The following is a 66,433-nucleotide window of genomic DNA, read 5'->3' as shown; positions in this document are numbered from 1 at the left end:
ATAGTAACACAAACCGAACTTACTGTACAGAAGTACGGCGGAAGTAGTCTTTAAAAACTCTGTACGGTAAGTTCGGTTTGTGTTTCCCGGCAGGTTTATCTCCACCTGGAAGCAAACCAAAGCACACTAATAAAATACTGATCTGTTGCTTTTATCCACGTGTTTCATTGTGATTTTTATACTTCTGATGTACTTTGGTTTTAAAACTGAAAAAATATTTTTATACTTTTACACCTCGTTACTGCATGTAAAGGCCCAATTATGTGCTATCAGCCCAAACTGTTACCATTACTTGTTATAATTTTGCTTTGTTAGGAAAACTCTTTACATTTAATTAAGATGTTACTTTATTTGCAGCTGGACAGAAACTGTAGAGACTTTGAAATTCCATCATATAGACTTGCTGTTAGTGTGATTTGATGCTAATAAATAAAAGAGCAGTATTTCATTAGCCCAACACACAGGGTGATCCGCGTCAACTCGCTAACGGAGTTTTGCTGCATTAATGCGGTTGTGGCGTTACTGTCATTTTAACGAGATTAACGCTGACAGCACTAAAAACATTTGATCTAACAGCTTAACCTCTTTTTAAATGCTTAAAAAGAAACATGGGGAAGTCCAACTACAAATCTGAAGTCAAGTAATAATAATAAATAAATAAGTTTGGATTAATTTGTTACTGATTTCATAAACTTTGATTCATACTTTCATACTTTGAAGTGTAGTTTAACTTGTAGAAGTAATTGTACTCAAATTTCAAACTCAGAATAAATTCAAATGGATCCTTTTTGTAAGCCAAATAATGAGATATTTTCAAATGGTGTAAGTTTTTTTTCCCATTGCATGTTGACTAAACATCCAAACAACCCACTGTCAAATAAATCAAATCAATTTACGCTGCAGCTGATACCTGTTGACAGCTGAAACAACGGTGACACTTAGTGGAAAATATCCAACACTGCGAGTTACAGTGAAGACACATAATGCTCTGACAGGAACACTGAATTATTACAGCTGTGCTCATGTGTTAAATACTAACATATGTGCATACTTTGGTGTATGTACGCAGATTTATAAACACTACTTGATAAATAGCACTGCTAAAGTCAATGTGTTTTTGTGTTACTTCTTTGTGATAAAGAAAAATGAAAAAGTTAATTTTTTGTGCATTATTAGGTAGTGCCAAGAGCCATGGTTTCACCATCATTACCAACAATTTTCTTATCCATTTATAATAACACAATTTTAATACCCACTTATTTACTGGAGGCATGTATGCATATCTCCTTGCTTTTAAAGTATATGAAAATATATAACCATTTAATTTATGAATATTATATATGGTTGATAGATGTGACATGCAAATTTTAAAGTTCAGGTGAATAATTTCTGCTTAAAATAATGCATTCACTTCATGAATTCATGTGATTAAGTATTTTCCAAGGAATAGGTTGGGGCAGTACAAGGTGGCTCTATAGTATAGCGATTTACACATCAGATCAGTTGTACCTGTGATATCTCCTGGCAATCTGTCATGGCCCAACAATAATTATACACACTTCAGAAGATATCCCATCCTGTCCACAGTTACTGGTCTTATGAATGCAGCTTCTTGTGTCCAATTGTCCAGTCCCATAGTACGCGCTGACCATTAAGTATGTACAGTGAAGTATGTATATGTATTTAGCTGTGTCACAGCATTTCCTAATTGTACAGCAGTATTCGTTTTTGCCATTAGATGGCAGTAGAGGCCTTGGTATGTCATTTTATCCACAACAAATTTACATCCAGTGCATGGATCCAGAAAAATCCATGTTCCTCTCAGAGATGGTGGCTGTTGGATGTTCCAAGTGATTGATGTTATTAGATTGAAAAGCTGCTCACTAAGAAATGTATCGAGTTCCTTATTATGTCCCTAATTAATTACATAATGAGTTCCTTAATAAGTGTAATATCTTTAAGTAAAAGAATTTTTAGGCTGGATAGGACAGCATATAATACCCAGTGGGGCATGATCTGCTTGGTTAAGAATGGGTGGTGTCTGTTTTGGTCAGACTTTTGAAATGTTTGGTCGCCTATAAAATCTGCCAACATGTATCCTCCTCTGTGGCATTGTGAAGAACACAACAAGCTTATGTTGGATCAGAATATATTAACTCATTGGTGGCAGGCCCTAATTCTCATTGAGGTCTTCCCTGATCTGGCCTAGCTTGTTGTTTCTCTGTTTCATCCTTTATCTTCATTGTCAGTACAGTTTCATGTATTTATTTCCATTTGGAGTTTTCATGCTTGTTTCCTCATCATTAACTGGGGACCCCTGCCTAATGTTGTCAATTCACTGTTAGCAGGCACCACCATCAGGGCACCATGAACAACACTTCATATCGGTTTGCTTTTTCATCTGTAAAATCAAATTGTTGTAAACTACACAACCAACTTTTTGTTGGCAAATTTGGAGCAAAAACAAATGTAATTTGTGCAGACTTACCAATTTGCAGGTGCTAATAAATTAGCATAGCATGTTAATAGCATTAACATCAACTGGCTGTGTTACCTGGGAAGCTAATTAGCCACGCATTTAATGTCAGAGAATTGAGGTGAAGTCTGAGTAAAATGACAGTGTTGTGTTGCAGTTTTAAAGTATGGGGACACAAGTTTGTAGCTTTAACCATTGCAGTTCATATGAGAAACAGCAGGAAAATGACTGATTTACTGATATTTATTCTATTTATGCTGTGATGAAATCAGAATAAGGAAGCGCGAACATGAAGATAAGAGGGCAGAGAGAGCAGGTAAAATAAAATGATTAAACCCTGAAAACAAGCACAAGGTTAAAAAAAATAGAAGAATAGCCCAGACTAATATTTGGTCCAATCAAAATAGATTAATTTACTTACCCTTCTATAAGTCAAGTGAAATACAAGCCATCTTTTCATCTGACATGCAATTTTCAAGTGTTTCTTAAATTTGTCCAGGATTTTAGATTACACATAAGGCAAAAGTATGATTTCAGTGGAAGGTTAGCAGTAGTAGAATTTAATTATAATTATTATACAGTCACAGTAAATTACACACCGCTTCAAAAAATTATATTTGTACTTGCCACCCTTTACAAACTTGTAGATAGTTTTTAAATAAGATTATTCAGACTGAATCAGCCAAAGCTAACACAAAGTTCACAGACAACATGATGTTTATTGATGGTTATAGTGTGAAAGCTGGAAACATTTTCTGACTATAAACAACTAACATTTGGGCATTCAGTGTGTGTTAGCAAAAGTTAACCGCAACAGATCAGTGGGAATGATTTTTTTGTTCTGAAACCTGGAAACATGTGTTCAGATGTCTCGAAGAGTTCCTTGACCTGTCTGGAGTTCTTGGAGGTGTTCTTGAATACATGGTAACGATCGCCACAAGCTTCCACAATGCGCTTGAGATGAATCCGTTCACCAATAAACTGCTTCACATCACAATGCAGATTTTCTCCGTGTGTAAACAGGATGATTGTACGGTCGCTGATCCTGCCAAACTTGTTCTCCAGCTTCTCTAATATTCCTGCCTCACCATCTGTGAACCGGCCCAGCTGTATCACAAGTAATATCACATGCTGCCTTGACTTGCAGTACTGCTTACACACCTTGATTTCTTCCTCATCTACGGGTTGGTCTTCGTAAAAGAAGTCTGGGGTGTCGACCACACTAACCCATCTCCCAAACATCTTTACCGTTATCTCCTGACACTTTGTGGTCACCGGTGTAGAGCTTGGGTAAGAAAAAAAATGCTGAGCTGGTCTACTCTGATGCTTTCCAGCATTCAGGAGGGTGTTTCCTGAGGCACTCTTTCCAGTCCCAGAGTTTCCCAACAGAATGATATTAAATACGTTACCCCTGCCACCTGGAAGAAATAGTAATAGCAAACAGTCAGTTATTTGGCAACAGATATAACCTGAGACGTAACAGAAAGGATCAAAACCTTATTTATCTAACCTCTTTCTGCAGATGAAGCAAACCACCATCAGCTGGACTGTCTTGGCACATTGTATTTTTAAGCAGGCAATGTCAGTTAAATTAACCCGACTGAGGTATTGTCTTCATGTATTAAGGACAATGCAGTGACTTTATAAAGCTGATGAAGCAAAGTGGGCACTGTCATGACAGATCACATTAGCTCACAGTATAAGTCTCACATAAAGTCTCACTGATTACTCAGAAAAGGAAGGTTGTTGCAGTGAAGCTGATCACGTGTGGAGAAGAGTGAAGCCCTGCTTAAAAAGTCTCCATCCTACTTTTTCTTATTATTAAGAACAATCCACCATTACAAACTGAAACCACATATTGCAAAAGAAATAAACCAGTTTTTGTCATATTATATCACCCAAACAGTTATATCTTATTAACACATATTAAATTAAGGGCACTATGTTGTTGGGAAAATTTGACAAATGTAGTATTCTGATTCTACTGGGTCATTATTTAACCACCAGGTCTAAACTATCCTTAGAATTATTATTATATAAAAGTATTCTCATTAACTTAGCTCATATGAAACACAGTTTGGATGTGTAAGAAAACAAATTGCTGCTGAGATTAATAATTGATAAACATGTATTAAATTGAGTGCCAAATCTTAAATACTTTTTATTTCTATTTAAATAGCTACAGAAATACTGTAATTCAGTCCTGAATGTATATTTGAAGTTTTTAAACTCCTGATGCTATGATATTAAACACAATACTTTTAATGTGATAGAACCATTGATGCCATGAAGTAATTAAATTAACAAGACGTCACTTACCTGAACACGTAGCTGAGCTCATCTTGGCAGCTTTCTTAATGATGTGCTGACAGTGTGCAGGTTTCAGTGGAGTATTTGAAACACCTTTGAGGCTCCTGCTGTGTATACTGAGAAAATAGATCCACCCACTAGATGGGCGGAGCGCTATCATCTACTTCACACTCAAAGAGTGGAATGCTGCTTCATTTCATTCCAACAAAAAAGTCACAGACTAAACATCAGCAAAAGAAAATCAGATTTATATTGCTGTAAAAAGTTAGATAAAACTTGTCAAATTTAATGCAATATAAAACGTATATTTTTCTGCAGGTCCTCCAAAGAAGGATTGTTACAGTATTACTGGCCAAAGAGGTGTTGGTCAATAATACAGGCAGGGTAATTAGTTAGATAAAATGAATTCATGATTGGCCAGTTAAATCTCTCTGGTCAATGCTGTTGGCATTCTGGTTGACTCTAAAAGTACAGAAATTGCAAACTGCATCTATTTGTCCTCTCCTGTGGCTCACGTCTTCCTGTTGGTCCTTCAGATAGACAGGCTCTCTGAAGAGGGAAAAGTCAGATTTAATATTTTGTGTGTCTTTCTGTGCCATTTTCAGTGAAATATAGGGATTAGGATATTTGCATCATTACATTCTGTGAAACAACAGCAATGTGAAACAACTAGCTGTACTGTTGCTGTGGTTTCGTGTATTCATTGTTTGTACATAGGTGAAGGAAGCAGACCAACCAGTATTCCCTCCTAACTTTTCACAAAATGATGCTTTGATAAGACTGGTAGATGTTTCATTTCTACAAAAACAAAGAACAGCGTGAAAAGTGTGTCCAAAGCAGAATTCCTTCAAAGTCTGAGGTAGACCCCATGAGAGTGCAGGTAAACCAGGTAAACCAGGTACTTTTGTTGCCTCAAAACACAAAGGAGGTGGTGGAACTTCCCTGCACAATGCCGAAATTATTTAAATCATATACTCTATATAATAGTTTATATCAAATAGTGATGATAAATCAGTGCAAACAAAGATCACATGGAGATCCCTGTGGGTTAATCATCCTGCCTCTTCCACTGAGTATTCCCATGATCTTTGTGCACATCTTAAATAACTGTGAATCTCTTCACCTGGCAAGTCATTGGTTTCATCCAGCCCCATCCCCATGCTTCATGGTTTCAGGAATTTTACAGCATTTTTTAAGCAGTCTTTTGCAATGTCAGTTTAACCTGATATCACAGTAAAGCGTGTTATAGCCACGCCAGGTCCACCGTGTCCATTTCATGCTTTGGCTTGACATTAATAACACATTTGCATGTATGTACATGTTAGCCGCCTAGCCTAATTGTGTTTGGCAATTTACGACTCTGGAATGTACTTCATATGTTTTTTTTTCTCACTACAGAGGCTTGGCTTTAAATCTCTCCCCCTGCTGGTAATGCAACTTCTACATCCGTGTCCATTTTCTCATTTTGGAGAGGCAAAGCAAAAAATAGACATGGTGCAACAGTGTGTCTATTACACAATTTGCCATGATACTGGTTTGTACAGTTTGTGCATATCTTTACAAATACTTATCACTTTAAATTAAGAAAGACAAGAAAGACATTAGGTTTAAAAATGAAAATCATGAAATATGTCCTTGTCATGTCCAAAACAAAAAGGCCTTTTATGATAGGACTTGATTAAAAAAAACAGATAGTAGCAATGGCTGAAAGACATATCCATCTTTTCTGGTAAAAAAACAAAACAACAACAACAACAACAACAACAACAAAATAGATCTGCTCTGTCCTGCTTATCTCAACAAAGGGTTCTTTTTATAACTTTTTAAAAACAAATATATAATTACTATTTTTTCTATTTTTATGTATTTATTTCACAAACTTGTTTAAAAAAATGTTTATATAAAAAAACTTGATCACATCATTCTCACAGTACTGAATAGTACTAGATGTACAGTCACGTACAGCTGCAAGTTTCAGCGCACAGGTTTGCTCCATTTGTTTCACCCCTTACAGCACCTGTTTTACCAGGATGCTGTTGGTGACTGATGGGGATCAAATTGACATCTTGGAAGGACTAAAAATAAATAAATAAACCAGCAACTTGCACATTGCCTTAATTCTTTAAACGTCACCTATCTGATCTAAAAACTCTCCAAGGGACCATCACTTTTTTCTCCTGCAGCGTTGATGATGGTGAAATCCTTGATAAAAGGCATGCTTTTCAGTATGACTCAGGAACTGCACAGATATGTACTGCAAGAGATTAAGTTGACTGGTTGCATGATTTAACACTGCACATGTTTTTGTTAGTGTAAATGACAGTAGGCCAAAAAATATCCTGCTGAACTTGTCAATCAAAAAAATCAATCAGTCAAACTCTGTTTGTGTAGCACATTTCATGTAGGTTAGAACAATTTTTTCAGATGACTCACAAGCCAATGATAACACAGACTATGTTTAGCTTAAAGTACAAACAGGCATTCATTGTTAGAAGCGACATGAAGGCTGCAGAAAGACCTGTTTCTACTCACCAATCATCACAGTGGTGTATTGTCAGGACCCCTTAGTGTTAAACTGTAACAAACCAAAAAGCCATTTGGTGTAATCTTTCAACACATATGTGACAGGCTGGGTTAACACCATGAGGCCCCAAGCAGATGTGTTTCACTGGAAAAGTTTGCTTTATAATGTGAAAGTCTTAAAATTGATTTTTCACTTGGTTAGACTACAGAACTAAGTGGAGGCACAGGAGGAGCCTGTCGCAGGTCTAAGTATCAACTGTCTCCAATACCTATTCACTCATACTTTAGGATCAGCATGTGACAACCCACACAGTACTAAACCACCTAAAGCACAGAGGGTGCTATCTGATAACACTCTTAAGTGACTGTAACTGTGCATTCAGTGTTATCATCCAGGGCATCCTAATCAGCAAATTACAAGACTTACAAATCTCCAAATCTCCCCACCTTCACCTGCATCAAAGACTTCCTCACGAACTGCCCACAGAAAGTCCAAATAGGACCCACCTCTCCTTCTCCCTCACTGGAGCACAACAAGGCTGTGTGCAGTCCTTTACCACTATTGAATGGTACTAGGAGTACACTGACTTGCTCCTATTCTCTAAAGGACCTTGTATTGTGCTCAGAGATTTGAATCTATCACCGTGTTTAGAGTAGATGTACATTTAGCTGTATACCCTGAAGAAATTTTACAGAAGTAAAAAAAAGCGGGAATCCTTATGAGACTGATGATCAGTGCACAGGGGAATAGGTCCTTTGGCAGCCATTCAGATGTACAGCGGTCCCTCGTTTATCGCAGGAGTTACGTTCTAAAAATAACCTGTGATAGGTGAAATCGGCGAAGTAACCAGTGTTTACAATTATTATAGATGTTTTAAGGGCGTAAAACCCCTCACTACACACTTTATACACTTTTCTCTGACAGGCACGAACATTTTCACATTTTTCTCTCATGTTTAAACACTCTCAAAGTTCCAAGATTCGTAGAAAAATAAGTTCGGTATTATAGAATGAAACCAAAGATCAAACCCTGTTTTCAGGTCCAGAACATGGGAATAGAGCAGCTGCGAGAGAATTCAACATTAATGAATCAATGGTACGGAAGTAGAGGAAAGTTTGACTTATCTGACTGTTTTGTTTTGTTTAATGCGCCTCATAATCCGGTGTGCCTTATGGTCCGAAAAATACAGTAACTTCTACCTTCCTTTAGCTTTAACTTTTTGTGCTGTGGTTAACATGTTCCTCTGCCTTTTGGGTGTTACTGCAGGTGCCTTTGATGATGCAAAACGTTTCGTCGACATTGTTGTGCTTGTTGGGGAGAAAACTTACAGGCATACAGTGCAGCACTTCAGAGTCACACTGCCAACGATCGAAGATTTATGTAAATTTAACAAGCTGAACACATTCTGTACTGTACAGGAGCCAGGGTATGGAGGAGATTTATTGACAATGGTCTACAGCTGATACAATGTGCTGTGAAAAAAAGAAAGAAAGAAAGAAAAGCATGCAAAATTGCACAAAAAAAATCCACGAAACAGCGAGGCTGCGAAAGATGAACCGTGTTATAGCGAGGGACCACTGTACTTCCAAAGTGACCGGTCATTTATTGTATGATCAATGACCACCAGGTGTCACTATTGTGTTACCTAGACAACCAAATGTTCCTGACAACCAGGAATTTCTGTCAATGAGATCCTCAGTATGTACTCCTGTTGAAATGTGCTTGGCAGAGGATTCTGGGTGTTGGACTTCACTCTGCGGTTAGTTTTTAAAAAAATAATAATTATTATTATTTTTAGCTCAGATGTAGAACACACACAGGCATATCTTTTGAAATGACATAAAGTTAAAAGAGACAGAATAGGGGTTTTACGTTTCCCTTACTCTGACACTTTGATTTTGATTTGACTCACTGTTTTTTTTCTCATCAGTTAAGCAATGAACAATGTGCCAGTACACATTTTTCATTGCCAAACTTAGATAGCAGATGCCCCTGCTGAACTGCTGTGGATGCTGTGAGGTGGGATTATGGGAGTTGTTGGCTTTGTATTGGTAGGAGAATAACACATAACACATTTATAACAGCTACATTTAGAGAGCACTACAGGACTCACTGTCACTGGACTGGGATGTTATGTCTGGGCTCTCTTTGATCACAACAGGAACCCTGAACGATGGTGAAGACCTTCCCCTATGTTTGAGGCTCAACATGCTAGTGCATGCATGCTTTGTCAGGACCCCTGGTTGTTACATTTTTACAGAACCCCAGAATCCTTTTAACTTTAGGTTTTTAAAGAGTAGGATATCAAACAGGCTCTAATACAGTTCCCTCAATGTCTGAAAAAGACACCATGAGGGACATGAGTCCTGCTTTAGGACTCAATAGGACTCATTAGGTCATCCAACAAAAGGTCTAATAAGTATATGCCATAGTGAGGCATCCCTCTGTCAAAATTCACAAGAGTCACTATTCCTCCTGCAGTTTTCTTGTGCTCAGGGTTAAGGACACATCTGTTGTTTTATGGGCAATAATCTGTGAGTCATGGTGTTCAGAGCATATCTTCTATTTAAAAACTAGGGTAAATAATGTGTTGGCTGCTAACTTCAAGTTCTTTGTTCAAGCATTCCAGTATGAGTACTAGCAAGAAGTATGTAGCTTTTCAGTCCAACAATTACAACTACCCTTTCATTCAACACCAGATCTTGACAAGCTGTACTTTCCATGTTCTGCCTGTCAATGAGATTTGGAAAAAAACCCAAACATTGCATGACTTTTATTAGGTGGCACCACATGAAGAACAAAAGGACATGTTTCTACAGCAGTCAAAGGGAAAATGATTGCAAAAACTGCCACAGACTCAACAATAGAACCTGGAAATTCACTCCATACCATGCACCTCTTGACCCAGATCTTTTTTTTTTCACAGTGTCAAAAGATGCTTTCAGTTTTTTATTTGTGAAGCTGTGATATGAAGTGTATAATTAAAAAACAAGAACAACAACAACAACGAAAAAAGTTTAAAAAGTACCTTTCAAAAGTGATATCTGCTTTTTCCTACTTTAAGGTTTTTGTATTGCTTTCTTTCTTAGATACACAATCACCAAACCTGGTGAAGCTGTGGCTCTTTCAAAATGAGAAGTATAATTTTGGTAGCAGTCCATTGTTTGGCAACCGGCACTAAAGTAAATGACAGCAAAATATATTTTGGTTTGGTTACAGGACTCTCAGGTAAGAGCCTTTCAGCCAGGAAACTCACTGCAGCAGCTACTTATATTTTTTTTAAGAATGTCAAACTCAAGATGATGTATATATTTACAATGATATGATGAAAAATGTCCAGTATTATAAAGACAGCTCCAAACAATTTCCCACACTCGGTTCAAACTCAAGTTTAGCATTTGATCACCAGGGTGGTCTGAGGGCTCAACGTCCTCTATAAAGGGCTTTGAGGCAACTGTTGTTGTGATTTGGCACTATATAAATAAAACTCTTTAGCTGCTTTTTTTTGTGGAAACTTTTTTTTTTAAAAGTTTCCACAGAGTCCAAACTCTGTAGAAATAGAGGCAGTGCATTCCACAGTCTGAGTGCAACAGTTTGGAAGAATTGGTCTGCTCAAGTTCTGAAATCTCAAAAAATGGTATGCTTAATGGTGACTCTCCCCTATCACTTAAAGACTTTTTCAACATTCTTCCTTCTTTAATTTCCACCATTTAATCCTCACCTCTGTCTTGACTCACTTCCTTTTCTTGATTGTCAAAGTCATCCTACGATGCTGCCCTGCGACATTCTGTCTAGGTCGTCTTACAGTCTCTTTCAGATTGCACCTTCTGCATAAGATAGTCTACCTTTGTGCACATTCATCCATTCTTTTAAGTTACCCTGTGTTCCTCCCTCTTCTTTAGTATGGGTTCACCACAGCCATTTCCATCTTTTTTGCAAAAAGAATATATAATTCTGTATTTCTCTTGTCAACACAATACCTTAGTGGTCAAAAATCAACAAAAGTTAAAAATGAAAATTAGATTCATTGTGGAACTGTGTCATTTGAGTGTGATATTAAACCACATAGGCAGAATGTGCAACATTCTCCAGTCTTTATATCTATAGTAAAGGCTAGAGATTTGTAAATGCAGTGGAACAATGCAAGTAAGAGTTACTTACATGGCGCTTTTGAAAAATTATTCTTAAGCTGTGAAATGTAACAGATGCACTCCTGGTGATATAGGCTGAGGTCCACCCAATAGGCGGAGTGCAGGGAGCTGCACCACATTAAAACAGTGAAGAGCTGAGTTTATGTTCATTTGCCAAATAGTAAAGAACAAAAATGGTTAACAGTGCTGCAATCCCTGATGGCAAAGTTGGCTCATTTATATAGACTTCTTCTTTATACTACAGTCAGTGTTTATTAGCTGCCTCTTTTTTTAAATTTCTATTGCAGTTGAAAATATGTTCATTCAAACAGTAATTATAACACTGGGTCTTTCTTTCTTTCTGCAGGTCCTCCAATGAGGATTCTGATGATTGGGAAACCTGGTGTTGGGAAGAGTGCCACTGGCAACACCATCCTGGCTAAAACATATTTTAAGTCTAGTGTTAGCTTGGAGTCAGCAACAAAGACCTGTGAGTTTGGAAATGTTCCAGACTGTGAAAGAAGGATCACTGTGGTCTATACACCTGGCTTTCTAGACAGATCTAAAACTGCAGACAGTATAAAGAAAGACATCGCAAAATCCATGCAGATTACCACTCCTGGCCCTCATGTCTTCTTGCTGGTCCTGCAGATTGGTAGGTTTACCAAAGAAGAACAAAATTGTGTGGACACTGTAACAACCCTTTTGGGTTATAGCACCACTAGGGGGGGTTGCCCAACTATTGTAGTAGCTATGGGGGTCTCCTAGTGGGTGTGTGTTGTTAGCGGCAGCCATTCCATGCTGCTCATATTCCATTCTCCAAGAAAACACCTTACTGTTGTGACAAGCTGGCGCTGGCGATACCAATCCCTGCGCATGTAGGCTCGGACGAGTACAGCCGAGGAGACCTGGCTTATAAAGTGTAATGTTGCTGACAGCGAATAAAGGTCTGTTATTGGATTTAACCGACTGGCTTCGAGTTATCCGGCTAACCTCCACACCACATGCCCGCTGGACCTGCTAGCCGCTCCTTACTCGCCAGACAGCTGTTACAACACCCTGGAAAAACTGTTTGCACCAATCACCATGATTGGAAAATTAGTTAACAAATGTGGTAACAGGTTTCATGTGTCTGACAACACTAACTCCATGAACAGAGAACAGATTGCTGAGCTTGTCAATTCGTCAGCGCGGTTAGCGCCGCGCAGCTGCTCGCACAGGGTGAGCCTAACTCGCTAACGGAGATTTGCCGCGTTAATGCGGTTATGGCGTTAATGACATTTTAGCAAGATTAACGCTGACAGCACTGGGGTAACCATCAAAGCATAAATAAAGTGCCATCAGTGAGAGGCTGCAATATTACCCACCCCCGAGAGCCAGAGACCACATGTCTGCATACCTGCTCCAATAGAAGGAAGAGTAACACCTGAGATGGACAGAACAAAGGGCATGAGCTGATATGTGAACTACCAGTAATAAAGATGTTGTAATAAACATTTATAGTTAATACTAGTTAGAACAAGACTTTAAATAACTGACACAACATAATTGCTGGATTAAGTTGAGTTTATTATTATCATTATTTTCCATTTTGTTTTGAATAGATATCAAATAAACTGGATGTATAGTTCTATTGTTCTATTTAACTCATCAACATTTTGTCTTATGCACGTTATGCTATACCAAAACTTATAAACTAGCTTTCCCAAACATACCCCAATTTTCTGATATACAAAAAAAAAAGAAAAACTGGAGATATTGCCCACCTACTTCCAACCTGTTTTGATCTTTCAATACTGAACATACTGAACAATGACTATCTATAAACGATACTGAAGTCTTTAATTATCTTTTCATCATATTTGATTATTCATACTTATTTCCCTAAGTTGCAAAAAAAATGTAAATATATTTAAAGGCAAATTAAGTATAAGTAATAAGTAATCTTCTAAACTTGAAGATTGGAGTTACAATGACAGAACAGCTATCAAGATAAATACACACAATAATAAATTCATACTGCATCAAAGTATTACACTTGTACCTTCTCCACAAACTGATACATGGAGTTATCAACACGTTCTCACTTCCAAAGCATAACATTTTACACCAGGTGGCAAATCATCAGTATATTGCACTTTCGGCCACCCAACACGTCCCTATATTATGAGTTTGGAAAAATGAGGAAACGTGAGAACTGTTTTGAATGAATCTACGCATGTACATTTATTTTACGTAAATCGCTTTGGAAAACACTAACACGCTTAAGGTGGTAGTTAACGTTAGGGATAAGGTTATGGTCAGGGCTGTAGTACACGGCTGGAATGCGTGTTACCGTGGGAGCGTTATTCTATTCAATTTCATCCACAATTTGGTGCGTAGCATAGGAACGCGGAAGGCCACCTTTCCATGGAACACCTCGGGATGTGACAAATCTTTGGTATATTACGCGTCATGAGTGAGAACGGGCTTGGAGTTGATCACTTTTTTTGGGACATTCAGTGCACATCAACCAAAGTTAAAGCTAACACAAACAACACTGTGGAGATGGGTCTTTTTCTGTCAAATTTGGAAACAACTGTTCAACTTTCTTGATGAGTTCCTTGACCTGTTTAGAGTCTTTGGAGGTGTTCTTGAATACATGGTAACGATTGCCACAAGCTTCCAATATTTCCTTGAGGTGACTTTGTGGAACAATGAACTCGTTGAGGTTACATTTAATATTTTCCCCATGTGTAAACAGGACGATTGTTTTTTCTCTGATTCTCCAGCCAAGAAGTTTCTCCAGGTTCTCTAATATTCCTCTTTCGCCCTCTGTGAACCTGCCGAGCTGTATCACAAGTAACACCACACACTGCCCTGGCTGACAGTACAACTTACACTCATTCAGCTGTGCCTCTTGCATGGATTTGTTTTCATGACAGAAGTCCGGGGTGTCAACCAGTCTAATCTGTTTTCCACTCCCAACCTTCATCATTCTGGTCTCACACTTGGTGGTTACTGGTGTTGAGCTTGGATAGGATTTAAATGGGGTTGAATCCTGCTGGCTATTCCCAATTGTCAGGGATGGAAGCATTGGCTGCAGGGAGTTCTCTGCAGCCAGGATTGTGTTTGCTGAAGCGCTCTTTCCAGTCCCACCTTTTCCCAGCAGAACTATGTTAAACACAGCATCTAACGAACTGTGGGCACTGCCACCTGGAAGATGTAAAACAGGAATTGAGTTAATTTCTCAGTTCCCAACTGTTCCTCTATGTGGCATCAGGCATTATGTACACTTTGAAGGTAAGACATCTAATCATTGTTTTACCTTTGTTTTTTTAACTGGATGCATTTATTGTGTCATAACTTCTAAGGTATACTAATATTATGCTCAGGTGCAAAAAAGATTCTTTGTGAGTTGAAGGAGCATAGCGAATAGACACCTGAGGAAACATGTGCAATGAATGCTGTTCATTTAGACATGTTCAGGGATTTTTCAACCGCATGGATAGTCTGTATGTATTTTTATAACCTTTCATAATATTTACACTGAGATGTTTGGAGAGTCTGGGATATGGGGTATGTAATAGATAATCTATTTTCATAATTACTTCTCTTCTGAAACCTGTTAAGATTACTATGAAAACACCTGGTTCTACGAAAAACATACAAAAAATAAATATATAAATAAATATATAAATGAATAAATTAAAATTTTTACCTGACCTGTCTGGCAGTGCAGCAATCAGAATGGATTTACTTTGAGAAGTGAACCATGGCTTTTGCTATAATGGTCCACTAGATAGTCATATTTTATTAGGATTTTTTATTTGGAGTTATTACAGTAACAGTAGACAAGACCAGGGAATGGAAAAGGAACATAAGAAAGACAGCAAAGTTGGGGAGAAAGTTAACAGAGGGATTCTTATATGGAGTGGCATTAATACAACCAGGGAGTGGTGCTGGGGTCATGGTAGAGCTGTTCATCAACGTAGAGCCGGTCCATTGTGATGACAGGAGGGGAGCACGTTTGGATGAACCTGCGTCTGAATGAACAAGAAACTGTTCTTGATGTTGTGATGACCTTCTGTCAAGATTAGTAGGAAAAAAGGGAAAACGAAGCAGTGGATGATAACTGATCAAATGTAAAACTCAGTTGACCAGATAGGGATGAAGCTGAAGAGGGCAGACTGAGCCAGGCAGAAGAGTGAAGAGAGAAAAAACTGATATGATATGATAATATTTAAGGAGTATGATTTGGATAGCTAGCTACTGACACTGTGGATACAACATAGAATTAGTATACCTGCAAGGCTTTTAACACACAAAGAGCCCTGATCGTCAATTCTCTCCCTGATACACAGGATATCATTGTAGATCAAATAGAGAAAATGAAAATAGCTGATGGAGGAGACTAAACACTTGATGTCTACAGTGTAGCTTTGCCTGAAAAGGTTTGGCCAGCCAAAAACCAGAAATTTTACCTGAAATTAATAATAATTAAAAAAAAAATCAACTATAATGGCGTAATTATAGCGGTAATCATTTAGCATTTTCTAAGATTATTCTAATATTTAATAAATGAATAAATAAATAAATAAATAAATAAATAAATAAATAAATAAATAAATAACAGAAGAATCTGCATTCTAATATATACTTACCTGTTCTCTGAAGGTCATTGTAAGAATGGAAGTCATTTCTGAAAAGATAACAGTAATCACTATGACTGTACACAAAAATATAAATACCAGCTTATCTCAAAATTAGAGTATGGAAATTTTTTTTACCTTTTGCATTTTACCTTTCCGAGGATAGTAGGTGGGTCCAGGTACGTACGTTCTTTTAGAGCAGAGCTACAGATTAAAAATGCCCAAGGGGAAGCGGTCAAAAGTCTGGCTGTACTTCACAGCACAAGATGCAAACTCAGCAGCCTGCAACAAGTGCTTTAAGGTGATACTGTGCAAAGGAGGTAACTCCTCGAATCTGATGAAACACCTGGCGACACATAGCATTTTGTTAAAAGCTGAGAAATGCGCCGTATTTGATAACTTGTTGTGAGACCTCACACCGTGCACATCTACTGCGGGTGGGTTGCCTGTTATTGGACCCAGAGTTAGCAACATTCCCCAAAAACCCAAAGAGTAGAGTCCTGGCCCCTAGCCCTGCCAGTGTAGCAGAAATGATGACAGATGATGATGGCAGCAGCAGCCGTTCTTCTCTGCGTGAGTAGCTTAATGTTGTTCGTGTATAATTTACGTTGAGTAGGCTAACCACATTATTAAATTAATGCATGTGAGGTGAACTAGCAAACATCATCATAGCTACATGCGGCTGTCTTCTTGTTTGATGGCAGATACTCCCTTCACCCTGGCCAAAAAGGCTAAAATTACCAAAGAAAAAGTGGAAAACAGCTAAACATGAGAGGCTTTTGGACAAATCTTGTATTTTTTCCATTGATTAAGCACTGCTTCCAGCTAAGAGTGATACCAAAAATCCCCTATAGTCTAACATTGTTATCTTTTTACAAAAAAATCAGCTGAACATGAGAGGTTTTTGGACCAATTTTGTGTTCTCCGTTCTTTAAGCACCGTTTAAGCACCGGCACCGTTTCAAAAGTACACAGCAAATTCAAAAGTGTTAACTGTTTTGGTGTTAATAGTCTTCTTGCAAAAGTAGAATTAATTTTACTCTAAGCAGAGTCACATTCTTTTAATGTAACTCTGAGGTGTAAAATGATAGTAGTTAAAATCAAGTGTTAAAAATGAGTGTTTCTATTTCAAATCTGGAGGTGTTACAATGGAAACATTAACTCTTGACCTCTTAACTCTGAACTCCTAGAGGGGCTATGACACCAACAGAGTAAATTCACAGACTCCGCCCCCAGCACCATAGGCTCCAATCGAAGCCGACGTGAAGCCGTTTCAGAACATTTTGCTCTACATATTTGAGTCAGTGTTGCCAACTTAACGACTTTGTCGCTATATTCAGTGAGTTCACAAGGTTTAAAACTACTTATAAACACACACACAGTAACTCCACCAGAGTGCCAATCTTGGGTCACTTTTGCCAGTCCAGGCCCGGATAAAGGAGCAAGGTTGGAATTGTGACATTAAAACACAATAATTGCTAAAAGAAATTGAATTTCCCTCGGGATGAATAAAGTATTCTGATTCTGATTTGTAGTTCTAAATAAATTCTAAATTCATTTAAGACGTTTTTTACTCAGTCTATGTCTCTTCCACGATGCTATTTCTCTCTCCAACAGCGTAGGTTACAATTAGATTAGCATGACCAATTATGCAAATTAGGTGATGACGTCATTTAGCGACTTCTAGCGACTTTTAGGACAGCCAATAGCGATTTTCCTTACTGAGGAGCTGGCAACACTGATTTGAGTTGTTTGCCATGCTTGGTAAGTCATTTTTTCAAAGATTGTTTCAATTATTATTATTATCTTTTACTTCTGTGGCTCTTTGGAGTCGAGACAAAGCTGTGTGAAAGGCATTAGCCATGTTGCTCGGTGATAGCATAATATTATGTTTTAGCTAGCTGAAAGGTATTGTTTGCGGGCAAATACGACAGCCTTGAAAAAAAGCTTGCATGTGAATTTTCAGTCAAACCTTTGGTCAAATACACCTAAAACATTTAGTTCAGTATTACCTGTTGCCTGTGTCTTTGTCTTTTGGGAAAATACTTTACACAAATAATGGCTCAAAGAGGATTCCTTTTTTTTTTTTTTTTTTTTTTTTTACTGTGCAGCAATTGTTTACTGGATTATTTGTGCCATTAATTAGTGTCAACTAATTTTTATTCAATCTCCACATAGGATATGCTTGTGAAGATGGAATATGGGGGAGAGCAGAAGTGCGTTGAAGTTCCACAAAGTGATGAATGAAGGACATGCATATTGTATTGAAGAAATAAGTGATGTTATTTGCATTTACCAGCTCACCTATGTAATTCAAATTCAAATTCAAATTTTTATTTGTCACGTACACAGTCATACACAGTACGATATGTAGTGAAATGCTTGGACAACTGCTCGTGACCTAAAGAAAACAAAAAAGGAAAAGGCTATGAATAAGATAGGAAATAAATATGAAAAATTAAAAAGGGTAAATTTAACTAGGAAGGAATAAAATATAAATTAAGGTTAAAAATGAAATAACTGTACAACACAAATTAGAATGAAGGGTAAATTTAACTGGGAAGAATAAGATAAAATATATAAATTAAAGTTGAAAATAAAATAACTGTACAACAAAATACACAATATAGAACTATATAAGAATGTATGAAGAAATCTAAATATAAATAAATATATACACAATAACAGCAACTGTACAAGTATTAACCGGAAATGAAGAATATAGTGACCAGTGTTGTGCAAAACCAAAGTCCAGAAAGTCCAGTGTGTGTGTAAGAACTGTATGTGTGGGTCAGTACTGTGTGGTGGTGTGATTGAGAGACCATATCGCCTGCGGGAAGAAGCTCCTCCTCAGTCTCTCTGTGTTGGTCTTCAGGGAGCGGAATCGCTTTCCTGACCTCAGCAGAGAGAACAGTCTGTTGTTGGGATGGCTGAGGTCCTTCACGATCTTCCTGGCCTTGGTCCAGCACCGCCTGCTGTAGATTGAGTGCAGGTCAGGGAGCTCGGAGCGGATGGTGCGCTCAGCTGACCGCACAACCCTCTGTAGAGCTCGTCTGTCCTGCATGGTGCTGTTCCCGAACCAGGTTAAGATGTTTCCCGCCAGGATGCTCTCTATGGTGCACGAGTAAAAGTTCCTGAGCACCTTGGAGGGCAGTTGGAAGTCTCTCAAGCGTCTGAGGTGGTAGAGACGCTGTCGGGCCTTTTTCACCACAGTGTTGATGTGACAGGACCATGACAGGTCCTGCGTGATGTGAACTCCGAGGTATTTGAAGCTGTCCACTCTCTCCACTGGGCACTCGTTGATGACGGGGGTCTGGTAGTTCCTCTCCTGCTTAGTGCTGAAGTCCACTATCAGCTCCTTTGTCTTACTGACGTTTAGAAGGAGGTTGTTCCTCTGGCACCAGTTCTCCAGATTCCTAATCTCCTTCAGGTAGGCCGTCTCGTTGTTATCAGAGATCAGGCCCACCACGACGGTGTCGTCAGCAAACTTGATGATGGTGGTGGAGCTGGTAGTGGCCACACAGTCATATGTGTACAAAGAGTACAGCAGGGGGCTCAGAACACACCCCTGGGGGGCTCCAGTGCTGAGAGTGGTGGAGGCTGAGACATGTCCGCCCATCCTTACTGCCTGTGGTCTGCCAGTTAGGAAGTTGGAGATCCACTGACACATAGATGAGCTGAGTCCCAGATGCTCCAGCTTGGTGGTGAGTGTGGAGGGAATTATGGTGTTAAATGCAGAGCTGTAGTCTATGAAGAGCATTTTAACATAATTCCCCCTTCTAGTGTCCAAGTGAGTGAGTGATGTGTGGAGGAGATGAGAGATGGCATCGTCTGTGGAACGATTTGGACGGTAAGCGAACTGTAGTGGGTCCAGTGTGTCTGGTAGTGAAGAAATGATGAAGTCTCTGACCAGGCGTTCAAAGCACTTCATCACTACTGAGGTGAGGGCTACAGGGCGATAGTCATTGAGAGAAGCAGGGTGGGGTTTCTTCGGGACAGGAACAATGATGGACTCTTTGAAGCATGTGGGGATCACCGACTGAGATAAAGAGATGTTGAATATCTCAGTGAACACAGGAGCTAGCTGGTATGCGCAGTCTCTGAGGATACGACCTGGGATGCCGTCTGGTCCTGCTGCTTTCCTGGTGTTCACTCTCTTGAAGGCTCTCCTTACTTCATGCTCGGAGATGACGAGCACGTTTCCGGTGCTGGCAGTATCTTCCTGTCTGCAGCCGTTAGCGCCGCTAACACTAGCATTGTTGGAGACCTTAGCTGCAGCCTCGAAGCGAGCATAGAAAGTGTTCAGCTCGTCTGCCAGAGTCACGGCCGCGTTCGTCATACCGGTTGTTGGTGCTTTATAGTCCGTTATTGTCCTTAGTCCCCGCCACAGGCTCCTAGAGTCACTCTGTTGGAGTTGTGACTCTAGTTTCCTCCCGTAGCGCTGCTTCGCCTCTTTCACCGCCCTCCGCACGTTATATGACGCGGCTTTGTACGGGTCCATGTCCCCCGTCATGAGTCCCGTGTTGTAGGCAGCGGTGCGGGATCTCAGAGCGTCGCGGATGGTTTTATCCACCCACGGCTTCTGGTTGGGAAACGTTGTGATAGTCTTTGTCTCCACGGTATCATCCGCTAGTTTCCCGATGAATCCCACAACCGCTTCCGTAAACACGTTGACGTCATCGTCGGAGCTGTTTCTGAACATGCCCCAGTCTGCGTCATCGAGTGCGTCCTGTAACGCGGCCACCGATTGATCCGTCCAGCGCGCGACCTTCCTCTGAACCGGAACTTCCTGTTTCAGCCTTTGTTTGTATTTTGGCATGAGGAAGATGGCGGCGTGATCAGATTTGCCAAACGGGGGGCGGGATTGTGCCTTGTAGCCGTCCTTGACCGTAGTGTAGCAGTGGTCCAGTGTCCTTTCACCCCTGGTGGGGCAGGTGATGTGTTGATAAAAGTTCGGCGCTGCGCGTTTGAGGTTGGCGCTATTAAAGTCCCCCGTCACAATAAGCGCAGCGTCCCGGTGTTGTGTCTGGTGCTGTGTGAGTGCCTCATGCAGCTCGCATAAGGCGGTGACCGTGTCCGCTTGTGGTGGAATATAAACGGCACTTACAATGACCGATGTAAATTCCCGAGGTAGATAAAAAGGACGACACATGATGGACAGTAGTTCCAGATTTGGTGTGCAGGAGCGTGTGAGAGGAACAACGTTCGCACTGTTGCACCAGTTGTTGTTCACCATTAAACACACGCCGCCTCCCCTTGACTTCCCCGAGTCCCGTGTCCTGTCCATGCGGTGAACCGAGAAGAACTCGGCCGGCTGGATGGCGTGGTCCGGCACCGCTGGGTTCAGCCATGTCTCGGTGAAGCAGAGGAGATTGCAGTCCCGAATGTCTCTCTGGAACTTTATCCTGGCCCTGAGGTCGTCAAGCTTGTTCTCCAGTGACTGGACGTTGGCGAGCAGGATGCTAGGCAGAGGTGTGCGGTGTGCACGAGCTCTCAGCCTGTTCCTGACGCCGGCTCGCTTCCCTCTAGGCCGCCGCCGCTTCCCTTTGTTCTCCCTCGAGATCTCACTCGGCCAGCTCGGATCCGGAGTTAAAAACTTCGAATTGTGAGTACATTGTATACCAATAGAAACAAGAGTGTCACTGTCATACCTAATGTACCCAATGGTGATGATTTTGCCGATTTAGAAACGCTGAAAACTAACTTAAAAAGCAAAGACAAAGAAAAAGTGGTCGGAGCAGTCGTGACGGCAGCCGACCTCACCGGCGCCATCTTATATTCCATGTCAGACCTTTTGATAAACAAAATTCTAATGAAAGTGAGAACATGTATACTGTTACATCTTTCAGAAAATGTTTTGAAATTGTGGTGCACAGTTCAGAATAAATGTTTTTCAAAAACCATTGCATCTTTTTAGTAAATGTTTATTTCCAACATAAATTTCTAGAAGTTCAGAACAGTAAAATTCCTGCTTTTTAGAATGAATTAGAAGATAACTCTTACGTAGTTAAACTAAAATACTCTTTGAGAGTTAATATATAAACTCTTAACACCAAGTGTTAAATTATCAACTCCAGACAGATTTGGTGTTTAACACTAAATCAGAGTTAACGTACCAACTCTCCAAAAAGAGTTAAACACTCTCTGGTGTGGACCCATATATACACTTTAAAGGATGATCGGGCAGAGAGAAATGAGTGGCCCATGGGCATCATCACGAAAGCCTTTCCAGGGAAGGACGGTCTGGTCCGGAGAGTCGAAGTGGAGGTCGTTAAAGATGGAAATAGAAGAGGATTCTCTCGTCCCATTACAGAAGTAGTTCTGCTTCTTTCTCCAAAGTCTGACTCTGCCAATTGATGTGGGCTCTTAAAGACCCCAAGCGGGGAGTGTTATGCCCCCAGAAATGTGTTCTTTGTGTTCTCTTTATCTCGCTATCGTAGCTTAGAGCGGTGTGTGTATTTTCGTAACCATGACAACACGAGAGCAGTTTACGCTGAGAGTCAGGAAGTGAATCTACTGTGTGACTCGGGATATTAGCGTGTGGGCTCATTCAACCGCCAGCTCCGCCGTTACAGGATTAATCCTTTTCTCTTCGCTAAGGCATAGTCTGTGAGTATAATTCATTTTGTACAATTAAGCGGTGAAGCGTTTTGAACCGTTGTCTGTTATTCGGTTAGCTTTATTGTGTCTCATATAAGCTATGCGGCTAGGCTGTCAAGCTGTGATAATTAGCCAGATGCTTTGAGCTTATTGCATCTATAATACATTTCATATATTTCATTGTATTGTGTTTACAGTATATTTCATTGTATTGTGTTTACAGTTTCACAAAAGTGCCCAGTAAAAACTTCTGGAATCCAATCGTCTGAGTCCTGGAGATTTTCTTGGGAGTGTTTAAGCTGAATGGAAACTTAGCCCATTACATGTATTGTCATGACTTTTACCACATATAGACCTGTCGTGGTTTAAACAGCTATAATAAACTTTTCTATTTTCTTGTTTATGTTTAGGGGAGCAGCTGTTTTACTGGCGCTACAAAGGCACAGACAAAACCATAAAGACAACGGTAGTCTGTGGGGCTGATGAGGCAAACACAATTTTTTCAGATTTTCATGCCAGTCCTACTGGGGCCCATTGCGGGTAAACAAAAACAAGAGAAGCCATTTCAAAGCGGTTCTACTGGCCAGGGATGTCAGTCGACATCAATAATTGGGTGGGTACTCCAAAACAAACTCTATGTAATTCGACTACAGCTAAATTATTTTAAGAGGAACACAGCAATGTTTCTGTATCTCTCAAAATAAGTTATGTAAACCTTGATCATCAACTATTGGGTTTGTTATTGAATTGCTTTTATTTTTGATTAGGTTTCACAGTGCGCACTTTGCCAGGCAAGTGCTCCAACAATTAAAAAACCAGCAGAATACATTCCGATAAAGGTTAGTCATCGACCATAGCAAATAATCACATTTAATCACACAATGTTTTCATTGCTTAGAAACCTACTGATTATATACTTAAAAAAATTATAACAGTAGACTAGCATTCTGTGTAATTTCAGTATTATTAACTTAACTATGATTTTCTTTTTAAGGTCTCTCAGCCATTTGACCTGGTTGGGATGGACCTCATTGGAATACTTACTGAAACCAACAATGGACATCAATACATATGTGTTTTTATTGATTATTTTACAAAATGGCCACAAGCATACCCTTTAAAGTCAAAATCAGCCGGGGAAGTGACAAACTGTCTCATAAAATTCGTCCACCAGTTCGAAGCCCTGAAAAGGATTCTTACTGACCAAGGCAAAGAATTTGTCAATTCTGTAAGTACTTTAGTCTTTGGCAAAAATATGTGAACTCATATTTGAATAATTTTTTGAAAATGGTTAATTTTCTGGTCTTTATAAATCTATTGTTGAGATATTAGTATGACAGCTGTTTATTTAAATTCTTATTGTAATGTGCTTATAGCCAGTGTATATAACTTTCTTTTGCAGCTCAACAAAAGGGTTTGTGGACTGTTAAAAATTAAAAGAAGCCTCTGCTCCCCCTATCACCCTCAAACGAATGGGCTGGTGGAGAAAATGAATGGCACCATCCAGAGGTAAATTCTTGGAGTACATGTTATACATTTATGGGGGTTCCCTTCAAACAAAACATTAATGCATGACATTAAACTATTAAAAAATGTAAATGATCTTTCATATGAATGTCTTCTATGTGCTTTCATTGTCAGAGCCCTGTGTAAAGTTGTTGGCAACCAACCACAAATGTGGGATGAGTACCTGGATGCTGTAATGTTTGGACTCAGAACTAAAAAACAAGTGACCACCAAATACTCGCCTTACTACCTAATGTTCGGCAGAGAGGCTCGCTATCCTTCCGAAATCCCAGAAGAGTTCATGGTATGTCTTTTTGTCTGTGACAAACTACACGGAAATCCCACACAACGAAACTTTTTTAGTTTTTGAGGCGCAGGCAGATCAGTTTCAATGGATGCTATGTCACCGCCATAAAAGGACAACAACACTGAATATTTCTATGGATTGTTCCACCCCTCAATAACAGTTTTCTTCACGTCCAATCAATCCCAGGATACACTGAAGCTTTGCCAGAAATACATTGTGTCTTAAAACCTTACCAAAGACACTTAATGTAAATTTTCACTGTATTTCTCAGTTCTTTTATGTATTATCTGTGTATCTTACACAAATTATAGTAATAATAGACATGTCTTTTGATTCAAAGGTTGATGAGACTGTAGAAGACATTGTGGGGCAGGAGGAGGTGTCGGAAGACATTCAAAAGCATCAAAAACTGTTGGAACTGGTGAAGGACAACGTGGTCAAAGCTCAGGAAAAAACAAAGGGCAAAATAAAAATGATGAAGAGAGATGTCGTCTTCAAAGTTGGTGACAAAGTTTTAAGAGCTAACATAAGAAGCCAGCAGAGGAAATGGGGGAAACTTGAAGCAAACTTTTTAGGCCCTTACATTATTACAGCAATCCAAGGTAAAAGTGCAGATCTTCAGGATTCCAATGGGACAATCATTCCAAAAGTAAATATTGACCAACTAAAGTTAAGCAAAGACAGCATGCCAAGAGTGCCACACCGGGGTTTAAAGAAAACAGCAGCCACATTACTAACAGCACAACCAGGTCCAGCAGCACCAGCATCTGCTCTAGCTTCACAGGCTACAGCAGCACCAGTGGCGGTAGCACCAGCACCTCCTCCTAGAGCTACACAGGCTACAGCACCAATGGCATCACTTACATCACTACCAGTTCAAACTAAACATCCATTTCCAGTTCCACAAGGTATACCAATAACGGTATCAGAACCAGAGTCAGGAGCAACAGCACAGAAAGACAACGAACCACCAGAACCAGCCACAAGTGCTACAGCACCAGAACACGCTACAGCTCTACAAACCGAATCCAAAACAGCAGCCGACCCAGCCTCAAAGACCATAACAGCAGACCAGGCCTCACAGACCACAACGGCAGCAGACCCAGCCTCACAAACCACAACAGCAGACCCAGCCTCACAAACCACAACAGCAGACCAGGCCTCACAGACCACAACGGCAGACCCGACCACAACAGCAGACCCAGCCTCACAGACCACAACAGCAGCAGACCCAGCCTCACAAACCACAACAGCAGACCCGACCACAACTGCAGACCCAGCCTCACAAACCACAACAGCAGACCCAGCCTCACAGACCACAGCTCCAAATGCTACAACCACACAAGCCTCAGCTCCACAGATTACAGCCCAGCAATCTACAGCACAAACCATAGAACCAACAGTTGCAGAGAAATGTAAATAAATATAATATTTTTTTTATTTTTTTAAAAAGGACTTTTGTTCCTATGACAGTGTTTGTTTCAGTACTCTGTAGATCATGGCATAGGAAATTTTACACCTTTAAAAAGATTTTGTTAGGTATATTTCCTAACAGAATATTTAAATTTAACAATATGTTAATGCTTTAAAAAAACATTCATGGGGCAAAACATTATAGAAAACTTGTAAAAGGATGTAAGCCACATGTGTAAAATTACACAAATGAAAAAGTGAGTCCTTCAAAACTGTGAATCTTTCTTTTGTTGTTGTGTAACCCAGAATGTTCATGATTGATATTGTACATCTGATGTACACTAAGAGTGAAAAGTTTGGACACACCTTCATTTTAATGTTGCTTCTTAATTTCCTTGTCTATTTTGTAGATTCATTGTTGATTAGAACTCGAGGCATCAAAACTATGAATGGACACATATGGAGCACTAACCCTAACACAAATGATGTAGTAAACCAAAAAGTATGAAAGAACCAAAAATATATTTTATATATTAGATTCTTCAAATTAGCCACCCTTTGCTTTGATCACTGCTTTGCACACTCTAGGCCTTCTGTCAGTGAGCTTCATGGGGTAGTCACCTAAGATGATTGTCACTGCATGAAAAGCATGAACACACAGAAAAACACTGAATGGGAAGGTGTGTCCCAAATTTTGACTAGTAGTGTATGTTCTTCATTTTCTTCTTTTCCAAAATTGCTGTCATATATGCTGCTAGTGACATAGAATGCCCACTACAAGAAGTATATTAATGTTGTGATGATGACTGCCTGCCAGCAACAGTTCGAAAGATCAAATACTCTTTAAGACGCTGCTTTTAACAGCCCAAAAATTGACACTCTATTTTACAGATAATAAAACTAGTTTTGGAGGAGAAAAATAACATTTTTCCAGAAAAGATTATGTAATAGTAAAGGCCACAGGTGCAAGCCTTGAGCCTGAGTATTTTAAAATATAGTCATGTAGCTGCAACTAAACATAATTTTAAAAAATTGTTGTAATAGGTGTTTCTGCTGGAAAAAAGATATGATAGGGGGCAAGAGCATTTCTATTGTTATGTATTTAAATTTATTTTCTTTTATTAATATGAATTTATTTAAATTTCTTTGTAGAACATTGTAAGTGTAACTTTACCCCCAAATAAAAGCAAATTTAAGTTCTCCTTTTTTTTTACAAAATACAATGTTAAACCATGTGTCCATTTTATCAGCGTCTTAAAAGTATTTACCCTGAAACACGTCTTTTGTCAGACAACTACATAAGAAATTATGCATTTGAAAATTTGATTTACATTTAGTCCTGCTGACTTATTTCTTTTTCTCATTACTTTTTGTAGATATAATGGATGCCTGGGCTGGAAAGAGTCCTCACATTCTACTCTCCAGAATTGGTGCTTACAAATTATTCTACTGGGATATCCAACAAATTGGTCCAGACATGGAGTTGGAAAGTGAGGTACAGTGATCTTTACTGACAACAATGCAACTATCAGTGTTTTATTCATTGACAACAGTTAACAAATGTTTACATTTTGTATTCGCAGTCTATTAATGCATATCTTGAGATCATGGTGAGACAATGCAATCGTCATAATTCAGCAAAAGCAGCATTCATTGATTCATTTTCAATGACTGCCATTTGGAAGAGAAAGGCTCCAAGACTCAAGGTAGGTATCTCTAGAAAGAATCTTGTGTGTATTGTTTAAGTACCTCTGATCATATCCACATCCAGATTTAGATTGGATAACAGCTTATGCAGAAAGAATAAATTGAGACTGGGGTTAGTAGATGTGGATAGTTTATTAGACTTGACAGTTCTCTTTTGTTCTCTGCTTGTCTGGTTTCCTCCTCTTTTTGTACACACTCCAATCAATGCTTGATTTGAGATTTTCAAACATTTGGGCTAATATCTCTTTTGAAATCATCAACACTGCTTCATCTCTTTAATAGGTACCTTTTTATTATCAAGTGATTCTTACGTCACTGTTAAAGAGGCTTAAGAAAGCATTAAACATTATTCTGCAGATGGTAAAAGGATCGCATTGAAAATGATTGAAAATGAACTCCATGTCCAAAAAAAATCCTTAGAAAGACCTTTATTAGTCTTGGAGGAAGTAATGTGCAAAACCACTTATAAAAAATATAAGATAGTCCAGCTTCTTGCACAGGTTAAAGAAATGAGGGGTGAATCATGGCTGTCGCACAGTACTTTATAAGTGGATGATATATAATATATCATAAATTGCTTTAATAAAAAAGGACTCTAAACAACATGTTATTGCATTTCTTTCTGAAGTGAATATTTTTATTGTTTTGTTTCAATTTAAGATCAAACCCATGGAGCATGAAGTCATTCTGGGAATTGTAAATGAACATCATCACTGGACATTAGTGGTAAAAAAATAATTGCATTTACAATATTCATCAAATCAGTTTTATAAGACAAATGCATGGCATGCAGATAATCTTAACTCTTGAATTATTACATGTAATTCTCCACATAATTTTACTGTAGGTCATTTACTAACAAGAAAAGAAGTCACTGTATCTTGATCCACTCGGAGAAACTAAACAAGGTATCCAAAATTGTTTGGAATCAACAAGGTAAGGATAAATGTTGAAATTTATTTTGACCCTTTATTAAACGCTTTGTTGCTGTTGTTATTTATGTGTTTATTATGACAATTATAAGTATGATGTCAATCAAAAAAAATTTAAAAAAAATTGGCACTCAAAATTAAAAAAATAGCAGCAACAGGTTTGAATTTTTGTGTTGGCCTTCTGATATTGTGGTGTTATGGGTTAATTTTGCCTTTAAAGAGAAGTCTCCCCATGTTTCAATGTTTATTTGAGGACATGATGTCTGTATGAGATGATGTTTTTACATTAGAAAATATAGCATGGGGAGAATAATGTTTAGTAGTTGCATAAAGTGTTGCGGAGGTTTAGCACTAAAACATCAGACAAATGTCTTAAATAATTTCACATAGGTTATACATGTGTGAATTTCATCTTTGCTCCTCCTCCACATCTCTTCAAAGTGTACTGTGTAAGTGATTGATTTCTATATCATGGGCGGAAACGGGAAAAAAAGCAGAAGTAATTGTCCACGGAAATGCGTTGTAGACTTTTAAAAAGTAATGATTTTAACAAAACAGTGTGGTCAGTTCTTAACTTGATGTTCAACAGACACTTAAGCTCTCCATACTGTTCACCTTCTTGTGTCACCAAAATTTTAAAACATGTTATTTGTTTTTATTGTACTTGTCTTTCATTCATGCGAAAAAAAGGATGCAACGTCTCAAGATGGACTTGTGACACAGTCAAACACCCAAAACAAGTGGACGCTACCTCATGTGGAGTCTTTGCATTGAAAGTACGAGTCTTAACCGTAATACATACATATATACGAGAATATTGGAAATGTTGTGTTGTAATAAATGTTAATGACAGGAAAAGGAATATAAGATAATTACACAATAAAAGAAAGAACTTGATTCACAGGAAACAAATTACTATAAAATAACATTTACAATATTAGCCTATTTAGTCATCTTCGAATCTCTTTTTCAGTTTGCTGAAAAGATCTTGCGAAAAGAGTCAATAGACTTTCTGTCTACAAAAAACGCCATAAACACACACAGGCTGCAAATTGCCACCACTCTTCTCCTAGAGACAGGTAACTCATTTTCCACCATTCAATGTTCTCACATCATGAATATTTTCATCATGATGGCTGTAGAAACAAACCATATAGTTGTTTGAATGAAGTAATAAGTGCAGTAGGTAGTATACTCTATGTGCTATTTTTTCACTTTTTAAAACAGATGACTTGACAAACATCTGTCATTTCTGCGGGGAAGAAGAGCATGAAACTGACAACAAATGGGTAATGACATCAAGAAAGACTGCTAAATGTTATGATCAATTCCCATAAATGAAATTTTAACATTGGGATTTGTAATTATTTATTTTTTTACAGATTCAGTGTGAGATGTGTTTGCGGTGGTTCCACCAGCTCTGCGTGAAAAGCCCACCACCAGAAGATGTGTTTATTTGTCTTGCTTGTACATAGTTGACACTAAAGGTCCACAGCTAGTGTTCTTATGGCACACATTGTCGAGAACACATATCTACATATATAGATGTAGATGTTAAATTAAAAAGTCTAAAAAACCAAATGGTCTCCAAAGTTACTGTAGTTATTAGTTATACTGTTATTTATTTTGCAAATAAACTCTTTCGTGATAGCAACGCCAAGGTGCATTATTGATGGGGGGGGGGCACACATTTTGGCAGCCGATGCCATACAGCCTGATAAAATCTGTATCCCTCCATAACTTTTGCTGTGAATAAGACATGGTCTCCAAAGTTACTGTACTTATTGGTTATACTGTGACTTATTTGGCAAATATACCCTTTGTGATGGCAAAGGCAATATGGATTACAGATGGGGGGGGGGCACACATTTTGGCAGCCGATGCCACACAGCCTGATAAAATCTGTATCCCTCCATAACTTTTTCTGTGAATGAGACATCTTCTCCAAAGTTACTGTACTTATTGGTTATACTGTGACCTATTTGGCAAATATACCCTTTGTGATGACAAAGGCAATATGGATTACAGATGGGGGGGGGGGGGGGCACACATTTTGGCAGCCGATGCCACACAGCCTGATAAAATCTGTATCCCTCCATAACTTTTGCTGTGAATAAGACATCTTCTCCAAAGTTACTGTACTTATTGGTTATACTGAGATTGATTTTGCAAATAAACTCATTCGTGATAGCGTCGCTACAAAGTGTAAACTGAGTGTAAATTCACTGGAGAGCGACGTGTTTCCATGATCGCATCTGGTTTTACAGTATTATAGTATCAAAGTCTTTTTCTAGACAAAGTATTCCCAGCAGGTTATTTCAGTGTACATTATAAGGTAAACTGTCTTCCACACGGCACATTACAATATCCATCCATTCGCTTCTCTTTTTCAGGGTCGCGGGGGGCGCTGGAGCCTATCCCAGCTGTCATAGGGCGAAAGGCAGGGTACACCCTGGACAGGTCGCCAGTCTGTCGCAGGGCCAACACACAGGGACAGACAACCATTCACACTCGCATTCACACCTAGTGACAATTTGTATTATCCAATTAACCTATCCCCACAAGGTGCATGTCTTTGGACTGTGGGAGGAAGCCGGAGTACCCGGAGGGAACCCACGCAAACACGGGGAGAACATGCAAACTCCACACAGAAAGACCCCGGCCTGATGGTGGAATTGAACTCAGGACCTTCTTGCTGTGTGGCAACAGTGCTAACCACTGTGCCACCGTGCTACACGAAACTAATATTAAATTCATCGAGTCTGCTGTTTTCCAGCTTTTACTCTTTATCGCGTCGACTGCAGATCAGTGACAAGTAGCGTACAGAACGGAGCTGGGCAAGTGGCTCCTCCTACTTTGCGCGCTCCCGTGAATGGGGAAACAATTTTTGACGGGGGTAACTACCGGCTTCTTCCCGTCAGATGCGTGGAGGCAAGCCAGGTGACAGAGCTGTTGCAGGTGTGTATTGGCAAACATTTGCTTTTCCCGTTTTAATGCATTTTTTAACACCAACTAACTTATGCAACTTAGATGCTGATTACTGTGAGCCAGAGCCATAGTGTTGTTGTGCACTGAACAGAACGGAATTGGTGAGTTTGAACTTTTAATTTACTGTTTGTATTGCTACCAGCTGACGCTAATTGGCTGCTGCCGGTGTTGTGCCAAAAAGTGATTGTCTGCCAAAAACTGATTTCCAGTGTTTCTGTGTATTTTTTATGTGTAATATTTTTACGTATGTTCGTAAATAGACTTCGGTGAACAGGGGATACAAAGGGGTTACATAAAGAATTAAAAAAATTATGTTTTTTAAGTATCTTTACAACTTGTACTTACATTATAACCAATCCGGTCCTTTATCCCCACTTAAAATATTTTTACAGAACTATTGTAATATTTGCTGCCATTTCTGCTGTCCTGTTGGGCAACTTACTCTTACAAAATACATTTTTAATGTTAATGAGATTTTTTTTACTGCATAAATAAAGGTTATATAAAAGTCGCTGCCAAAAACTGATTGCGGCTTGTATCTTGTTACACGAATGTTGTTTGTGGCTCAAGATGACTTTATGTCATCCATAAGGGATGCATTTGACATATGTTTAACATATTATAGCCCAACAAGTTACTTATAGCACTTTAAATATGAGCAATCGCTTTTTGGCAAATACCGGAAATCAGTTTTTGGCACAACACCTGTCCAAACAATTTGGTTTTGATTTTGATTTGACCAATATTTGTTGAATAAAAAATGTTGTGACGCTACATATCATGTATGTATGTATATAGCAGTTGAAATGTTTCAGTTAAATTATTGGTTAAATATATTATATTTAACCAATATATTGTTTATTTATTTATAAATTGTGTAAACAGGAACAAGAATAACTTAATGTATTTAGCTTAATTGGCTGACATTTTTGTATTATTCTTGTGATTTCTTATTGGCCTTGTTTATTTAATGCAGGCCAGGTGAACCTTTTTTGGGGTATGAAAAAGGGTGGCGAGCCAATGAACGGCTAGGAGCAGGACTCATTCTGCAATTGAAGCTTCCACTGGTTGGGTAGGAAGCTATCAAAGACGACGCTCTGTCCCCATTTTCCAAATACACTGATTTCCGCAATCATACACACCATTCCCCTCATTTATGGACAATAGCGCTTGGACATCTCTCATGGACATTCAGATAGAACTCATGGACTTCAGTTTGGATCAGTGGATTTGATGTTAATATGTGTTATTTATGGGGAACTGTTGTTTTTTTTGTTTTTTGTTTTTTTTTTGAGAATCTGTATTGCTTGGTATAAGCCAGAAGAATTTGCTTAGTTGTCTTTGTGCACCCCCACTGGGTTTTTGATTAATTGAATAGCTGCAGCAGGAGTGATTATTTAAGTTTTCCTTTTCTTTTCTTATTTTTCTTTGGGGTTTGGTTAAATACATGGTACCTGCAAAAGCATTTTTGTGTTGTGTGTATTTATTAATTACTGCCCATCAGCTCCAGTAGCATTCCTAAATGTTCTGATTAATAATAACCATAATATTTCACTCAATACCTAGCCTGTATTAATTCATTAGCGCTTGATCAGTGTTACATAAAGTTTTGGTATGTTTGTCTGTAAAGTGGGCTACAGTACTAGTAGGTGAAACAGAAGACTTAGTTTGTGTTGCCTGAACTCCACACACTGACCTGTTACTTTTGCTTTTGGTATATGCTTGATAGTCCTTAAGATGAGACAACTGTTTGACTTTTACATGTTCTTGTCACAAAACCCTCTTTCAGTGATGTTACTTTCATTTTGCATTGACGGGACTTGCAGCATGCTTTCTCACAATAGCAGTGTCTTGTTTGCATGGTGGTACATTTACATTTTCATGCTCAGTTTTATACTGGTACTTAACACAACTGATTTGTCTGTGCCAGTCGATTGGGGAACACACATTTAAAGTTATTTAAGTGAACGAGAGAGATGTTGTGTGCAGTGTTGGGCAAGTTACTTTGAAAAAGTAATTATAGTTACTAGTTACTTTTTTTGAAGAAGTAACCGAGTTACAAGATTCTAAAAGTAGTTAATTACTTGAAGTAGCTATTGCATTACTTTAAAAAAATATATAATTTTTTTTTATCCCTGTGGGCTCCAGGTTATAATTGGCCATTTTTGACTACTTTAGATGTTTTCTTTGCCTTGTTTGGCATCATTCTTTTCAGCACAACCTCAGGTGTCTGAATTTACAGTTATGTTTTCATTTTGACATACTGTATTAACACAATTGATCTAAAATCAGTCAAAAAACAAAATCAGAGTAGAAAAAGTTACATTTTTTTTTATTGTAACAACCACAAACATGTTTATGGAATCATATTTCATACCTTTAAATGCAAATATAAATTGTCAGTTTTAAAATCCTATGCACAAGTTTTGTAAACAACAATGTTATTTGCATCCATTTACCTTTTACCCTTTTTAATAAGCATTTCAAACTGTTTACATAACAATCAGCTGCATTCAATAAGATGCCACACAAATTATTTGTGCCACTCCAAAAAAAAAATTATTTCTGTCCACTATAAAGGAGAACATCACAGCCTGATACCTGCAGGTCTGACAGCAGCAGGTGTATCACTCCTGTTCTCTACCTGGAGACAGCAGTCGCTTCATTGTTCTGACACACAACACAAAACTATCCGATTGTTAAGTGATGACGTGACGAATCCTACTTGCGGGCCTAAAGTAGTCTGCATTTAATATGGCTTTTGTGTTGTTAACATGTTTAAAGCTTTGTATTTTCTTCTATTTAATCTCAAAAAGCTCCTAAAAAAGTTGGTGATCACCGTTGACCTCCCTCGGCTTTTATTACCGCTAATCATTTATTTAAGCTCAGTTTTTAAAACCTTACGATGTAACTACAGCACAGCCCATGCAGCAGTATATGAATGACTAGCCTCGTATTGTGGATGGATTATCTCAGTTGTTCTCCTGGCTGAAGTTTGGTCCTTTTACAGCATCCTGCCATGCGATTACATTTGTTCCTGACCACCCAGAACACTCACGTTAACTTTTATCGAGTGGAAAAAGGTTAGCTTGTTTATATTATGCTAACATAGTTGTGTCGCTAGCGGTCACGTAGCACATCATTATCATAACACCTCCCACCCACTCCATGACATGCTGGTCAGTCACAGGAGCACGTTCAGTGAGAGACTGAGATTACCGAAAAGCACCACTGAACGACACAGGAAATCATTCCTGCCTGTGGCCATCTCCCTGTACAACGCATCCACTTAACACACTGTTTGCTGCTACAACTACACATGTTTCTTTTCCAACTATTTATTTATGAGTGACTTATGTATGTATGTATATATATGTATATATTGTACTATTCTTAGTTAGTGTATTGTCTGTCTTGTCTTAATGTTGGTTTAAAATGGAGCACTGTAACAAAAAATAATTTCCCCCAGGGATCAATAAAGTATTCTGATTCTGATTATATACCAGCTAGCCAAACTTCCGTAACCCTACAAATGTCACTGCTGTTTAGTTTTCTGTCTTCATTTATGCTGGAAGTGATAGCAGGGAGTTAGCTCGCTAACTTCTATCTAAATACAATATAGCATGTCCTGACTGCGGGGTTTTGGAAACAAATTAAAACGTACGGCTCTTCTAACTCCGTTAAATGTCATAAATTCCATTTTCATGGATGCCTGGATGTTAAACTCAATTGTTACACCTGGTAGAGCAGAACGCTGATAATTTTATTAAAGATGAAAGACTTAAGATAGTGTTTTAACTCTCAGTAATGCCACAGTGATCATTTGATATATGGACCTGCAGCGGAGTTTAAGCCCAGACACGGCTAGTGACGTCAGACTGAACGATTGGATGCACAACACTACACACCAACTACAGAAGACAACACATTAACTACACACTCCAAACACGGTAAACGCCACAAATCTATGGGCTCAAAATGTGGTCATAAATATTTTGTACTTGTAAATCGGTTTTGCACTTGTAAATGAGGATTTGTATGTGTAAAAAAGATTTGTGTGTGGATTTAGCCAAAAAAAACCCTGCAAGTTACAAGCAATGACTGTATAAAAGATGGACGACGCGACACCGCCTCCTACCATTGTGCAAAAATGAAGCCAAAATATCCTGCTTGTGGAGGCTGCCATCTTGCAAATTTGGAGCCAGAGTCTGAGCAGTAGTGACTTGAGGTGGAGCGACTGTGTAACACTCCCGCCCACACACCCCCCTACACTTTTTACGTAGCACCTGTGGTTCGAGTTTTTTGCTGGTTTACTGCGACTGACGACTCGTTTAATTAAGGTAAATACAACCATGTCACTGTTTAAAAAAAAAAAAAAAAAAAAAAAGACACACAGCTTATCTTATAGTTCTAAAATTGCTCTGTTGTTAATTCGTTTGCTACATTAGCCGCTAGCATATGTACTGTGTTGGAGGCTTGTTGCTAGCTAGTTAGCGATGCTACACACCTGCTACTCTTAATAGTCTGTGTTATTTAAGGATTCAACACACAACACACACACATATATATATATATATATATATATATATATACACATACACACACACACACACACACACACACACACAGAGAGAGAGAGGGAAGGTAGTCAGAACTGAGGGGATTGAACTACCAGAAGGCAACATTGCAGACATAGAGGACAGTTACAAGTACCTGGGGATCCCGCAGGCGAATGGGAACCATGAAGAGGCCGCTAGAAAAGCTGCAACCACCAAGTACCTGCAGAGGGTCAGGCAAGTCCTGAGGAGTCAGCTGAATGGTAAGAACAAGATCCGGGCCATCAACACGTACGCCCTGCCCGTGATCAGGTACCCTGCTGGGGTAATAGGCTGGCCAAAGGAGGAGATAGAAGCCACTGACATAAAGACAAGAAAGCTCCTTACCATGCATGGAGGGTTTCACCCCAAGTCCAGCACCCTGAGGCTATACGCTAAGCGGAAGGAAGGGGGCCGGGGACTGGTGAGTGTCAGCACCACAGTCCAGGATGAGACAACGAACATCCAAGAATACATTGGGAAGATGGCCCCAACTGACCGAGTGCTCAGTGAATACCTCAGGCAGCAGAAACCCAAGAAAGAGGAGGGAGACGAGGACAGGGCCCTGCACGGTATGTACCACCGGCAGATAGAGGAGGTGGCTGATATCCAGAAATCCTACCAGTGGCTGGACAAAGCTGGACTGAAAGACAGCACAGAGGCACTAATCATGGCAGCACAAGAACAAGCTCTGAGTACAAGATCCATAGAGGCTGGGGTCTATCACACCAAGCAAGACCCCAGGTGCAGGCTGTGTAAAGATGCCCCAGAGACAATCCAGCACATAACAGCAGGGTGCAAGATGCTAGCAGGCAAGGCATACATGGAACGCCATAACCAAGTGGCCGGCATAGTGTACAGAAACATCTGTGCCGAGTATAACCTGGAAGTCCCGAGGTCAAAATGGGAGATGCCCCCAAGGGTGGTGGAGAATGACCGAGCTAAGATCCTGTGGGACTTCCAGATACAGACGGACAAAATGGTGGTGGCTAACCAACCGGACATAGTGGTGGTAGACAAACAGAAGAAGACGGCCGTAGTGATCGATGTAGCAGTTCCGAATGACAGCAATATCAGGAAGAAGGAACACGAGAAGCTGGAGAAATACCAAGGGCTCAGAGAAGAGCTCGAGAGGATGTGGAGGGTGAAGGTAATGGTGGTCCCCGTGGTAATCGGAGCACTAGGTGCGGTGACTCCCAAGCTAGGCGAGTGGCTCCAGCAGATCCCGGGAATAACATCGGAGATCTCTGTCCAGAAGAGCGCAGTCCTGGGAACAGCTAAGATACTGCGCAGGACCCTCAAGCTCCCAGGCCTCTGGTAGAGGACCCGAGCTTGAAGGATAAACCGCCCGCAGGGGCGTGCTGGGTGTTTTTTTTATATATATATATATATATACACACATACATACATACATTAGCCGCACCTGACCAAAAGCCGCAGGTGTTTCAATGTTGACTTATCATATGTAAGAGAATATGCACAAAGGGAATTGTCAGGAAAGAGATGGCTGTTTGGAGACATCACTTTTATTAATATTTTGAAAAACAAGTTATGGGTACATATTTGCATAACTTTTTAGGTGTATGTACAAGTAGCGGTAATTACAAGTACGAAACATGTACTGTGCTTCATAAATGAGTAACAAATGTAGTACATAAAAATAACCTACAGCACACCAGAAAATAGATTCAGACTACCTTTTAGGCTCAGGTGCAGTGACACGGCTTTCACAAGAAGAAAAGTCAGTCATTCACCACCATCTTCCTGCGCACTAAAACCACCAAAGTCCTCTCCTCCAGTGTCTGATTCGAACAGGCTCAGGATGGCTACGTTATCCACTCTCAGCTTCTTTCATTCGTTGTCGCTTACAAAACCAAAGAAATCCTCGTTGTCAGTGTCAGAGTCGAACACCCTCTGAAGGGCCGTGGCGGTGTCCTCCTCTCCATAATGCAGCAGTCCAGCCCTTCAAAATCCGTTGGTGATCGTGGATGTTTTCACACTTTTCCACGCTGTCAGAATCCAATGGTGGAGTTGAGCATAACTTGCTTTTCGCAAGTTTATTGCCGCTCGTCATCCACGACTCCCGCTGAACGCGTAGCGTTAATTTGAAGTTTGTTTTTCGCACTACTTGTACGGCACTATGTTGCCTGGCGGATGGACACGTGACCAACATACCACTCTTGAACCCCGATACTGTGTGTCTGATCACATGCCCTTCCGCCAGGCAACGTAGTGCCGTACAACAGCGGAACAAACAAAACAAATCGTCTTACGATATGACAAAAATCATGGACAATCCATAGAAAAGCCGCACCTGACTAAAAGCCGCAGGGTTCAAAGCTTGTGCAAAAAGTAGCGGCTTGTAGCCCGACAATTACGATACTTGGATACTCCCCAGAGGCTCCGGACTTTCACAAAAAGATATTATATTCAGTCCTGTAGAAAGTTATATATTTAAAAATATGTGATCCTCTTTGGTTACTCTGGTATGAATAACTCTGCATCACTTTATGGTAAATAACCCACTATGTGCAAAAAAACTGTGAAAGAATTCCAGATGACAAGTTTGTAGTTCAACATACAAGTAACGACCTTTGACTTTCATCAGGTTTTATTTAATTGTGTTAGAGAAACTCAAACGTGCTCTTCATGCAGCTGAGTACATCAAGTGTTTAAAACGGAAGCTGTGCAGGTCTGAGATACAAACTGAGGTCCAGTTAATGCTGATATATAGTGACACTGTTACAGGGATGATTAATCCTTTTGTTTTTTTGTGTTTAACTTTATCAATAAAACAGCTGCAGCTTTCACTGCAGCACATGTCGTACGTTAACCTTTGTACTGTTTTCATCAGTTCATTTTGCAGTTAACATGTGAACATGTTGATCTGTCTGCTGTCACTGGGTGGTGCTGAGGTCTGAATCTGAGGGCTCTCCTGTAATCACAGAACAGAACCATCAAACTCATAAATTTTATCCCTCAAAATTGAAATAAAGCTGATTCTTCTGTCCTCACACACTCAGGATCTGAAGTTGTTCTCTTACATTTTTTTTCAGTATTACAGTAGACTACAGTACTTTAATCCATAGTTCCTGATTAATGAGGAGCTACAAGGTACAAGCTTTTTTTTTTTTAAAAAGTTACTGTCTTTATAGATGTGGCAAGAGACTGAAAACATGCTGTTGTTTGCACATATTTAATAATCAGCTCTGCACAGGAGCTAAAGCAGAGTGCAGCCTGTTGCTTTTACAGTATAATACTTGTAATAAAAGTACAGTAACAGTAATTAGTGAGTAGCCCGGAGCGTTTCTCTTGATTTCTTTAGTCAGGGTAAATTCATTCACCTGCACGGGTTAGTTAAACTAACCCTGACAGCAGAGTCCTCGTCTTAGCTAGCTAGATCTCAGGACCGAGCTAAGGACGGTAGTTACGGAGTAGCTTACAAACACGTCTAACTTACCGAAAAAGTGCAGCGGGGCCTCGGGTCCTTCTGTCGGGTAGTCCAGTTTACTGAAGAACACCTCAGGCTGTCAGGTTAAAACACTCGTCGTGTTTGCGAAGCGTAAATGCTGGCCCTCCTCTCAGAGCCTACGCTCTACCTGCTATTCCCGAACAGAGATATGCAAGTTTCTCTGTGACTGCAGCTGCCAGTCAAAGCTGTTATGATGACGATCACAGACTTTAGAGGGAAAACCAGCACACCGCAGACCACGGCCTCTCTGTGTGAGGATCTAAACGTATTCTACGCTAGATTCGACACAGCGAACACCATGAGACCGGACAGTGTGCGCACCGCGGATGACGTCAGTGCGCACACTGTGTCTGAGGAGGATGTGCGGAAGTGCTTCAGGAAGGTGAACGCATGCAAAGCTACTGGTCCGGACGGGATTCCCGGCCGCGTCCTCAGGTCATGCGCGGCTCAGCTGGCTGGAGTGTTCACACACATCTTCAACCTTTCCCTCTCTCTGTCTGTAGTCCCAGCCTGCTTCAAAATGGCCACCATCGTCCCTGTACCCAAATCCTCCACCATCTCCTCATTGAACGACTGGCGACCTGTAGCCCTGACCCCCATCGTAAGCAAATGCTTCGAGAAGCTGGTCAGGGACTTCATCTGCTCTGCACTACCCGACTCACTGGACCCTCTACAGTTTGCATACCGCCACAACAGGTCCACTGATGATGCCATAGCCCTGACACTACACACTGCCCTGTCACACCTGGAGAAGAGAGACACGTATGTGAGGATGCTGTTTGTAGATTACAGCTCAGCATTCAATACCATCGTTCCCTCGAAGCTGGACAGGAAACTGCAGGATCTAGGACTGAGCAGCTCCCTCTGCAGCTGGATCCTTAGCTTCCTGTCTGACAGACGCCAGGTGGTCAGACTGGGCAGCATCACCTCATCCCCCATCACACTGAACACTGGTGCTCCACAGGGGTGTGTACTGAGCCCTCTCCTGTACTCACTCTACACCTACGACTGCACAGCCACTAACAGCTCTACCATCATTGTGAAGTTTGCGGACGACACTACAGTGGTGGGTCTTATCACCAACGGTGATGAGACGGCTTACAGGGAGGAGGTCAGCGCCCTGACCCACTGGTGTCAAGACAACCATCTCACCCTCAACGTCGCAAAGACAAAGGAGTTGATAGTGGACTTCCGGAGGTGCAGAGAAGTACACACCCCCATCACCATCAACGGCGCTGCTGTGGAGAGAGTGAGCAGCTTCCGGTTCCTTGGTGTACATCTGGCTGAGGATCTTACGTGGTCAGTACACACAAACAAAACAGTGAAGAAGGCGCAGCAGCGCCTCTTCTTTCTCAGGAGACTGAAAAGATTCGGCATGAGCCCCCGCATCCTCAGGACCTTCTATCACTGTGCCATTGAGAGCATCCTCACTGGATGCATCACCACCTGGTATGGCAACAGCACCGCCTACAACTGCAAAGCTCTCCAGCGAGTAGTGCGGTGCTCTGAACGGATAATTGGAGGTGAGCTTCCCTCCCTCCAAGACATCTACAGGAAGCGCTGCCTGAGGAAAGCGGGGAGGATCATCAAGGACTCCAGTCACCCCAGCCATAAACTGTTCAGACTGCTTCCATCAGGAAGGAGGTTCTGCAGCATCCGGTCCCGTACCAGCAGACTGAGAGACAGCTTTTTCCATCAGGCCATCAGACTGCTGAACACGTCATAGACACCTCAGCTTCACTACTGGAACTTCAACATTATGCACTCCACACTGTATATAAATGCCACTTGTTTTGCACATATTCAACTCTGTATATTTTATATATTTTATTATTATTATTATTATTATTATTATTATTATTATTATTTTTTTTTTTTTTTTTTTTTTTTTTTTTTTTTTTTTTACTATTTAATTTGTAAAAATGTGTATACACACACACACACACGTAGGAAAATATTTAGTATACACATCCAGAAATGCATACACTATTATATATTGTACATATATTTATTAGTTTCAGGTTGGCCATTCTTGTATTTTGCTCGTTTGTGTTGTTGTGTTTGCACATCTCTGTTGCTTGTGGGGCTCGCACACAAGAATTTCACTCGCATGTGCTGTGCCAGTGTGCCTGCACATGTGATGTGACAATAAAAGTGATTTGATTTGATTTGATTTGATTTGACGTTTCACCCCAATTTAACGTCACCGTGGTAGGAATTAGAATCAAACTTATGGGAGAGGAGTCCCCTTGGACATTAATCAGCGTGATGAGAACTATTGATAACAAAAGAAAGAATCTTTGGAAAAAAAATTATCTGAGGAGAATAAATGTATTTTAGTCTGACCCCAGTCCCATCCGCTAACATGGAGGAGGTGGGGTTTATGACCTATACTGCAGCCAGACACCAGGGGGCGAGTTAATAATACAGACTTTATAATATGTCACGCGAAGATTCAGCAGCCAGATGAAGCGTTTACTGGCAATTGACAGTGATAGCGGACATTATCATCACTTTTCCAACAATCCTCTCCACACAGACAAGCATAAACACACTCGATTATCACTAAATCAAATTTAACACACGTTTGTAATGACGCTAATTCAGTTTACAATAGGGTTCATTCGCTCAGTCAGCAGGTGGCGGTATCCTCGTACACTGGGGAGTAAACTGCCATTAAACGAACAGAAGAAGAAGAAGAAAGCCCCTGCACATGCGCGGTACGGATCGGGTAGACCCAATTTGTACGGTCCGACTTTGCACATGCGCAGTAAGGATCGGGAGTTCCGATCTGTCACTATCTTTTTATTTTTTTGTTTTTGTCTACATTATATTAAATGTTTCATTATCGGAAACATTTTAAGAGATACTTGTTATTCTTAACATCTTAACAGGTACTCTGACCTGTAACTATCGTAAAATGCTTCGACCGGAAGTAGACACCTTTCGCGCATGCAGGGTACCGATCGGGTTTCCGGTACGGATCGGGTAGTGACATGGGTCGTGTCCAAATTCATGGGCTGCATACTCCTGAGGCCGCATTTGTAGACCGATTACGTCACAGCGACGCGCCGAAGGCTGTCCAAATTCGTAGACTCCTCCAAATGTAGCCGACAAATGCGTCCTCCTTTTCCCCGAATTTTAAGGATGGGTCGGGTGTGTCCTTTGTGGCCTACCATATCCCAGAATTCATAGCCAAACTCCAGTTTCCAACAATGGCGGCCGCTACTAAGTTTTAAAATTACTCATACTAATCTTTCTGGGTCACAAAATAAACTTTTAACATATTTTCAGGCGAGGAAGTAGTTGTGTAAACATCAAATATCTGCTCTGTTTATCAAGATATCGCGTATTTGCAAAAGTGCTTCGACGTTTTCGGAGGCGTCTGCTACCCACCAGCTCGATAGCTAGCCGGGAGCTCGAGGGTTACTGATGCGGCCGAGAACGGCACAACTCCCGGCACATCATTTTCAGATCACCGCGGACTTTCGCTGCTCGAGTTAAACGTAATATATTAGACAATTAGACAACAATTAGACAACCTAAAAATGTTATTGTTGGGCTTTTTTCAGTGTTTTGTTTGTTCGTGAGTAAATCGGTTTGGCTGAGATTAAAGTTATTAGATAAGATTAGATAAAATAAAACTTTATTAATCCCCCGGGTGGGTTTCTCCTTGGTTTTTACACAGCTGACTAAACGTCAAACAGAAAACTGATTAAACAGAAGTATGAGACAGTCGAGAATTTACGCCAGTGTCCCGTTATATTTTAGATAGCAAGGAGCAGACGGCTGAGTTTATTAAACTCCACCGAGACAGCGGTGACGCTAATCAGAAGGCTAGACTGTCCAATTTCATGGCCGTTTACTTCTGGCCTACCCGACCTTCTGAGGACCCGGCCCACGTAGACCGCGAAGGCCGGGTCCTCAGGAGGATGCAGCCCATGAATTTGGACACGACCAACAAGTATGAATTTTGACCCTATTTTTCTTCCTTTCATCTGATTGGTCAATGTCATGTCAATCACAAATGTAACAATCCAATCAGAGAACAGATGGGTTTGGCAGTCGGAGGGGCGCTTTTTTTGAACTGCAGGTCTTTGAAGGGAATAAATGCCCGTTTACATGCCAACCCAGCGTTTTCCTTCATCACCATGAAGGAAAACAGTCTGTGGTCGTCCGAGTTTGGTGATTTTTGTGTCACAGGTCTACATGTTTAATATAGGGACTTCCACAGCCTTTTCAACAGCGCTGCGGACCGTGGGGGGGCAGTGTTTTGGAAATGACAGTCTTCATTACAAAGCTTTCTCCGTTATCAATTAGCATACATGTTTTTATTGAACATTTGAAGAAGTAGCAAAAAAAACCCCAGAAACTCTTGTAGAGGACATAAAATCAGAGATAGAAAAGACAAGGAGCAGGTGCATCTAGTACAGGTAGAGCTGCTGCAAAAACCCACAGAGCCCAGCAGCCAGCGCAACAAATTCTGGATCCTTTGCTTTTAGTTAGCAGTTAGCATTAGCAGCACATCCCGCGTCTGATGTGAAAGGACTTTTATGCTGCGCACTGTGACTCACAGCCATGGTCCCGGGTCAGCCCTGACTTTGTGTTAAATTAATCCTAAAGTAATAATGGTATTTCTAACCACTGACCACAACTTTATCCTTTCAACAGCTACTGAAAGTTAGGGGACCTAGCTGCTACCCTTCAAGGACCTGCAGTTCAAAAAAGCGCCCCTCCGACAGCCAAACCCATCTGTTCTCTGATTGGATTGTTACATTTGTGATTGACATGACATTGACCAATCAGATGAAAGGAAGAAAAATAGGGTCAAAATTCATACTTGTAACTTGCAGGGTTTTTTTTGGCTAAGTCCACACACAAATCTTTTTTACGCACGCACAGATCTTTTTTACACATACAAATCTTTTTTACGCACGCACAAATTTATTTTACACATACAAATCTTTTTTACACACACACAGCAGCACTCGTGCCATTGTTTTGCCCCCTTAGCTCCAGGTGTATGGGCAGAAATCCGTGCCATCAGAAACTGAATTTGAATAAGTTAAATTTGAATTTGAATTGCTCAGATTGAATCTGAATTGTAACTTGAATAAATGCTTTTAAAAACTGAATATGAATTAGCCTAATTTGAAATTCAATTTTATATTTTGAAAATGAATCCATTTGCTTTGAAACCATACAGTGGGGCAAAAAAGTATTTAGTCAGCCACCGATTGTGCAAGTTCCCCCACTTAAAATGATGACAGAGGTCAGTAATTTGCACCAGAGGTACACTTCAACTGTGAGAGACAGAACGTGAAAAAAAAAATCCATGAATCCACATGGTAGGATTTGTAAAGAATTTATTCGTAAATTGGGGTGGAAAATAAGTATTTGGTCACCTCAAACAAGGAAAATCTCTGGCTCTCACAGACCTGTAACGTCTTCTGTAAGAAGCTTTTCTGTCCCCCACTCGTTACCTGTATGAATGGCACCTGTTTGAACTCATCATCTGTATAAAAGACACCTGTCCACAGCCTCAAACAGTCAGACTCCAAACTCCGCCATGGCCAAGACCAAAGAGCTTTCGAAGGACACCAGGAAAAGTATTGTAGACCTGCACCAGACTGGGAAGAGTGAATCTACAATAGGCAAGCAGCTTGGTGTGAAAAAATCAACTGTGGGAGCAATCATCAGAAAATGGAAGACATACAAGACCACTGATAATCTCCCTCGATCTGGGGCTCCACGCAAGATCTCATCCCGTGGGGTCAAAATGATCATGAGAACGGTGAGCAAAGATCCCAGAACCACACGGGGGGACCTGGTGAATGACCTGCAGAGAGCTGGGACCAAAGTAACAAAGGTCACCATCAGTAACACACTACAACGGCAGGGAATCAAATCCCACAGTGCCAGACGTGTTCCGCTGCTGAAGCCAGTGCATGTCCAGGCCCGTCTGAAGTTTGCCAGAGAGCACATGGATGATACAGCAGAGGATTGGGAGAATGTCATGTGGTCAGATGAAACCAAAGTAGAACTTTTTGGTATAAACTCAACTCGTCGTGTTTGGAGGAAGAAGAATACTGAGTTGCATCCCAAGAACACCATACCTACTGTGAAGCATGGGGGTGGAAACATCATGCTATGGGGCTGTTTTTCTGCCAAGGGGACAGGACGACTGATCCGTGTTAAGGACAGAATGAATGGGGCCATGTATCGTGAGATTTTGAGCCAAAACCTCCTTCCATTAGTGAGAACTTTGAAGATGAAACGAGGCTGGGTCTTACAACATGACAATGATCCAAAACACACCGCCCGGGCAACAAAGGAGTGGCTCTGTAAGAAGCATTTGAAAGTCCTGGAGTGGCCTAGCCAGTCTCCAGACCTCAACCCCATAGAAAATCTGTGGCGGGAGTTGAAAGTCCGTGTTGCTCGGCGACAGCCCCAAAACATCACTGCTCTCGAGAAGATCTGCATGGAGGAATGGGCCAAAATACCAGCTACTGTGTGTGCAAACCTGGTAAAGACCTATAGTAAACGTTTGACCTGTGTTATTGCCAACAAAGGTTATGTTACAAAGTATTGAGTTGTATTTTTGTTATTGACCAAATACTTATTTTCCACCCTGATTTACGAATAAATTCTTTACAAATCCTACCATGTGGGTTCATGGATTTTTTTTTCACATTCTGTCTCTCACAGTTGAAGTGTACCTCTGGTGCAAATTACTGACCTCTGTCATCATTTTAGGTGGGGGAACTTGCACAATCGGTGGCTGACTAAATATTTTTTTGCCCCACTGTATTTTATCCTTTAAAAATTTAGCTCTTGAATAATTGCAGATTCACTTCTACAATTCAATTTCAGTTCCAAAATTCAGTTTTTTGGGACTTACATCCGGTTCCGGTTCAAGAGTAAGCGAGCGCAGAAACTACGTTTTACTAGCGGACCGAAAGTGTCACTGACGGGAATCTACAGCGTCTTGAACTGAATTAAGACTTCAGAAGTATTCGTCATGTCGAATGACCAGCGGATAAACTCTCAGGTTGCTATTAAATGTATTACATGTATAAGAACAAGTGTCATGTTAACAAATGATAGCCGTACAGTAACTTTTATGCTTATTGTAGCTGTTAGCTAAAAACGCTAATTTAGCATAAATTAGGGGGTCCTTTTGTCCCTCTGTGGGGGGGATACTCCCACTAGGTTTAAATCTGGGACTTCCCACCATTTGACCTTAGAACTGAAGAAGCTTCTCGGATGAGAGGTGAAACGTCTTCAAGCAACTTAAAGAAGTCCAGACGCTTTTCTTTGCAAGCTCCTTTGACTAATTTAGCGTAGTTTGCCCTGAATTCAGTTTTGATAAAAAAAATATGATCAACTGTTTCTAGTAGAATTCCAAAGTTGTCATCTTGTATGCTTGCAGAGACCCCTACAGAAGGGAAACATGTAAAACAGTGTCCAAACCTTTGTCATGGTCCGTGGTCCTGTGTCTGTGGAATGCGTGATAATGGCGTAGCCACACCCCCGGGCTGGGCCATCACCGGCACACCTGCTCTCCATCACGGTGATTACATGAAGAGCTACTTAACCCGGCGCTGACGGATGCTCCACGCCAGTCCGTTAGTCACTTCACAGTGGTAACTAGACTTCTACGAAAGCGTGCATTCACTTCTGGTTGGAACTGTGTTTAATCCGCCTACTTGTGTCCAGGTTTCGACTCGGCGTCTGCCACCTGCCTGTCCTCCGGCTCAACTGGATCACTCGGTGCATCATCTGGCCCATTCGCTATCCCCACGGACATCCTGCTCACGGACTGCCACACTTCCCTCCCGAGCTTCCACGGTCCCGTTCTATCGTAAGCCCCCTACTCTAACTCAGTCCTGATGTGTTTTCCCCGCTTCCCGGCTCCCTAGTAATCCTCTCCCCTTTCTATTGCAGCCTCCCACGGTCCCGATCCCAGCTTCCTCGTGTCATTGTTTCCCCGGGTTTTTAGTTCCTTGTTTTGCTCCCTAGTTTTCCCGGGTCGCCTTTCGTTATTATAATAAAGTGTCTTTTCTGTTAGTGCTGAGTCTGCGTCTGGATCCTTTTGTGCACACGCGCCGCGGCGCATGACAACCTTTGTGTTTTTGCTTTATTTATGTCTTACACAGCATCCCAACTCTTTAGCTAACTTAATAACTTTAGCTAAAGTGAATAGTTAGTGTAATTCATTAGTGCAGCATTACTGGATCACCTCTGTTTGAAGTGATATGATATGTGACTGTCACTGTGTTTAACTACCATAATAATTCTTAGGGTACTGAGTGCATGCTTAATTAGTTGGGGTTTTTTTTTTTAACATACTGCTCCATTGCTATGTTTGACAGGCTGAAGTTGTTGGGTGATTTGACAACCTGTTACATAAGGAATTCAACTAACACAGAAGGATGTGTTAGCCTGTTGTAAGAACATAATAAAAGGTTAGACAGGAACTGTCATAATTAGATTACAAGTTTACGCTTTGTCTATATCACAAAAAGTGCTGGAAATAGCATCAACCTGTCACAAGACCTCATGATAAATGTGAAATGGACTGGTAATTTTTTAAAGAGAGCACTTAAAGTGCTTGTGTAAATGAGTGCATGACCATATATAAGATAAAACATAACTGAAAGTGGCTTATAATATCTTGAACATGTGGGCGTTAAACTTGAATGTGGGGCCACCTGATATCACTACCCAAAGTTTTGCAATCTTTGTATTTGATGGTAAGAGTCTCACCAGATTTAACACCAGTCTGAGAGGCTTCACAGAGTTAAGGAAAGTGGCTTTAGCAGACATCATACACGTTTACAGAACTGGTACAGATACAGAAACATGAAAAATACCAAAGAGAAAAAAGAGAATCGTAAGAAGCACATTTAACCACAACGGATTCGGATACAAATCCAAAATCTGGATTAATCATTAATTCCCATTTAGAGTGAATGATTCACCCAGGATCCCTTTCTCTATCTGCTTTTTACGACAGCTTTTCTCTTGACACATCATCTAGAATTATCTGATGTTTTTTCTGTATGAAAGAAGATATCAGTCCTCCATGTCTACACAAACTATTCAAGCAGACATGTGATATGTATGTGGCACTATAAAGGCATCAGCTGCCAGTGCATGTATACTTAGATAACTTATATGACAGATCAGATCACTGTCTGATCTATTTTCTGTCAATCAATACAGTGCTGTTTTTCAGTATGATTCCATTCTAGTTGTATAATGTCATACCCAGACACTAAATGGCTTTCATTTAATTTAGGAGCTCCATTTTATTTTAGGACAGTGAATTCCCAGAATACCAGACTGCATTCCAAAGCTGTGGTGTGGAGGGTCATGAGACAAAATCTAAGCTGTAGGTTGGAGGTGAGGGAAGAAAGGTTATAGGTTAAAGAACCCCTATTAGGGGGCCTCCCAGAAAGAATGCCAAAGATCTGTCAACAAGAGAAAAAATAATTTTGTTGTAATAAAAAAAGGAGTTATGTTGGTTTAAAATAATGTCTGCAGTAAATGTTTCTGGTTGTTGTAAGATAAGCCTGTTATTGGACTGTTTCAGCATGTTCCAGGATGTCTGACATTTCCAACTGTACATTTATGGCACGAGGTGTGAGCTTGATAGATGCCCCATAAAACTCAAACCTGAAATAACACATGACAGTGGTGATCAGATTCAGGCTTTGGGACCAGCAGGAGACCACTGCAGGCAGCCAAAGGTCTCAGACCTATTTCATGACTGAACTCATGCAGTGCTTCAGGCCTGCTCAGTCGATGAATACTTAGAATAAAGACTTCTGTCAATGCGAGTGCCGTTAGAACTCAGTGTGGGTGTAATGTAGTGTATTCTTGACCAATATAAGTGTTTCAGCTGTTTGACACAGGTAACTGGATTCACTTCTATTTCTTCTAACCCAACCATGTGATGGATGAAAAATGGTCACAGTGAGGAGTGCCACAAACAGTCTTTCCCGCCCAAGCAACATAGTACCAGCACTGGTCCATATCTGTTGCTCTTCGCAAGTTCTAGCAATGGTAAACATGACTGCAGCATTGATGTTTTTTTTTTTGTTTTTTTTTTAATTGTGTTCAGCAAAAATTGAGAAGTTTAGAAAATCAGTTAACTACTGACTGCAACAGGGCCAGTTTATGGAGCTACAGCGGCAAGCCAAGTTGATCTACAAGAAGCAATCTAATAAAAAAAAAAGTGGAAATAAGACACATTTCCAAAAAATAAGGGTGCAGAATCTGTCTGTCTAACAGCGCTAACAATGTATACCTATAACTTATCTAGTATGAGCTCTGGGATGGCTTTAGCTCAGAAATTTGATGGACAAAAAAAATTAATACTTACACAAAATACATTATACAGAATCTCTGTAGGTATCTGTCCAACTCTCAGTTCTTATTCAACACAACAGAAAGTAAAGAGGCACCACCTTCAGCCTTTCTGCTTTACAAGGTTATTATTATTTATCTCAAGGTGAATTTTCTAATAAATAGACAAGTATATTAGCACAACAAAATACACAAATCACAAAAAATAATCAGCAAGGTTAAAAAGAGCCTTTGCCCAGCCCTACTTAAGATACCTTGCCTAATTCCACTGCAGTACAGCAGGTGCTACTACAACAGTAATATTGCAGGCGTATGTGTGTTAGAGGCTGTTATATTTTTAGATAGGGCTGTGCCTATCTAAATGTCTAACAGCAGGTTAATGACTCCCAGACTGACAGTATATATAGCAGCAGAGCTGTTGGCAGTGTCACCACCCTGGTCACTCAGATTATCACCACTCAAGGTACAGCTCCTTGATCTCTGCAGGATGTGAGAGATATTAATGGCATTCAAAACTGAGTCAAAATACAAATCTAATACTTTTTCAAATGGTTTGTGTCTCTCTGTGTGCAGGGAGTTTGAAACAGCTTAAAGATGTCCAGTGAGAGGAACCCAGAGGTGGTTGGCTGCGGCGCCTCCATCATGAAGAACGTCTGGGAGATCAGAATGCGAGAGTATGAACTGAAGATAAAGCTGGAGGAGGAACGGATACTGAAGAGCGCTCTGCCCTCGTAAGGGAATGCATGTGTATACGTGTTTTGTTTGTTTGTTTATTTTATTTATAAAGGTTTTACTAAGACCATTTTTGTTAGTTATTTGAGTCTAGAGCACAGTAAACTCTACCTTCTAACAGCCCTAAAGTATAAGAGTGTTACAGAACTTACTGTCTTAATCTCTCAGAATATTAGTTACTTCTGATAAAGCAGAACAAGTCATTTTGATGTGTAAGTCTTACAGAGGTAAGTTGGTTTCTATATGACTTTTTGTTGCACTTATTTGCACTTCCATTTTTTCATTTGGCTTATGTCCAATTCAGTAAAATGAGCCCAAGTCTTAAAATGTCTTAAAATAGTTTAAACTAGATTTTTACTAACTTCTAACATTTTTTATTGCTCTAAATATGAGCTTTGCTGCCACAGTGTACATGTTTTTGCACTAGCACTTTCTTTCAGTGACACCTAGATTCTCTTCATCTCTAATACCCAAGAAAATCCAGAGTTCTGGTGAAAGTAATGGGGAGAGAAGAAAAGTTTAATAGATGATAATGTTGAAAGACTGACAAATTATTGAAATTAAAAGTGTTTCTTATGCCTAAAATTTGCTTTCATAAAAGGAACATAAAATATCAGGGATGATAATAATAAAAATAATAAAAAGGTAGAAATTATGGTGTCCTACAAGTAGAATTTGATCCATCATGAGACTAAAAGGTCAACAGTTAACCCTGATATCAGAGCTAAGAGAGGAGGTACATGCGCTAGAATGCCTTGGATGTCATGACACTTTAGGTAGCTCAGGCAGCTGAACTGATTTATTGGGACATGTAATGAATACCTGAAAAAAGTGACACGAATCACAGTTGGCCCTCAAAACTGAAAGAGAGAAGGTCAGAGTGAAGTTACCGTACGTACATTAAACATAAAAATTAAGACACTTTGGACGTTCGGAGTCTTCTCTCACCCCCATTCTCTGCGACCTGCTGGAGCAGGGGAGCTAGGACTAGGAGGAGGAGTTGGCCGTCCGACTGCGGTCTGGAGTGTGGAGCCTTCCTGCTGCTGCGGAGTCGGGGCGGTCTGCCTCCCCCCACCGCAGGGAAAAGGGAAACACCACCTGGGTCTGGGTGCAGTTCCCTCCTCCAGGGGCGGGGGCACCTAGACCCGGTTTGTAGAGTACGCTTGGGGAGTGTGATCATGTGTACAACGTCTCTTTATGTCTGTCTCCACGTTGGTTGAGTGTGGAGTAAGTGCATATGAGAGCATGAGGGTGGGAATGGATGTTTGTATCTGTGTGTGCCTGTATGTCTGTGTCTATATGTCAGGTTGGGTGTCAGGCGCCACCTCTCTGGGGACATCTCAGGCCCTCCAAGGTTTGGAGGCCTATCTCCCCCTACCACCACTTCCCCTGCCAGTGGCGGACCCCCTCAGACATCGGTGCGTTGGTGGTTCTTTGTGTCCGGGGATGGGCGTCCAGGTACACACCGGCTCACTCCTTGGCGGCCGCTTATCGGGGCCTGGAGCCTGGGGCTCGCTCGGGCCACTTCGGAGGTGGGGTGCCCCCGGCCTCTCGGCCTGGGGCTCGGTCACTCAGGCGCAGCTGGCTGCCGGCGGAGCTCACGGGCGCGTCACTGCAACTCCCCCTGGCTTCTGCTCCGCGGCTGCTGAGTGAGCCCTCATCTGGGACTCTCCTCAGCTCTTTCCGGGACAGTGGCGCAGCTGCCCCTCTGTTGGTCTTCCTTGGTCTCTTGTGTTCTGGGGGCCTCTGGATGTCTGGAGTTTTGATCTCCTCCACACCTGCTTCACGCCCTGGAGGACGGGGCTGTGGCCCCCCCACACCCTCTAGCAGATTATTACATGAAGGAACCTTTTAAAAAACAAAAAACAAGCGCGTCCATGCTCACAGGTGTACACACGGGTGATCACACCCACAAACTACACCCTTTTTGGCTCCTACCTCAAAGCACACTGTGTTCTGTTGATCTTATGTGCTGCACAATAATGTTTAACATTTAGTATTTACTGTCATATTCCCATATATCATTGTGATGTTGTTTATTCTATTACTCTTGTTCTCTTCTGCTTGCTTTCTTTTTTCTTTCTCAGCAGGTGATCCAGGTGATCGATATATGCATTTTTTTTTCTCTGCCCGTTCTGTTGGTTTTTGTCTTTTGCCCTTCTCCCCCGTCCCTCTTCTCAGCTGTTTCTCTTTCCCTCTTTCTTTCTCCCCTTCTTTCCCCCAGTCAAGTCTGTCCCGTATTCAGTAAGTGAAAATAAAATAAACAATAAAAGGTGAATCAAATGGACCATTATGGCAAGGCTGGGATGGTCAGTTTGGTAAAGTAAATCCGTTGGGCATCTTTCTTTGCCTTTAGACAACAATTCTGATGGCAAAAGAGCCAAACGGGACAGGCCAAAAAAGAAAAAAAAAAAAAAAAAAAAAAAAAAAAAAAATTAAGACACTTTAAACCACAAACAAATACAGAGGTTTCTTAATTTCCTGAACCAGGAAAATCAGATTCTGTTCTATTTCTGTCTAGGAATTTCCCTCTCTCGCTATATTCATTAAAGTGCATTTGAATTCAGTGTTTAGCAGTAGTTAGTAGAGACGGCACGATTCCACTTTTTTATGTTCGATAGCGATATCATAAATTTGGATATCGGCCGATACAGATATGAATTTTTTTAATCAACAAAACTGTTTTTAATATCTTGCTGCTTTTTGTATAAGTTCATACTCAAGTTAAAAAACAAAACACTAAACCTATTCTGTCATACCTGTATGCAAAAACTACCCTGCACCCAAAATATTTCATAGTTCAGCAACACTGATCAATGTAATAAACTTAAACCTACTCCATCCTCCCTATTCTGGTATTTTAAAGAGTAAGCAACCTAACTAATAGGGTTGCAAACTCCCAGCAAAAAAATAAAAAATAGGGAACCACCCCCCACCTCATGATGCTTAATTGACGTAATCAACTTTAATTTGATGCAGTGTGGGGAAAAAAAAATGCACCGAAATCAATTATTTTTCAAGAATAATTAAATAGATTCAACATCTTTCTTCAACAGAATTGCAGACTGCACAGATGGTATCTTCCCAAAGGAAAAAGTACTATAGCTTACTAGGGTATATTAGACTTAATAGTTACTATAATGGACTTCTATACATTTTACATCAGATTAAAACTTTGGGTGTAAGATTCAGATAATTATTTATTAAAAGCTAGACATTTGAAATGAGAATAAGAAAGACAAATATGTCTTTGTGCCCCCTTTTCCCTGTTAATGCCCTATCGACCCCCCTGGCTAAACTTTGCTAGATCCGCCCCTGCACAGGGATCCTGGTGTAGAAAGTAATAATAAATAAATTCTAACAACAGCTTAAGCTTAAACGTGCTGCTGTTGTTCAGCCACTGGTTTCCTCTTTCTGGCGCGAAGTGGGCGATAAACAAACAAGAGAGACGGACTCGCGACAGAAAAGCCGATCAGCTGATCATTGACAGGGCTGGACTGGGACAAAAAATCGGCCCGGGCATTTTAACTAGAGACCGGCCCACCAGGTATTATAGGAAAAGCCATAAAGCCTTTGAATGAAAACGAACACTGTTGTCACAGTGATGTACACTGTCTTGTTGGTATATATGTATCAATCTAATAAACTTAAACCTACACCATCCTCCCTGTTCTGGTATTCTAAACAGTACCCGAAAGTCGACTGCTTGGTCGAGTTAACCTCCTGTACTATCTACAACACATGGTGTAAACCTGAAATTAAGACAGAGGAGACTAGAGGTAAGACATGATCATTACTGATTATTGATGACAGATTTAAATATATTTTCATAAACCATTCATTTGCCACATCAATAAACAGCATGGCAGGGCAAAATATTTTTTCTAACATGGCAACCTTTAAAAAGTGAAAGGAGACAGAAAGACAGGTGAGAAAGAATAAACTTAATTGACTTGAAAATGTGGGAAAATACTGGCATCATATACAGTACTTAGTTACTTCTGAAGAAATTATGATGGGACCCTAAAAAAGTACTATGTACAATAATGGATTTCTATACATTTTACATCAGATGAAAACGTTTGTTGTAAGATTCAGATAATTATTTATTAAAAGCGAGACATCTTAAATGAGAATAAGAAAGAAAAGTATGTCTTTGTGCCCCCCTTTCCCTGTTAATGCCCTACCTGGCCCCCTGGCAAAACTTTGCTAGACCCGCCCCTGCACAGTTACCAGCTGTCAGCTACTTAGAAAAGGATCCTGGTGTTATTTGTCTCTCAGAAACAGTTCATAGCTTCCCTTCCACTCATTCATGTCACCTAAAAGGTAAACCTCCTTCTCCATCACCTGTTCAGCTCTGATGATTCAGTAAGGACATCTCCTGGTTTCATCTTCATGTTTCCCTCTCACCAGATAACCAAACCGATATCATGACCAGCAGGTTTACAGCTGTGGCTCCAGCAAACATCAGCTGATACTAGAAATTAATATTAAATAAATTCTAACAACAGCTGATCAAGCTTAAACGTGCTGCTGTTGTTTAGTGCGACATCCGCTGGTTTCTTCTTTCTGGCGCAAAGTGAGCGATAAACAAACAAGAGAGAAAAGCCGATCAGCTGATCATTGATCAGTTTTCATGATTGAAGTAAGAAACAGGAGAGGGAGGGGGGAGAGAATGAGAGAAGAAGAGGCAGCTGTGCAGCAAAGACACAGAATAACTCCAGCTTCTGGTTCTCTTATTTGTGTGAAGAGTTTTGCAAAATTAGCCAATAGTTACAAAAAATGTGCTTGGGCAATCAGAAAAAACTGTAAAAAAAAAAAAAAAAAAAAAAAAAAGAATAACTCCAGCTTTGTGTCTTTTTCATTGTAGCTGAAGTCCGAGACAAACTGTTCCTTTTCACCTCAATAAGAAACGCATAATATTTTCTCTGAATATGAGATGATTCCGTTTTTTACAGGATGGTTGGAAACTCTAATAACTAACCTCACAAATAAAATAAGATAAAACAAGTTCAACATCAGTAACATCATAGCACCCACCCAGTAGTATATAAACCAGGGGCGATTCTAGAATCAGAGCTTTGGGGGTGCTGAGCACCCAGAGAGCTGCCCAGCCAGGCAAGATAAACCTGTCTCTGTCAGTCCCTGCATCCTTAAATGTTGTCCTGAGTTCTCTCTGACTGTCACTTTGGTGCATTTAAACCCCTGTTCCTCCCTGTCCTCATTGTCTGTTGTCTTCATCTCCGTTATCAGTCATCATAATTGTACCATCTCTGTGCAAGTCTGCAAATTTCTTTATTAAATCATAAGATTCTTAAATTCATCAAGTCTCTCTGTGCCTGGGTCCTCGTCACAAAACATGACATCACTGTTTTGTACATTTTAACACAATTTAATCCCACATTTGTGAAAGAAAAGCAAAACACTTTTTTGAGAAGTCTGTAACAAAATCATCAAATCTCATAAAGGTTATTTAAATGCTGCAAAAGAAGAATGGATTGGAATAAAAAAAAATACACATCCTAACCTTAATTACTGCGGGAGAATAATGAATGATGCTCATAGTGAGTAAAAAGTAAACTGAGTGCATTTTTTGGACAGAGATTTACTTTTAATGTGTATGTATAATATAATACAGATACATAAAAAACACTCCCAAAACAGAATAAATTATTACAAATAAATTATTACAAAATATTAATAAAAAACTATAAAAATGGAGGCAACTTTGCCTGTGGTAGAATGTATAAAATGTATGAAAAAATCTTTACTGCAGACACTAATTTTACTAATTTAATAATACTAATTTTGTGTTGTAAGATTTATGAGTTTCATTCTTTCATAGTGGTACTTGGGAGAGCTTGACATTTTATCAGGTGGTACACACTGTAAGAAGTTTGAGAAAAACTGATAAGTGTATGTGTGCTTTTGGAAAACATTTAAAGCTGCTGTACAGAATCTTTGAAACAAGCTTAAAATTTTTTAGAATATAAACAGAGCATCTGCTTCTCTTTACAGCTCCTCACTCCACCAGGGCTGTTTGGCTTTTTCTGATAGTGTGCAAATGTGATGTATGTACTGCAGCAGTCATACAGACAACTGGACGGTCCAAAAGTTGGCCTACCTATTACTGGCTGAGGTTTTAGTAGAGTTGTGGCTGAACCACATAAAAATATATCATTAATTTTAATCTCCCCAATCAATGATAATGTTATGTTGGAATGTTTTTAAAGAGGGTCAAAAATGTTTCAACCCAGTTTGTTTTGCAGATTCTGTACAGCAGCTTTAATATAGGGAGGACACAACTTCCAGATTGTTTGAGTAAAATCAGGTTTTTTGTCTTTGTCAGTTTAACAGTTTCTGTTGTGCCTGTCACTGTTCCCTGTCTGTTTTCTTACCTGGTTCTTCCTGACGTTGTACTTTCTCCTCACGTTCCCTCTTTCCTCTCTCCCTCTTTGGACTGACAATCATACACAAATAGATTGTATTAGCTTAGATGAAAAAATACTATTAAGATCACTAACAAAAAGTCCTCTCTCGGTGTACTTTCAACCATAAGGCAAATAACCACATGAACATCTAATAAAAGATATAAACATTGAAACACTGATCCAACATTATTCTTGATTGATGGATCATTTGATTTTACACTTTTACCTGAATGTGGCTCCTTTTTTTGAAAAAACTTCCTCATATCCATTATGAACCTGGCTGTCTCTGTACACACACGCACACACCAGGAGTTATAAGGTTGATGGGCATTCAGTTAGTTAGCTAGTATCCATTTCAAACAGGACAGTGGTAACAACAGCAGGCTACGGAGAATTTAAAGTTTTAGATTTTAAATAGTCTGCATACATTTCAATGTTAGCAACAGGACGGTGAAATGTCGCTGAATTTACTACAGAGCAGGACGGATTGTAGGGTAGCAAACATCGTCGGAAAACACGTTGATTCATTTTGAAAATGTGCTAAAATCGCCCCTGATATAAACTCCGTCATGCTAGCTAGTACGCAGTACGAGTTATTGTAACTGACTGTAAAAAGTCAGCATAACGAAAATAAACTCCACCTAAACTTGATTTACATCTGACCCAGATAGACTGCAGGTCATAACTTCTTACCTGAAGTTCAGTTCACCGCCTCGGGTCTCTGCTCCTCCTGCCTTTCCGTCATCCACCTGCTGGCCTCCACCACTTGCTAATGTTACTGAATCTGTGGAAGCTCGCAATAGCCACCACCAAACAACTGAGTTATTTTTACACATCTCCCAGCATCTGGCCAATCCACCACCTTTCAGTGTTTATACCGTTACGGAAAAAAACAAAGCAAAAACATCGGCCCATAAAAACAAAAAATCACCAGTCCAGCTATGATCATTGATCAGTTTCATGATTGAAGTAGCAGCAGGAGAGGGAGGGAGAGCGAAGAGGCAGTCGCTCCATATATCGGTTGTTAAGCTTAATGTGGGAATGCTTTACAAACATTCAGAGATGAACTTACACACTTGCTTTACTTCTCTCTGGGATAACTTCAAGGCTACAAATACACACAGCACGTGATGCATACTGCTACAACGTGCTACAGTTATTAGCCGAGTTACGCCATGTTGCAAGTTTTGTGAGGTGCTTTTATGATATTTAATGGATCGGATTTCATTTTTTATTTCCCTCCGATATCCAATCCAGTAATTTACGTCAGTGTCGGACTGATACCGATACGTAATATCGGATTGGTCCATCTCTAGTAGTTAGATCTAATATTCTTATAAAACTAATACCTTAAATTCAAAAGCCAAGTTGTGACTGTAATTTCAACACTCTTTGAGAAGCATAGGGCTTCAGCAGTTTCATGTCATGTTGGGGCATTCTCTTTTTCACTTTTTCTTATGAATTGCAATTAAACAATTTTTCGAGTGACATTTGACTGGTTGCACTGACAGGTTCAGATTAGAGTTGAATATCAGGAGCTTGGTTTTAATGTCGCTCTTGATCTCCAGACAGGTCCCAGGATTGTGAAGTCTTGCTGAGCTTTCTTGATGCTGGCTGTGCCCTTCTCTGTATTTGTCACGGCTGCGCAACAGTCGTGTGGTGAATTGAGAAAAGGATCCAAAATGCAGGCACTGGCTGGGGTGCGAGTGAATGTTTATTTACAGAGGTGATAAGGTGACAAAAACAGGAGGAGCAGAGCGAGGAGAAAACAAACCTAAACTGGGGAAAACTAAAGAACTCAACTTAAACCAAACATGCACAGGAGGAGGAACAAAATGCACAAAGAAAGCTGGCGGAGAGACGCAGCCTGAACACCGGGTTACACAGAATTATGCAAACGGACATGGAGTTAAACAGACGACACGACAGAGAGCACAGGAAAACACAGGGCTTAAATACACAGGGAGTAATCAGGGAATAGGCCACAGGAGGGAGACACAGCTGGGAGCAATTAGGCTAACGAGACAGGGGAGAGGTAAAACTGAACACACTGACATGAGACATGAACTTTCAGAATAAAACAGGAAACTAACAGACACAGAGAACCAGACAGGACACTGAACTTGACAGGCAGACTCATGAGCAGACACAATAACACCATGGACAGACAGAGAGAACACGGGCAGGCATGAAACAAAAACACTAACACATAGCAAACCTAAACAAAAGACAAAACAGAATAACCGAGAACAAAGAATAATATAAAGAAACACAATACACCGAGTCCTCAGACTCAGGACCATGACAGTATCTCTTGAAATGCTTATTTTTCTCTTCATATAAAGTGAATTCATTCGTATTTTCCATTGCCTGTCCATCAACCCAATAGCTCCTCTTGTTTGCTGTAGATCTCCAGGACTTTATTGTTCTAATGGATGATTTTAAGGTGCAAGCACAGTAAAATCTCTCGGAACCCATCAACTTTAAGACGTTGTTAAGGGTTCAATATTGAGGATGGGTACAAGAGGTGATCGAAGAATAACCACACTGATCCGGCCGGGTGAAGTCAAACAATGATTTAATGCACGCGTGGGAAGATCACTGCGTACGCAGACAGCAATTGATGATCTTTGACAAATCAAAGCATAAGCATATATTTTATACCATCATGGCTTAAATTTAATGACGCCCCCTCAATGTTAGATCCATTTCATACATAGGTCAGATCAAAACCACAATAACTTTTAACACAGTTTAAAAAGAACATTGTCTTCGTCTTCACGGCAGGTACTTCCTGTCACTGCCGGATGCTCGTTTATCATCTTGACACATCAGCAGCAGTTCTGCGACAAACTGCTCTTTTTGCAACCCCGAGCAAAACATGATTAAACTTTCACCTATAAATGATTCTCTCTGAGTGTGTGTGTGTGTCTACGTGTGTGTGTGTGTGTGTGTGTGTGTGTGTGTGCGCTAACCACAATTGCACCCTATTTCACCTCGTCGACTAGCTCCTGACCTCTCACCAGACAGAGAGACAGAAGCCACTCTCATATACAGTATGTAATAACCGAACTGAAATTATGTATATGTCATCTACTGAATAAATGTTTTAATCAAGAACCTCTACTAAAAGCTTAATACAAGAATATGAACTTATAAACGATAATTAAAAATAACCTGATATAAGTGTTTTGTAAGCCTGTATTGCAATTCCTTCTATGTTCTAGTTTCCCTCAGCATGTATCACCTGGACCATCACGCCAGTGAAGCTTAAGACCCTTAATGAACCGAACACCAACTCAAAATAAGCACAGATATGCAATATGTATAAAATAGTTATAACTGCATCTGGAATACAAGCTTAATATGATAACAGTATGCATAAGCCTCTTAAGGCCATCTTAAAACTATCGGTTACATTGTTAAAGCAATGATTATACTGCAGATTATATTGTACTGGTAAAATACTTTTGTTCATTCCCACAACGTGCAAGGTCATCTGTAAAGTCATGGTCCTCCTGCCTGCTAGGCAGCATGATGATATCATAGAATCAGTGTAGGTAAAATGATATAGATGGAAATATAGACAAAAATCTTCAGGACCCTAAGATAATCCTGTGTGTTAATTTTAGTTTCTTGTCTCCTGATTATGTAAGATTTTCCAATAAGTTTCCAAATAAAGACAGGCTTTGTATATTACAGTAAGACTCCATAAGCAGGACAATGTAAAAGAACATAAACATGAAATAAATTTTCGCGAACTAATTCATAATGTGTTTTTGTAAAAACCACTGCAGAAGTTTTTAAACTGGATTTCACTAGCTGGGTCCATGTTCTGAAATTCTGATACTTAATCTCCAATTAAAGGTGGTTAAAATTATCTGGTTGTCAACATGAGCATTACATGAAGTTCCAGCCTTCAGTCTTCTGTAAAAAAAAAAAAAAAAAAAGGTCAATTATTCCTGCATTTATGGCCATGTTTATGTAGTTGGAAAAAGTTGAGTGAGGCTAATAACATTCTGTCCTGAACAAATTAGTGCTTGATCAAAACAATTTGTCAGAAAAGTCCTAATTTTAATACTGTAAAAATCACAAACATGAAGTGCTCTTTATTCTAATTTCAAAATCAGCTTTCTTTTACTGATTTAGACTTTTACCTGAAAGTTGAAATATGTACTTTATGAATAACGTTAGTTGTATCACATGATAATCACTTTAGGCTGTAAAAATGCAAGTGCAAGAACAACATAATCATCATGGGCTTATTGTTTACATTAAAGTGTGATGATTGTTATAGGTTATGCATTTTTTCTTCTATGTGTGTTTCTACAGAATTAACCAGGACTGGGCAAATCGTATGGTTTCTAAAGTGGTAGGATACAAAGGGGTGCAAAGGAAAATCAAGTCACCTGAGGCTCAGATAGACAACAATATCTGGAAGAGCAAACAGCCCCAGCTTCCTCGTATTCTTCCTCAGGTCACATGCTCAGGTCCACTCAGCAGACCAAGAAGCCACAGCAAAGGCCTCTCTACTGCAGTTCCCAACCTTAAAGACAAAAGAGGTCAGGACAAAAAAATAAATGGGATGCAATTACTCATGTTCATAACTCAAACTCAACCTTCCACTTTGGTGTGGGGGAAATCATGGAAGTACAACAAATCCTTGCGATCACCAACAGAGAGTGCCATAGACTGGGGCCAGTGCTGGATGTTTGCAACCCAGCAACCTTGCTCTGAAACTGGGAAACCTTGGTCAAATGAGCCAAATGTGATAAATCCACAGAACCTTAATGTCTGGATAAAACCTGACAATAGGAAGATGGATTCACAGCAGCTAAATTTGAATCTTCCCATTGAAGATTGGCAGATGTCCTGGAAAAAATCTGATCCATGCAGCAAAGAAGATACAAATGGAGAGAATATCCCCAAATCTGGATTTTTTACATTGCTGCTTGAGACTGAGCACCACGATGAAGTCTTGCACTCATCAGAATGGAGTGAGTCATGGAGATCAACCAAATCAGCAATTCAGCAGGATCCAATCAGTGTTCCAGGTGATGGTATATTGAATGAGTGTGTTGCTAGGAAGCAAGACAAAAATCGAGAGATAAGCTCTGAGTGGGAAGAATGTTGGAGGCTTGTAAACCACCATTGCTACAACAAATCGGAGGTGCCTCAACACAAAAAATCTCAGAGTTCAGAGTGGGCAAACTCATGGCAAGTAGCTATGGTGGTTGTTAACAAGTCTCAGAATTCAAATCCTACTTTGAAAAAAGATGATGACTTTAATGACCACAACCAACAGAAAGAGCCCTGTTTCCACAAAATCATGCCTATGTCACATGAGCATAAAGACAACCATCTATACTTGCAGCATTGCAAAGAATTTAATGGAGTCTCTGAGTGGAGCAAGTCATGGCAGGTGACCAAAAACAACTCAGAACCATGTGAGGAAATAGAGAAAGTCCTTAAGACTTTGCCACCAAGGGCAGAAACTGCTTTGGAGTTTCAGTTGTTGGACAACAACTCTAAGGTGTATTTTTCAACTTCAGAAGAAGCAGATTTACAGTATGAGCAACTGAAACACAACATAATATATCAGCCAAAGAGCGAATTCAGCCAGTCTAGGTTATTTCTTCTGAAATATTTAGAAAAAAATTTGCCTTGCTCAGAACTGAGGGACTCTTGGAGGACAATAAAGCATAGAATGAGGTTGGAGAGAAGAAGACTGAGGATAAACCTACCCAGCTCTTTCAAAGAATCACAAAAGGGGGGTTATATGAAGCCAGCTGCTGCAGAGTGGAATGACTCATGGAAGTTTACATGCCAGCCCTTGTACCAAGTGCTTGACCTGTGGCAGCAGGGTTGGTCCACCCCAGCTCAAAACCGTGTAGCTCGAGCAAAGTACCAGAGCCACATTGTACTTGTAGAATTCCCTAGTAGTGAGGGAACTGGGGAGTGGAGCTTGAAGGAATCGTGGAAGTTCTCAAGACACCAGAATCGATCAGAACCTGGACAGGAAAAGGTGCAAATCCACCAAGGAAATTGTACTTCTCACAATCCTGACAACTCATGGACACAAGGGAGACATGTCACTGCAATTTCAGACTGGGAAACATCCTGGATGGTCTCAGAGACTCAGTTGCATCATGATAAACCCTCCTTAACTCAGTGGAGAGAAGCCTGGAAGTGGTCGATGTACCACACACACTGGACTGAATCAATGCGTAGAGAGAACTGGGTGAATGAATCATTGGAAATCGAACCCCTAAAGGGGAAGACTTCCATGCAGAGAATCAAAGCAAAAATGAGCTGGTCTTTTGACAGCCAGATTTTCAGGGAAAGATACCATGAGAAAGATTGGAGCCCTTCATGGAAAGGTGCATCTCTTTTCAGTCATCAGCCAAGTCATTTTGAATCTTCAGAAATAAGTAGGCAAAGCATAAGCAACACTATTCAACAGCAACATGCCAGTGCAAGTGAGCATGGATGCAAGTGGGGAAAGTCATTCAGACTTGCCAACCCAATGCCACAAGTGGAAAAATCCTGGTGGGAGTCCCCTTCTAACCATTGTCAGTATACAGTCGAATGGTCAAGAGAAAAGAAAATACAAAATGACATCAGAAACATGTGTGACAACAATACACCAAACTACAGCCTTTGGAGAAACTCCCATGAGTTCCTGCAGAGTGCCAAGGTGCATAACAAAGAGAAAAGAAAGCTAAAGGGAACCAATGACCCAAGGGTCATCATAACAAAAACAGCCAAAACAAGAAGGCATTTGTACTCCAACAATGACAAGGACAAACAATTAGAAAAGAAGTGGGCAGGATGCCACCTCTTGCGCAAAACCCAACCATGTTCAAGGAAAGTTAGCTCAGGAAAAAAGCTAAATCCTGAGGATAAAACCAATGAACAGATCCCTGAAGAGTGGGAAGAATCTTGGAGATTCTTGGTTAGGCCTGATAGTTTGAAAAAGCAAATGTCCTTCAAGTTGCTGTCAGGTTGGAATGATTCCTGGAAGTTCCTAGTTCCACCATACAAACCTCTCAATGGCCCAAAAGCAAAATAGGTAGAACATGACTATGTAGTTCATCTGATTTGTGAATCTCTGTCTTTCAGATTATATGCAAACCCTTTACTAACAAGCTAATGGCTAGCTAATCTTTGGTAAACGAATTTTTTAAATTGGCCTCTAGAAAGAAATGTTCACATTTTTCCCTTTTTGTATAAAGAGCTTCACAACAAAAATACTTACAATAAATTATGAGTTATAGTATTGTCAGTTTCACAAGGAGAGGAAGGGACTCTGGGTCTTTTTCACAAGCAGCTTAAAAGGGCTGGACAAAATGTTTGATTGGCATAGCACACTTTTTCCAATCATTAGGACACAAAGACAAAGGTTAATTTTAGCACTTGCAAGGATGTGTCTATTTTTTTTTTTATTTTTTTTAATTAAGTCAACGGCGAAAAGTCTTGTTAAAGTGTGCTAAAGCATTCCCCTAACATATTCTGGCTACTGTAAGAGCTGAACCAATTAATTTCTGGTATGCACAATCAAAACTAATATTTATGATTGAGGAAAAACAGAGTAAGTGAAGTTGTACGTGAAGTTTGAATTGTTGAGGAAAGAATTGTAGTGGCTGGACAAAGTTACATGAAAGTGCTTGGTAGTGTTTATGAAAGTGAATATTATGTCAAACAATGTATTTCAACTGAAGGAGTAAAAAATTTGTCTCATGAATTTCTGCACAGTGGTACAAAAACTACTATAAATATGAATATCATGTTCACTTGTACGTTAGTAGCTAAAAGGAACTTCAAATCTGGTTTCAGACATTAAATGTTTGTGCATCACAGTTTCATATTTCCTTCACTAAATTCCCTGCATTCATTGTTGTTATAGGACATAACATTTACATTTAATACTGATATTGGCGCACATTAAATAAAAGAATGTTTGTTTTGATTACAATCCTCTATCTTGGCTGGAAGGGCAGTGCTAAATATATGGTCAGTTTTAAAATGCATAATTTTCACACTTTGGTCCAAGTTGGAACAATCAGAAAAAGCCATACCATAAAATTGGACCCTTAAGTCACTCTTGTATCTGTATTTCAGCTCATTTGGTTCAAACCAAGGGGGGAAATTATTTACTGTTTCTTTATGCATTTTGCTGATTGTTTTCTTAATCGCAATTGATATTTGAGAAGTTAAGCTTTGTAGTTAAAATTAAGAGCGACACTGTTGCTATTTTAAAAATAACCTGCTTTAAATAATAGGTCAGATGCATAAGTTACTCATGTGAGACCTCTTGAGTGCCAAGGAGACAGGAAATCTGGATGTTTACAAAATACATGTTTTGGAAATATATAAGCTGATAATAGCATCTGCTGAGGCAGGTCACTTATAGACTGCCATGCTTATAAAAGAAATAGGCTCACTGAGAACACCTAGTGGACAGGATCAACATGACAGAAGTTTAGAGTTTTAATGCTGTCAGACATATTTATTGTTTCCCCTGATTAAAAATATATAAGCATGAAAATATAAATTTGTTGCTATTTGTCACGGCTGGCGGAGGGAGCCGTGTGGTGTGGAGGAAAAGGAGGACCCAAGATGCAGCAAACTGATGATACGAGTGATGTTTTATTTACAAAGGTGGTGGTGACAAAAACAGGCAACGAGGTATGAGTACTTTACAACGGAAACCTAGACTGGGAGAAACTAAGTGACAAACCTGAGACCATACAAAAGGGGTGCGGGGCAGAGAGACGCAGAGACAGGAACACCATAGAACGCAGAGGTAGACGGATGAATGCAGATGAATGTAGATTAACGCAGTGATACATGGATGAACGCAGACGAGCCGACAACAGGCAGGAGAACACACAGGGCTTAAATACACACCAGTAATCAGGGGATGAGGGACAGGAGGGCAACACAGCTGGGAGAAATCAGAACTGACGGGACAGGGGAAATGTAAACTGAACACACTCACATCAGACAGAGACCTTCACAATAAAACAGGAAACTCAGACACGGGGAACCAAACAAGACACAGATCTAAACAGACAGCTTCACAAACAGATGGGGTGACACCATAGACAGACAGATACAGACGCAGACTCAGAGGCAGACCGAATATAACACAGAACTAAAACAATCATCATCATCATCATCATCTGGAAAATGATAACAAACTAAAAGCGCTGGGTCACCGACCCAGGACCATGACAGTACCCCCCCCCCCGCAAGGGCTGGCCCCAGACAGCCCAAAACAAAAACAGACGACCAACCCAGGGC

At 40.2% G+C, this 66,433-nt stretch overlaps 4 protein-coding genes and 1 long non-coding RNA gene across 5 annotated transcripts; 3 read left to right on the top strand and 2 right to left on the bottom strand.

The window, feature by feature from the left end:
* Positions 1-2,765: 2,765 nt before the first annotated feature.
* Positions 2,766-4,853, bottom strand: LOC146705426 (GTPase IMAP family member 7-like). The gene is made up of 2 exons (XM_085465190.1): positions 4,796-4,853; positions 2,766-3,894 (listed from the first exon to the last, which is right to left on the bottom strand). The coding sequence occupies exons 1-2, from the start codon at positions 4,815-4,817 to the stop codon at positions 3,281-3,283; spliced, it is 636 nt and encodes a 211-aa protein (XP_085321316.1). The 5' UTR covers positions 4,818-4,853; the 3' UTR covers positions 2,766-3,280.
* An 8,225-nt stretch (positions 4,854-13,078) lies between these two features.
* Positions 13,079-16,143, bottom strand: LOC146705425 (GTPase IMAP family member 9-like). The gene is made up of 3 exons (XM_085465189.1): positions 16,084-16,143; positions 15,370-15,465; positions 13,079-14,635 (listed from the first exon to the last, which is right to left on the bottom strand). Exons 2-3 carry the CDS (start codon positions 15,404-15,406, stop codon positions 13,965-13,967), a joined length of 708 nt encoding a protein of 235 aa, XP_085321315.1. The 5' UTR covers positions 15,407-15,465; positions 16,084-16,143; the 3' UTR covers positions 13,079-13,964.
* An 8,702-nt stretch (positions 16,144-24,845) lies between these two features.
* LOC146705424 (uncharacterized) lies at positions 24,846-28,596 on the top strand. The gene is made up of 4 exons (XM_085463071.1): positions 24,846-25,898; positions 27,273-27,391; positions 27,480-27,602; positions 28,264-28,596. Exons 1-4 carry the CDS (start codon positions 24,956-24,958, stop codon positions 28,339-28,341), a joined length of 1,263 nt encoding a protein of 420 aa, XP_085319197.1. The 5' UTR covers positions 24,846-24,955; the 3' UTR covers positions 28,342-28,596.
* Positions 28,597-28,920: 324 nt separating this feature from the next.
* Positions 28,921-29,884, top strand: LOC146705423 (uncharacterized). The gene is made up of 3 exons (XR_014921366.1): positions 28,921-29,311; positions 29,509-29,614; positions 29,763-29,884. It is a non-coding gene; the product is annotated as an uncharacterized LOC146705423 (long non-coding RNA).
* Positions 29,885-50,368: 20,484 nt separating this feature from the next.
* Positions 50,369-64,986, top strand: LOC146705422 (uncharacterized). Its single transcript, XM_085463070.1, has 3 exons — positions 50,369-50,427; positions 50,538-50,695; positions 61,460-64,986. Exons 2-3 carry the CDS (start codon positions 50,559-50,561, stop codon positions 64,197-64,199), a joined length of 2,877 nt encoding a protein of 958 aa, XP_085319196.1. The 5' UTR covers positions 50,369-50,427; positions 50,538-50,558; the 3' UTR covers positions 64,200-64,986.
* Positions 64,987-66,433: the final 1,447 nt, after the last annotated feature.

This window comes from Copadichromis virginalis, linkage group LG7, assembly GCF_057382275.1.
Source record: "Copadichromis virginalis isolate Kocher_CV1m ecotype Utaka linkage group LG7, C_Virginalis_male_GT1.1, whole genome shotgun sequence".
Lineage (NCBI taxonomy): Eukaryota > Metazoa > Chordata > Actinopteri > Cichliformes > Cichlidae > Copadichromis > Copadichromis virginalis.
Note: the sequence above shows the minus strand (reverse complement) of the source record. Positions and strands in the feature narration are given on the sequence as shown.

Coding starts and splice junctions, on each gene's coding strand:
- LOC146705426 (XM_085465190.1), bottom strand. CDS start 4,817: ATGAGCTCAGCTACGTGTTCAG. Junction 3,895..4,795: donor GAGCTCAGCTACGTGTTCAG/GTAAGTGACGTC, acceptor TATTTCTTCCAG/GTGGCAGGGGTAACGTATTT.
- LOC146705425 (XM_085465189.1), bottom strand. CDS start 15,406: ATGAACAGCTCTACCATGACCCCAGCACCACTCCCTG. Junction 14,636..15,369: donor GACCCCAGCACCACTCCCTG/GTTGTATTAATG, acceptor TACATCTTCCAG/GTGGCAGTGCCCACAGTTCG.
- LOC146705424 (XM_085463071.1), top strand. CDS start 24,956: ATGATGAAGAGAGATGTCGTCTTCAAAGTTGGTGACAAAGTTTTAAGA. Junction 27,392..27,479: donor ACATGGAGTTGGAAAGTGAG/GTACAGTGATCT, acceptor TTGTATTCGCAG/TCTATTAATGCATATCTTGA. Junction 27,603..28,263: donor GAAAGGCTCCAAGACTCAAG/GTAGGTATCTCT, acceptor TTTCAATTTAAG/ATCAAACCCATGGAGCATGA.
- LOC146705422 (XM_085463070.1), top strand. CDS start 50,559: ATGTCCAGTGAGAGGAACCCAGAGGTGGTTGGCTGCGGCGCCTCCATC. Junction 50,696..61,459: donor CTGAAGAGCGCTCTGCCCTC/GTAAGGGAATGC, acceptor GTGTTTCTACAG/AATTAACCAGGACTGGGCAA.